This window comes from Tasmannia lanceolata, unplaced genomic scaffold (genome assembly GCF_043159265.1).
Source record: "Tasmannia lanceolata isolate RefF3 unplaced genomic scaffold, GAP_Taslan_0.1 ptg000020l, whole genome shotgun sequence".
Taxonomy (NCBI): Eukaryota; Viridiplantae; Streptophyta; class Magnoliopsida; order Canellales; family Winteraceae; genus Tasmannia; species Tasmannia lanceolata.
Genome location: NW_027518697.1, coordinates 14,209,861 through 14,270,808, shown reverse-complemented (window position 1 = coordinate 14,270,808; position 60,948 = coordinate 14,209,861). Strand labels below are relative to the sequence as shown.

General features: G+C 38.3%; 5 protein-coding genes and 1 long non-coding RNA gene across 12 annotated transcripts; 5 read left to right on the top strand and 1 right to left on the bottom strand.

Annotated features, from left to right (window-relative positions):
- The first annotated feature begins 452 nt into the window (after positions 1–452).
- Positions 453–23,121, top strand: CGL1 (alpha-1,3-mannosyl-glycoprotein beta-1,2-N-acetylglucosaminyltransferase). Of its 5 annotated transcripts, none has more exons than XM_077364275.1 (19): positions 453–656; positions 8,987–9,037; positions 10,342–10,429; positions 12,113–12,175; positions 13,245–13,279; positions 13,404–13,480; positions 13,581–13,626; positions 13,724–13,786; positions 15,248–15,314; positions 15,434–15,502; positions 15,606–15,675; positions 16,417–16,478; positions 16,593–16,683; positions 16,813–16,906; positions 17,660–17,722; positions 17,821–17,859; positions 17,979–18,149; positions 19,460–19,587; positions 22,773–23,121. In XM_077364275.1, the coding sequence occupies exons 1-18, from the start codon at positions 588–590 to the stop codon at positions 19,574–19,576; spliced, it is 1,335 nt and encodes a 444-aa protein (XP_077220390.1). In that variant the 5' UTR covers positions 453–587; the 3' UTR covers positions 19,577–19,587; positions 22,773–23,121. The 5 variants fall into 5 exon arrangements, with proteins under 5 accessions (XP_077220390.1, XP_077220388.1, XP_077220389.1 ...); XM_077364273.1 differs by lacking the exon at positions 22,773–23,121 and adding an exon at positions 21,046–21,567; XM_077364274.1 differs by lacking the exon at positions 22,773–23,121 and adding an exon at positions 21,013–21,567.
- Positions 23,122–25,306: 2,185 nt separating this feature from the next.
- LOC143854593 (U-box domain-containing protein 44-like) lies at positions 25,307–35,305 on the top strand. Its single transcript, XM_077364634.1, has 4 exons — positions 25,307–25,486; positions 29,259–29,830; positions 30,860–31,169; positions 33,411–35,305. The coding sequence occupies exons 2-4, from the start codon at positions 29,276–29,278 to the stop codon at positions 34,979–34,981; spliced, it is 2,436 nt and encodes an 811-aa protein (XP_077220749.1). The 5' UTR covers positions 25,307–25,486; positions 29,259–29,275; the 3' UTR covers positions 34,982–35,305.
- A 146-nt stretch (positions 35,306–35,451) lies between these two features.
- Positions 35,452–37,872, bottom strand: LOC143854456 (Pentatricopeptide repeat (PPR) superfamily protein). Its single transcript, XM_077364443.1, has one exon. The coding sequence runs from the start codon at positions 37,499–37,501 to the stop codon at positions 35,585–35,587; it is 1,917 nt and encodes a 638-aa protein (XP_077220558.1). The 5' UTR covers positions 37,502–37,872; the 3' UTR covers positions 35,452–35,584.
- Positions 37,873–38,680: 808 nt separating this feature from the next.
- On the top strand, positions 38,681–46,521 carry POLA3 (DNA primase POLA3). 3 transcript variants are annotated; one of them, XM_077365301.1, is made up of 17 exons: positions 38,685–38,861; positions 39,533–39,672; positions 40,536–40,586; positions 40,685–40,860; positions 40,967–41,044; positions 41,335–41,446; positions 41,673–41,757; positions 41,857–41,908; positions 42,005–42,066; positions 42,161–42,276; positions 42,805–42,926; positions 43,010–43,078; positions 43,173–43,230; positions 43,382–43,455; positions 44,753–44,801; positions 45,527–45,606; positions 46,222–46,521. In XM_077365301.1, exons 2-17 carry the CDS (start codon positions 39,549–39,551, stop codon positions 46,282–46,284), a joined length of 1,371 nt encoding a protein of 456 aa, XP_077221416.1. In that variant the 5' UTR covers positions 38,685–38,861; positions 39,533–39,548; the 3' UTR covers positions 46,285–46,521. The 3 variants fall into 3 exon arrangements, with proteins under 3 accessions (XP_077221417.1, XP_077221416.1, XP_077221418.1); XM_077365303.1 differs by lacking the exon at positions 39,533–39,672; XM_077365302.1 differs by lacking the exons at positions 43,173–43,230; positions 43,382–43,455 and having other exon boundaries at positions 38,681–38,861.
- A 9,238-nt stretch (positions 46,522–55,759) lies between these two features.
- LOC143853782 (protein FAR1-RELATED SEQUENCE 5-like) lies at positions 55,760–57,074 on the top strand. Its single transcript, XM_077363512.1, has 2 exons — positions 55,760–56,932; positions 57,021–57,074. Exons 1-2 carry the CDS (start codon positions 55,760–55,762, stop codon positions 57,072–57,074), a joined length of 1,227 nt encoding a protein of 408 aa, XP_077219627.1.
- Positions 57,075–57,121: 47 nt separating this feature from the next.
- Positions 57,122–58,138, top strand: LOC143854079 (uncharacterized). Its single transcript, XR_013237359.1, has 3 exons — positions 57,122–57,631; positions 57,726–57,791; positions 57,959–58,138. It is a non-coding gene; the product is annotated as an uncharacterized LOC143854079 (long non-coding RNA).
- The last annotated feature ends 2,810 nt before the right edge of the window (positions 58,139–60,948 follow it).

The following is a 60,948-nucleotide window of genomic DNA, read 5'->3' as shown; positions in this document are numbered from 1 at the left end:
TCCATTTTTTCCTCGGTTAAGATAACTATTGGGAGTGGCTAAACCGGACTACCATGTTTGAATAATTGCACTAACTCATATGGTCTTTTATTATTTAACCATTAAAAAACTCTGAGAGTCAATAAAAAAGAAAAGAAAAGGGGAGATGATAAATTCGCACTCCCTGTAGGATTATTTGCACCCCCTTAGAATGAATTGACGTCAAAAAGCATAAAAAGGTGGACTTTAAAACACAGTAGTGCCAATAGAATAGAATGAATTGACGTCAAAAAGCATAAAAATGTTAATTAACGCTTTTTGACGTCGATTCACACTGAGGGGTGCGAATAATCCTACAGGGGGTGCGAATTTATATTTTATAATTCCCAAGAAGGGGTGAGTTAGTGCAATTATTAAAACAGGGTAGTGCCAATATCAGTATCCGATAAAAATGAAGAAAATGTTGACTGAACACAGGGTAGTCCTCTTTTTAACAGACGAAGACCCCCGAAAGCAAAACTAGAGAACCAAAAACCCTATTTTTATCTGTAGATCTTCGTCTCTCTCTCTCACTCTACACTTCTTTTTTGTTTTGGAGCTAAAAAAAAATGGCGCGAAATCTCTGTGATGTTCGAATCCTTCTAATTGCTGCCGCAGTTGCCTTCATTTTCATCCAGGTATGCTTTTGCTCTCTTCTTCTTCAGAAATCTTCGTAAAATCTCTAATTTTCTCGCTCTCTTATGATTCCACAAATTAGGGTTTTGCCATTATTCTTGTCTCACATGTTGTTCGATTGTCTTCGAATTTTCTCTATATTTGTATTTACTTATGTGAATTTTCATGTACTGATTCAATGCTCGTTCGAGGTAGTTAGTAGAGCAAATGCTAGAGATTGAATTAGCTTTGAAGAAGATGTTAAAATTTTAAGCAGAATTATTGACAAAGGTAGAAGCTGTACCCTTATTGAGGGTTTTCACATGATTTCTCTGGGGATGGAAATCTCTCACTTACAGTTTGCGGATGATACTTTGGTTTGTGTTGCGGTACTATGAAGTAGTGATAGGGTAGAGATCTAATTTTCAGAAGTCTAAATTATTGAGTAGTCATTTTGAAGATGAGGAGAGGGACAGATTGGCGGCTTTTCTTGGGTATTCGGTGGAACAGTTCTCGACCATCTATCTAGGTCTTCCTCTTTGCAAAGAAAGGCATACGAAGAGGTTTCGGAGAGGGTGGAAAAAAATTTCATCTTGGAAGCAAAATCGCGTATCTATAGACATCAGGATCACCCTAATTAAGGCAGTGCTAGGCAATACCCCGGTGTACTTCTCTTTGTTTAGATGCGTGGTTGGGATGATTAAGCGCATTGAGAAGATTTAGAGGAATTTTCTATGGGACTCAAATGAGAAGAGAAAGTTTCACTTAGTTAGTTGGGAGGAGGTGTGTAAACAGGTCACGGAGGGAGGTTTAGGATTCACACACCTAACGCTGCATGGAAAATTGTGTTGGAGGTTTGGGGAGGAAAGGCATCAGTTATGGTTAGCGTGATTGAGAGCAAGTGTGGAGTATTGTAATGTGGAGTCGCTTAGTAGCGGAAGCTCTAATACCAAATGACGCAGGTAGGCGTGAGGAAAAGTGAAGGAAAGGATTATGGTTTTAAGGAAAAGGATTGTTGGAAGGGTTAAAAAGGGCAGTTGGAAGGGTTGAAAGGGCACTTAGAATGGTTGATGTTGAGGAAAAGAATGAGAGAAGAAAGTGAGTGAGTTGGAGAGACTCCCCCTCACTCATGTATTTATATATAAAGAGAGAAATATATAATGACCTATATGCCCATAGGCATATACATACATCAACGCTCCCCCTCAAGCTGGAATGTATATGTCAGACATTCCTAGCTTGCTACAATTATCACTCAATTTGGCTTTGTTCAACGGCTTGGTAAACATATCAGCTAATTGGTCCACTGATCTAGTGAACACTGTGCATATTTCTCTTTTTTGAATTCGATGTCGGATGAAGTGGCAATCAACCTCGATATGTTTAGTTCTCTCATGAAAGACTGGATTTGTGGCAATGTGAATCGCTCCCCTGTTGTCACAATATAACTGAAAAGGAGATGATGGGGAGAAACCAATCTCCGACAAAAGAGAGCGTAACCAAATGAGCTCTCCACTTGTGTGCACCATCGCTCTATATTCCGCCTCTGCACTAGATTTGGAGATAACCTCATGTTTCTTACTTCGCCATGACACTAGGTTACCTCCCACAAATGTGCAGTATCCTGTCGTAGATCTACTGTCATCTGGAGATCCTGCCCAATATGCATCTGTGTACCCTTCTATCTTCTGATGTCCATGTTTTGAATAACAATCCTCTACCTGGAGCACCTTTCAAATACCGAAGAATTTGGAGAACCGCTGCCTAGTATGAAGTACGAGGTGAACTCATATATTGATTGACAGCACCAACAACAAAGGAGATATCTGGGCGTGTGATTGTAAGATAAATAAGTTTACTAACTAGCCTCCTGTATCTGCCTGAGTCATCCAACAAGTCTTCCTCTTCAGGTAGTAACTTCACATTTAAGTCCATAGGAACCGAGGCAGGTTTCACTTCAAGATAACCTGTTTCCTCAAGTAAGTCTAAGACATATTCCTCCTTGAGAGGGAAATCCCCTTTGTGGAATATGCAACTTTAATACCCAAGAAGTATCTAAGACGACCCAAATCTTTGGTAGAGAACTCATTTTGCAAGAAGGTCTTCAATTTTTGGATCCCAGCTGTGTCACTGCCAGTGATGATTATGTCATCGACATAGACTATCAAGAGTACACACCCAACTGTAGACTGACAGCTGAAGACAGAGTGATCAACTGCACATTGCTTCATGCCAAAGCGCATAATGGCATCACTGAACTTTCCAAACCATGCTTTAGGAGACTGCTTGAGACCGTAAATGGATTTTTTTAATCGACAGACAGAGAAGGACATCTCCCCCTGAGCAACATACCCTGGAGGTTGCTCCATGTAAACCTCCTCTGTGAGGTCACCATGAAGAAATGCATTTTTGACATCCAAATGATGTAGAGGCCAGCCTTGATTGACAGTAAGAGAAAGTAGAACACGTACGGAGGGAATCTTGGCCATAGGAGAAAAGGTCTCACCATAGTCCACTCCAAAAGTCTGAGTGTACCCTTTTGCAACCAAGCCTGCCTTAAGCCATTCAACAGAGCCATCGGGTAAATATTTGATCGTATAGGCCCAACGACACCCAACAGGGCGTGCACTAGGAGGCAGAGGAACTAAATCCCAAGTCTGATTGGCCTGAAGAGCATCCATCTCAAGGTCCATAGCAGCGCGTCACCCCTGGTGATCAAGTGCTGCAGCCAAGGACTCTGGCAAAGAAACAGAAGATAGAGATGACACAAAACTGCGAAAAACTGGCGTGAGAGCATCATATGAAAGAACAGACGAAATAGGGGAGCAGTACTATGAGAACGAGTGCGAGAGGCAATAGGAGAGTTGACAGATACCTCGGACGTAAGAGGACGCTCCTGATGGGCTGGCGATGGCGTTGCCGGAGATGGATGAGCTGTAGAGGTATGGCTGCGCTGATAGTTATTCTTAGTGACTGGAGCTGGAGGCCGAGCATGTACCTGTAAGGGAATAGAGGTCTCTAGAATATGAATCATAGCAGGGGAAGGTGAGAGACGATAGAGATGGACTGACCATCGGGTTAGGAAGAACGAGAATCGGTAGAGGAAGATCTGAAGAATGAGAGAGATGAGTGATATCCGGAGAGCTCAGAAAGAATGGCTCAGTCTCGAAGAATGTAACATCAGCCGAGACATAGGATGTACGTAACCGAGGGCTATAACAACAATAACTCTTCTGGGTTCGTGAGTAGCCGAGAAAAATACATCGTTCAGATTTTGGATCTAATTTATCCAATCCAGGCCCAAGGTTGTGCACAAAGCAAGCACATCCGAAGACCCGAGGAGTAATAGGAAACGGTTCATGATGAGGACGTAAAAGTGAAAAAGGTGATGAACCGCCTAGAACAGAGGAACCAAGTCGATTGGCCAGATAGTTAGCAGTGAGAACTGCATCACTCTAATACGACTTGGGAACTCACATCTGGAACAGAAGAGTAAGAGCTCCATCCAATAAGGATCGCATTTTCTGTTCGGCAATACCATTCTGTTGAGAGGTGTGAGCACATGAAGATTGATGAAGGATACCACGAGTGGAAAGGAACTCCTCAAAACCATTGGATTTTGAGAAATATTCCCTGGCATTATCAGTGCGAAGGCATTTAAGAGTGCAATTAAATTGGTTAGTAACTTCTGAATGAAAAGTGCGAAAAACAGAGAAGACTTCTGAGCCGTCTTTAAGTAAAGCCAACACATACGTGAATAATCATCAATAAATATGACAAAGTAGCAATGTCCAAAAACAGAGGGGTAGTCCGCGAGGGACCCCATATATCATAATGCACTAAATCAAAAGGGTGCGAGGCTCGACTAACAGGCCTAGACGGGAAGGACACCCTATGGTGTTTCCCAAGTTCACAAGCCTCGCACGAAAAATGGGTAACAGAAGAAGATATGATAGACGTCCACCGCAAACGATCAAGGCTGGGATGTCAAAGACGGCAGTGGCACTGATATATGTCGCCGGAGCTGTGTAAAATGGCACGAGGGCTACAGTCAAGACGATAAAGCCCATCAATCTCACGGCCTGAGCCAATCGTCCTCCCAGTCAAGAGATCCTGAAACAAGCAATAAGAGGGATAAAATGAGACAGAACAGTTGAAATTTTTTGTAATCTGACTAACTGAGAGTAAACTAAAGGGTGACTTTGGCACACATAGGACATAGGACAATGTTAGACCAACACGAGGAGAAATATCACCAACACCAGAGATAGGAGTGGAGCTCCCATAATCAAGTGTGATAGACTGATCATAAAGGGGACGAAATGAACTAAGTGAGGAAGAAGTACCTGTCATATGATTGGGGGCTCCAAAATCAATGATCCAGGAGCTGGAGCTAGTAGGAAGAGATGCAGTGGAGCTACCTGGTTGAGCAAATGTCGCAATAGGTGGATTACTGGTAGACCTGAGACGCTGTAACTCATTAGAGTCGGCACGAGACATAAAGACCCCATCAGCCTAAGACCCAGTGCTAGGCGGAAATGAAGAAGAGGAGGGCTCTGAAGATTCTGGTGCTACGAGATGTGCTGAGTGGCCAAAACAAGACTCAGAAGAAGGATGAAGCTCAGGGTGTAGTACATAGCAATAGGGTTGGCAGTGGGGCGGGGCGGGGCCGGATGTTGCATTCCCCGTCCCCGTCCCCGCCGGAAGGACCATTCCCTGTCCCCGCTTCGGGGATGGCGGGGAATACCTAATCCCCATCCCCACCTCACACAAAAAATCCTCACCTCAAAAAAGCTTTTTAACATCCCAAAAAAAGAAAAAGACAAGCCGTATTTGTGCACTTATCAAAATATGGTAGTGCCAATATCACTAGCTTAAAAAAAATATTTACTGTTAACTTAAAAAACACTAAAACAATACTAAAATAAGAGGATATTGATAATGGCTTGCATAGTAAAATGGGGCGGGCGGGGCGCGTCCATCTCCATCCCCGCTTCGGGGAATTTTTTAAGTCCCCGTCCCCGTCCCCGCCCCATCCCTGCTCCAAGTCGGGGGGCGGGGTGGATCCTCGGTTTCACGGGTGAAATTGCCAGCCCTACATAGCAAGTCTCCATATAGTGTCCCTCACGACGATAGTGCGAGCAATATGGACGTGGTCGGCCATCACGCCCTACAGGAATATCATCTCCACCACCACGACTAGAGCCACGGCCAAAGGTGCCCCCGCTACGTGTAGCACGATCACCTACGCCACAGGCAGCAGTGGCAGTAATATCGACTGAAGGAGCCGACACAGAGTCACCAAGAGCACACTGCTGGGCACGCAAGTAAACCTCCTGAAGAGAGGGCATCGTGCCAGAACCAAATATCTGCTGACGAAGGTGCATGAACTCATGACCCAAAGTCTCGAGAAACTGAACGGCACGTATCTGATCACGCTGTTGAGCGGCCGTAGTCAAATCAGTCGTAAGAGGCATAAGAACATCTAACTGCTGACAATAGGAAACAAACCGACTGTAGTAGGTCGAGAGAGAAGTGTCACCGCGGCAAAGGTTCATCCACTGAGAATAGGTGGCACTGATTCGGGATAGGTTGCCTTTCCCGGAGAAGGTAATAGCAGTATGATCCCAAACCTAGCGAGAAGTGGGAAGGTGTATCATGGTCTCGGCAATCTCAGGGGACATACTCTGCCAGATGAGAGTACGAATAAGAGCATCATCCTGCTCCCACTTCTCATAAGTGGGATCACTGGAGGGAGGGGGTTCACGACGAAGAATAGAAATCTTCCCCTTAGTGATTAGATAGGTCTCCACAACCACTTTCCAATTCAGATAATTGGAACCATCAAGTCTAACTGTGGTCATGGGGGGGAAATGAACCATCTATCAAAGAATACGGGGGGTTATAAGAGGATGAGGATGGGCGAGGCGTAGGAACAGTAGCCACTGGGGGCTGCTCGAGAGTGGGATCCTCAATAACGGGGCTATCCATGAGTAAATAATCAAAGAGAGAGAATCAACTGACGAGAAGAAACGATGTCGAGGTAGAGAGCAGAGAAATCAATAATGGAGACCGTGGCTCCGAAGAGAAACAAATGAGAAATAGGGCATGAAAGAAACCCTTGCTGGCATGATGAAGATAACGGATCTAGGGAGATAAGATCGGAGCCGCGAAGAGAAGTGAAAAATATGTAAAAGAGATTTAAGCCACTAGAAGACGAAAGAAAAAAAAGAAAGTAAGGCTGTAGGAGTAGGTTTCTAGGGTATAGAAATAGGTATTGTGTGTTTTTTTTTTTTGTTGTATGTGGGGAGGGCTAGGGGGATTAGGGTTTCATAAAAGGAAAAACAAGAGGGATAGCGTGAGGGCCGAGGGCCGAGAGCGTGGGCCGAGGCCGAGAGCCGAGGCCCAGAGGGGTGGGGCGTTGGTTAGGGTTAGGGTTTAGGGTAGAGAAGAAGGGAGAGAAGAAGAGAGAGGGAGAGGGGCTGCTATGGGGGTCCCTAGGAATCAAAACCCTAGGGCTTTGATACCATGTTGAGGAAAAGAATGAGATAAGAAAGTGAGTGAGTTGGAGAGACTCCTCCTCACTTATGTATTTAGATATAAAGAGAGAAATATACAATGAACTATATGCCCATAGGCATATACATACATCAACAGTTGAATAGGGCTATGGAAAGGGTATAATCTTTATCATTTGTGTGATGGAAGGGAAGGTGGTTGTATAGGGGAACCTATGGGTAAATTATAGGGAGGTTAATTAATGGTGGAAGTTGGTTATGGTTTGGTTAAAGAATTCAAGAAAGGTTCTTGAATAGGGATGGTTAAAGAAAATCAAGAATTCGTTAAATGTAGTTAAGGCAACGCAATAAAGAGATTGAATTCATTCAAGAATCATTTGGAGTGATAGTTTTGTTTTGTGTAGAGGGTAAGGTTGGTGTTTATGAATCAGTTGGAGGAGGAAAGGCTAAAATCGACTAGGTTAAATTGAGTTTGGAGGAAGGCATGAAATCGGCTAACTTAAGGGGAGTAGGCATCGGTTGACTATATAAGGGTGAACATGTTGTATCTGAAATGCTAGGAATGATGGTTTACACTTTACAATTTTTGATGGATAAGTATGATCTTGGAAGTGGTTTTCGATATTGTTGTTACCTTTATGTTTTTCTGTTCTTCTTCCGCATTTGTATGTAGCTGACTCTTTTTCTTTTTTTTTGAATAGTAGGGAGAATTTATTGATAAAAAGAAGGATGACAGAGGGAGTCACCCCAAAAGATACAAAGGAAGGAAAAAAGACAATTAACAAAGAAAAAGAGAAAATACAGAGCTCCTCCCAAATCAAGGGGGTAAATAATCAAAACCACTCCAAAACCGAATGAACCATCTATCCCATCTTTTGGCAAGCGATCAGCCTCACTGTTAGCCAATCTCCTTACATGATTAAAAGTAATGGAGGACCCCTCAATTTTGTCAAAAATCTCATCAAAAAATTGAGCAAACCTCCAAGGTGGAACCACAGAACCCCTTAGCCAACAAATGGTATTTAGGGAGTCACTTTCTACTATCACCTTGTCAAGAGATTCACTAGTTACTAATTAATTGTAAAATTTATTTAGAAGGGAGGTAAAGCAGCTTCTTAATCATTACATTTGGGACTTTAATATTCTGAAGAGCTTTTGACATCCTTGGCTGTATCATGTTATTGAGCCGTATCAATCTCTCGGATTTTCCTACCAAAATAGGAAGTGGAGCTTCACCATACATAGCTGTAGCAAATAGGTGGTGACTAGAAGGAGGGAAGCTTGTTATTAAAAGTTGAAACTGGAAACACGACTGTAAATGAGGAGTTATATAAGATTCCATCCATCCGGGTTCCTGGAAAAACCATGTTTATCCCCAAAGTTCTAATCTATTAATATGCAATGGTTCACCAATTTATGCCTTGAATTGTTCATTGTGAGTGGCTAATCTGACTTGAGCAACCATCATCATTGGCTTGGGAAAAATGGGTCACTCACTTGATTCTGACAGTTGTTGCTGTCCTGTGGGGTTTCCTTCTAATTGTTTATGTTTGAAACAGTGGATTTGGTCACACACATATTTGACATGTCACTAAACATTTTCATGACAAGATTGTTTAGTATTTTTGGCATACATTGCTGTTCCATAATTCTTTCTTAGCCTTGATCAAGTCACAGCCCCCATGAGCATGCAAAATGATTTACTTCTTTATTGTCATTTATGTTTTCCTCGCTTAATATAAGTAAATGAACTCTGCTTCCAAAGCATCTTAATATTCATGGACTCTAATTTTTCCTTTTGTATTGATTATTGACATGGGATTTTTTTTTCCTAGATGCGCCTGTTTGCAACACAATCGGAGTATGCTGATCGCCTTGCTTCTGTAGTATGTTTCGAGCCATGTGGTTGTTTTATGAATGAATGTCTTAAAGAATAGTTATTAATAGTTTTCATCATAATATATGACTTTACAATATCATTAAAAAAAAAGGGTGGCGCAGTGCACGAGGCTCCTGCCATTGCGGGGTCTAGGGAGGGCTAGATGTACTTTACAATATCATTCAAAAAAAAAATATGACTTTACAATGCCCCAATGGATGATTTTCATGCATGTAATCATTGCTTAACCAATTATTTTCTTTTAATTTTCCTTCTTTTTTTCCAAAAGAAGTGGAAATATTTTTTTTTCAAAAAAGATAATAAATTTTTTATAAAAAGGAGATACAAAATTAGAGGGCAAACATTGTGCCACAGCTAAAATGTTTCTATGGACACAGTCTCTAGCCAACGACTCATCAACACCATTGATTGTTATTAATTGTTTTCAACTTTTGATGCCATTTGAACCCAATAGGCATCATAATTTACTTCATAGCTAAAACATTTCAATTTATTATTCTAGGGAAATGATATCAGCACAACCATGTTTTGATATTTTGACAAACCATCTTGTCTTTTAGCATTTTAAGAGCTATCAAAAGGTTATTACATTTCCCAAAAAGCTCTCAAGAGCCTATTAAAGAAGAAAATACAGCGGGGTTTGTGCAAATATCAAAATATGGTTGTGCTGATAAGATTTCCCTTATTCTATTATTATAAGGTTTATGCTCTTTATAGGCCTTTGAGTCCCATGTGTTATAATTAGAATATTGATGATAGACTAAGTGGATGTTCACCCAACATTGTGTCCCACATGGGTACATGTGTGTGTAATGGTGACCATGGATATGGTGGACTAGCATGGTCCTTCTCCCATTCCGAATGTACATCCTATCCGTAAGATTAAGCATAAAAAAAGTCAATGCTTTATCTTCTCTTGGCTGAATCCTAAACAAGGTCTAATAGATCAAGGTGCTAGGATTACTCTGATCAAGTTGGGACCAACTGCAATGGGCTGGACTTGTGTTCAACGGTCAGATCAGCAAACCTGATCATGTCCGCATGGAACACATGGGGCCCAAAAAGTAATTGTTTGGAAAGACCTTAACAGTCTCCATATTTTTTGCATTTTCATTAAGATATATTTCTTAAGCAAATATCTTTTGGTAAACCGTCTTGTCTCTTCCAAGTGGAAGATATTTCTAGTCTTTGGATCATAGTCATGAAAATTTTTGTGAGGTAGCATGTTCTTTTTTATTCAAATATGCAACTTTTTACACATTCTTCTCGGGGTTCATTAATTTGCAACAGGTGGAATCTGAGAGCCATTGTACAAGTCAAATGCGGTTATTGATTGACCAAATAAGCATGCAAGAAGGAAAAATTGTCGCTCTAGAAGGTGTGGAATTATTATTTACTGAATATTTTTTCCCCATTTATGTTAAATACGCATCTGGCACTTCCATGATGAAAAAATGGATATGTATCTGGTGCATCCATGATAAAACCTAATGTCACAAATGCCGTTCTCGGGAATTTCTCGGCAGGGGAAAATCTCGGGATATATTAATTTTTATTATTTTTTTTCGGGTTTATATCGGGAAATAAACGGTAAAAATAAAATTATTTAAAAAATATAAAAAATATTAAATTTAAGAAAAAAAATAAAAAATAAAAAATATCGGAATAATATCTAAATAATATCGTGATATTATCGAGATATTTTATGATAAAAACGAAAATATCGCTATATTTTTAAAATCTCGGGATTAGTTCGGGATTTTGTCGTTTTATCAAAATCTCGCAATAAAAATTGTATATTTTGAAAATATCGGAGATATTTGTGACATAGATAAAAACTAAGGCAAAAGAGGTCAATAACGACTTGAATAAGAATCCCAGCTTCTCTAATGGTTATTTCGGATTGTATACTTAATGAGATTTACTATGAGGTAGGTACGCATTTCTAATGGTCAAATTCTATAACCATTTGTTCCTAGAGTATTTTATGTGGTACTCGTTTCAAGTTTCCCTTGTTTATATCAATTTGGAAAAGCAACGAAGGGAGAGATTGATAGATTGCCACATCATTGGACATAAATTTGAATTTCTTTATTCACACACACACACGAGAGAGAGAGAGAGAGAGAGAGAGAGAGAGAGAGAGAGAGAGAGAGAGAGAGTACAATGCTATAGAAGAATGACAGAGAAAAAGAGATACATCAATTTGAATTTCTTCAATAATGTGTGATACATCATTTTTTCTTCAAGATGGCGTTATAGCTGATGGAAGCAACATCTTTTATGTTGGATTGCCAACTCTTTGTAGTTTTAGAGTGACACAGATTGCTGCTGGTGCATCTTTTAAATTTTCTGCACACTCCTCCCACTTGCAATCTTGTTTAGACAATTATACTGGATTCTATATGGCAGTTTATCTTATTGCAATCATTTTGCTCTCCACGCATGATATCTGCCTTCAAGGATTTTTAGGTGTTTTAGTCACAAATTATCGTGACCAGGTTGCCTATGTAGGCAGCCACCCAGCATGTGCTTTATCAATATTTGGCCTTTTTTTTAATCAGGTGGATTGTACAAATATTTCATTGTGCTATTCTATACTGTTTTACCTTGTTTCCCACTGACATTAGTAGTGCTGCATTTTTGCCTGATGAGCATTCGGAAACTTTTAGATCAGATATACTTAGTTTGATTGGGTTGGATTCTACCGATCCCTTAATTCTGCTTTCATAGGCTCAAAGGTTCCTCCCCATTGAAATTAGTCATGTGTATGGACTTTTATCCATAAACTTAGCTCCAAATTTGATTTTTTGCTTTTATTAGACAAGGTCACAAGGCGTATCAGTATCCTTTAAATTGGAAGTTTTTTTTATATGTAGTTATTTCAATTTGAAGATTTTCACACTGGCTATGGTTTTCAGAATATGTTTTAGGTTAAACCATTGTAGCAACTGGACATTCTTTCTTATCAGCAAAGGGTGTGAATGTTTTTTGAATGCCAAGCAAAGCGGTACATTTGAATAGTTTTATTCATTTGTCCAATGTTTTACTGCAATTTCAGAAGCAAAGAGTCGCCAAGATGAAGAACGTGGGCATTTGAAGGCTCTTCTTCAAGATCTTGAAAGTATGTTCTCCATATTTCTCAATTACTACCATTGTATGGTGTTTCTTTGATCTCAGTTGTGTTTCTTAAGGAGTTCCTTCATTGTTTTAATACCTGTTCTGTTTCCTTATTATTTTTTCATAGCCAATACGACTGATTGCAACTACAAAAAGCTAATAATTGTGAGCTGAAGTATCAAAATGGAAATATATTGAGTTGAAAGTCTTCACGTTACCTAGCTATTATGTAGTTGACATCTGCTTACCATCCATTGATATGAATTCTGGTGTGAGACCTGTCTTGTGCACTCGCGGAGACTTTGATTATTGTTCTATTATCAAGCCGTGGGTAGTTTGGCTTCCGCCTATTTTTCTGTCTTGAGCATGTATTGGGTACTATTATGGCATGCTGACCTAGTGGTATTCTACGAGTATAATCTTCCATGGGTTAATAATAATATGTCGTGTTTCTGGAAGGTACCCTTAGAAGTGTATCTTCTTTTTTTTGAAGTGTATCCATGTATCATTAATTTATTATTATTATTATTTTTTAAGATACACTTCTTTTTCTTAGAAGTGTATCCATGTATCATTAATTTATTATTTATTTTTCTGGAGGTCATCTGAATTTTGTGAGTTTCTTGTAAAAAACACTTGCATATTATTTTATGCTTACCAGTGTTCTAACGCTGTACTGTGCCTTTGCCCATTCACTCGAAGTTTGTTTGGTGTGTTTATTTGGATATTGATTATCAGATGAATGGGGGAAATCTCATATTTTCTCACATGCCATTATTAACAGCTTTCTATTTTTACGAGATTGCCATGATGGATGCAAATCATTGGACACATGCTGACACACTATCATTGAAAAAGCCTTAGTGTAAATATTTTAATTCATGTGTGTTTTATATATTTTTTTCCTGTATGCTCACATGAACCAATAATTATAGAATAATATATCTTTCAATATTTTCATTTAACTGCGACTGTTTCAGCATATTTGTTTGCCAAGGTCCCAACGTATGATACTGATACATATACGCTTGTCTGATTTACATCATGCAATGACTTTATGCCTTCTGTTGCAGAAAAGGGTGTGCAAAGATTGATCGACAAGCAAGAGGTGATGGAAAGAACATCCCTAGTTTTCATAATTGCTTAGGAGTTGCTTTAGCTATGCTCACTAATCTGACTATTTGTACCCTTAAAAAAAAAAAATCTAATCTGACTGTTTGCTGAAATTTCAGGTGCCAGTAGCAGCTGTTGTGGTAATGGCGTGCAATCGTCCAGACTATCTAGAGAAGACGATAGAATCTATCTTAAAGTATGGATTATTTTCACCAGAAATAAAATGTTCTTATATTGAAAGATATAATTTGGATCTTTTATGATATTTACTGACCCACTGGACATGGATCTTTCAGATATCAACACTCTATTGCTTCCAAATTCCCACTTTTCATATCCCAGGTATTTGCATTATAGGAGCATAACAAACGTTTCTTAGCTTGCTCTGGCCAGAGAGTTAAATTGCTCAATGATATTGACAGTAGCATTGATATTGTAGGATGGGCCAGATCAACATGTTAAAAGTAAAGCTTTAAGTTACGATCACATAACCTACATGCAGGTGAATAATGGATCTCTTTTATTTCTGGGTGGACATTAGTATTCGAAAAATATGGTCATGCCATTATCTCCTGTCTCCTTCCAGTATAGAGCAGTGCAGTCTGTCATCGTCTTTAGTCGTAGCAAATAGTGATTTCATTCTCTCTCCTAATGTTTGTTCCAGTTAAGCTTTCTCCCAAATATATTTTCTGTAATGCATTATGTATGCCTTTGGTTTGAGCAAGAAACAACAGTCATCGTATGCCATTTTTCCTTCTGCTTGATATATGATGTCTAATTTGAGGTGTTTTTTGTGTACATATAACATGATCATTGCTTCTGGCACTCATAATCAGTAAACACGTGTGCTTTCCTCTAGTTAGCATACAGCAGGACACATGCATATCTGCATAGATGCATAGAAACGCATATCCAGCATGGTTTTAAATTCCCCGAAACGACCAAAACGTTTCCATTTCCATCTCCACTGAAACGAAATCTGCATGAATTACTTTCATGTCATTACTTGTGTCGAAATTCCCAAAATTCGACCGAAATGGTTGGAACGACATAAAAACAGAATGATGTTATGATTTTCATTTCATTTCATTTCATTAATGTGGAGAATGATATTTGGTAGGCAACATCATTTAACTGCACAACAAAGTAACTGTATCTTATGCCTGGGATGTCAGATCAGTATGGGACCAACATATGTCACTAGGTGTTCGATGTGATTAAGCCATCATGGATGGCTTTCTTGCTTATGTGTTGGTTTATAAGTATGTATTTGTGCTTATTCTAACATTTCCCAAAGTTTCGTCTTAAAATTTCATCATTTGCATTTGTTTCCATATGTTTTCGTGATTTTACACGATTTCCACCGAAACCGAAATGTTTTTCTTTTAGTGTCTTTCCGTGCTGACCGAAACCAAAATTTAAAACCTTGATATCTAGTCGAAGTAGTATAGAAACACAGTCTACATATTTCCTTCTACTTGGAGTTGGCAATTGTGGAGTATAGAGAACAGAGATACTTTAGTTATTTGTACATCTCTTCGACAACCTGCTCGTGTGTATTTACGGAATATTTTACCTTAGTAATTTTGAATATTATCAACATAAATATGGTTTTGTAATCAAACATGTCATAAATTATGTTATTAAACATGAATTTATGAGGCCAGTTAAGAGGAAAGATCAGTATGTTAGCATTTGTTCCTATCAGATCAAAGACAATGTAGTGTTTTTTTTTTTTTTAATTTTTTTTTTGAAGTGGTGACAATGTAGTGCTATTTATGAACTGAAATCCTTAGAGAATCTATAATTTAAATATGTTTCATACATTTTGCCTGCATATAAATAAAAAATGTCATGCGAAGCCATGTGCTCAATAATTCCTTCAAAGAATTACAGTTTAACACAACCTACATATTATAAACCAATTTCAGGCTACTTAGTGACCAAGTTTAGTTCACTGCAGCACTTGGATTTTGAGCCAGTGCATACTGACCGACCCGGAGAATTGATTGCGTATTACAAGATCGCACGTGAGTAGTGAAGAATAGTTTGTTTCTGCTTCTATGAAGTTTTTTTTTTTTTTTTTTGAATGGCAAAAGAAAGATTTCTATGAAGTATTTTCATTGCTTCATAATATTTGCTTCTGCAGGTCACTACAAATGGGCCTTGGATGAATTATTTATCAAGCATAATTTCAGCCGAGCAATCATATTGGAAGGTGATGAAAGGATTCTTGTATGGTTTTCTTTCGTTTCCTCAGTATGGTATAATACGATGTGGAACACTGTGCATTAGATTGACAATCACTTAATGAAATACAGATGACATGGAGATTGCCCCAGATTTTTTTGACTATTTTGAGGCTGCGGCTACTCTACTTGAAAATGATAAGTATGTCCATTGGAAGCATTGAAGTTTCTCTTCTCTATTTTGTTTGGAAGTCCAAGACCCATTTTCCTTCAGCTCTAATTGGCTGTTTGGATACGTGGATTTTAGAATCCAGGTTTTAGTTTGAAAGTGGTGTAAAATTCTGGATTCTACAATCTATTATCCTGGATTTTAATTAAGAAATCTAGGTTTCAGAAATCTCTCTCCCATCCTGAGATTTCTAAAACCTGGAAACACGGGCGGATCTCCTACTCTCTCGCTCGATGGAAAGAAGGGCAAGAGATCAGAAAACAATGGACGGTCTCCTTCTCTCATCTCCCATCCAGGATTTTGAGGAAATCCAAGATTCTAAAATCCGCGTATCCAAACGGCCCCTTTGGATACGCAGATTTTAGAATCCGGGATTTCTTCAAGATTGTAGCTAAGAGACAAGAGAAGAAGCGGGCCAGCCGTCGTTTTTGACTCGTTTTTTACCTCTCGCCCTTCTTTCCGTCAGCAAGAGAGTAGCTGATCCTCCCTCCCATCTTTCCAGGTTTTAGAAATATCAGGATGCAGGAGAGATTTTTAAAACCTGAATTTCTCATTTAAAATCCAAGAAACGCTGTCAGGACAGCAGACAACAGCTTGATCATGAACCCTCTTTTACACTGTTTTCAAACTAAAAACCTGGATTCTAAAATCCGCGTATCCAAACGGCCCCTTAATGTTTTTTTTATGCACTTTTCTTATATGGTACCATAACAGGACCGTCATGGCTGTTTCTTCTTGGAATGATAATGGACAAAAGCAGTTTGTGCATGATCCCAGTAAGTCTTTTCATACAGTTGCAGCATTTTTCATAACAGTTAATTATGGCCATGAAAGTAGGAATAAATTTTATTTTTATTTTATATTGAGGAACTCTTTTATAATTTCTGCAGAAGTTCTTTACCGTTCAGATTTCTTTCCTGGACTTGGATGGATGCTATTAAAATCTACATGGGAAGAGCTATCGCCAAAGTGGCCTAAAGCATATCCTTCTTTGTTTTAATATGTTTCATTGTCATCATATGTTTAGATGCATTTTGCTATCTTTTTAAAAAAAATGATTAGATGCATTTTTCCGTCTCTGTCAAACTTTCTTCCTTGACGAGATTATACTTACTGGGATGACTGGATGAGACTAAAAGACACGCGCAAAGGTCGCCAGTTTATTCGACCGGAAATGTGCAGGACGTACAATTTTGGTGAGCATGTATGTGTACACGGACGCTATCAACTAATATATCTCGGCCTTTTGGCTGCGTTGTTAAATGGAAATTTCTTACAAATTAGTGACTTCCAATACTGTTTTGTATTTTTAGTTTGCATACTGAAGATTTTCATTGGTGATCTTTCGGACCCAAAATGGGCAATTTACTTTGTCGAGAGATGATTAAGGCAATCTTTCCCAGTTTCCATTTTAACAATCTTTAATATACTATTAGCGACTACCAAGGGAATTTGAAAATTTACAACTTTCAAGGCGTGTTTATGTCTAATATGCTTATATTTGTTATCCGATTTATCTAAACTGACAATTTTGACATTTGTTTCTTGGATTTTATTTTCAATCAGATTTTTTTTCGCCTTCTCTCCTTCCACATGATAAACTTCTTAAATTTGTGTTGTTCTTGCAGAACTCTTAATCTTAATGACATTTTCTATTTTTCAGTCTCTAGATCTGCACTGTTTTGGGGCTAATTAAGTTGACTATTGGAAGTGAATGAAAATGCTCATGGAGCACATTAACTATTCTTCTTGCCTTATAAATCTCATGTGATGCTCATGGAATATCTTGTTAATGAAGATACATAGAGCCCCCTCTGTTAACCTTATAATGCACAAAGTTTCTTACTAATGTTTATAGGACCCTTATGTTGTCAATGCCCTTTGAATTAATTCTGCCCTTGTATTGAACAACTCCTTGATATTTGCCTTTGGCTACAATGTTGGAATTTCATTTCAGGGCTCTAGCATGGGGCAGTTCTTCAGACAATATCTGGAGCCTATTAAGATGAATGATGTCCAAGTAGGTAACAAGTATTTTTACACCGATCCACATAGTTTTTGTTTCTGGATGTTTCTTATGTTATCAGTGTGATCTGCTTTGATCTATTCTCACCAAAGATTGACTGGAAATCAATGGATCTGAGCTACCTGAGGGAGGTAAAAGTTCTTTCCTACACAATTGTTCTGATGAAAAGATCATTACTCATTTTTTTTAAAAAAAAATGATAACATCATTACTCATTTATATTTAGTAAAGCCTTTTTTCTTATTCATAGGACAAATTTCTGAAGTACATCGCCAATCTTGTGGCAAATGCCAAGCCTGTCAGTGGAAACGATGCTGTTTTGAAGGCATACAATATTGATGGTGATGTGCGCATTCAGTATAACGACGAGACAGAGTTTGGACGAATTGCACGCCAGTTCGGAATTTTTGAAGAATGGAAGGCAACTTTTTCCCTTTCATCTTGGAAACGAAGTATCTAAGTTTATTTCTTAGGCTTATTGAAGCTCAAACTAAAGCTAACCCTGTTTTTCATCAAAATGATTCAATTTTCTTTTGAGTGCTCAATAATGACCAAATTAACCTTCTCCAGTTCTCCCCATATAACAGAAGTATGAGACTTGTGCCATAATTAGCTAGAATCACTGCCATTCTGCCACATTGGCAAGTCTGCCCCTTGTTAATTTTATGCTTCGAGTATAGTTTCTATCATTCTTCAAAAAAAGAAAAAGAAAAAAAAAGGAGGTAAAATCACCATCCTACCCTGCTTTTGAAATTGGCCCAAACCCCAACATTTACCCCTTGTCCAACCCAAATGATGCAAAATAATGGCATTCTGTTTCTTGGATGAAACATCATTACTTATTTATATTCAGTAAAGCCAATTTTATCATTCATAGGACAAAATTTTGAACTACATCACCAACTTTGTGACAAATGGCAAGCATATCCATGGAACTGATGCTGTATTGAAGGCATGCAATATTGACAGTGATGTAAGCATATAGTACATTGACCAAACAGATTTTGAAAGAATTGCATGTCAGTTCTGAGTTTTTGAAGATTGGAAGTCAATTCTACAGCTTGTCATTTCTTTATTTAATCTTGAAAACCAAATATCCAAGTCCATTTCAAAGTCTTGTCGAAGTTCCAATTACAATGAAAGAAGTCTTTAATCAAATGATTCACATTCCTTTTGAGTGTTCGACAATGTGAAAATAACATTAGGGTGGGGATACCCTAGGTCATCAAAAAAAAGAAAGAAGAGAAAATAACATTGCTTCATTGGTGAAATCTACCTTCTTTAAAAAAATTTGCTTTCTCTGATAAAGTTTCCATTATTATTCAAAAAGAAAAAGGAAAAAGAAGATAAAATCATTATATTACCCTGTTCTTGAAACTGGCAAAAACCCAATATATACTATGTGTCAACTCCGAAAGATGCAATCTAATGTCAATCAGTTTTTTGGTGGAATGGATCTATTCCATTTTTCCATAGAAGAATATAATGTTGAATGGAAATGTTGGATATTGTTTATATATTTGAAGGTTCATTTCTTTTATAATTATACGAGACATTTTTTAGGATTTGTTCGAAGTCATTTGTGTTCCATTAATGTATAATGCTGATTGATTGTCATTTGTGGTCCATTAATATATAAATGCCGATTAATTTCATTCTCACAGAATACATTTTAGCATCATCGAAAGCATTTTCACAATGTAAATCCTTTTTTCCTTTTCCCTTTTTCAGGATGGCATACCAAGGACGTCATATAAAGGGGTAGTAGTCTTCCGATACCAAACTCCAAGGCGTATATTCCTCATAGGCCGAGATTCTCTCAACCAACTTGGGATCCAACACACTTGATAAGAAAGAAGGTCAGTATCCTAACATAAATGTGTAGTTTTATTTCATGAACCTTTGGCTTTGATCAATTTATAGATGAGTGTTTGACCTTTGAATTCACGATCATCTTAAGAGACGAGAATTATAGTAAGGGCATGTTTGGTAACCATATAAAAAAATCATGGGATAATTTTTTACCCAAGGTGAGAGAAGGGTAGAGGGCTGCTGAGATTTGAGCAGACTGTGAGTGAGGAGAGCATGTGATGGGACCAGTAAACGAATAAAAAAAAAATCCCCTCTTTGATAGGATTTTTGTTTTCACAGTTTCCATCCCCATCCCATGCTCTCCTCACTCACCAGTTACCGCCCCCTCAAATCTCTCTCTCTCTCTCTCTCTCTCTCTCTCTCTCCCATCTCTTTGCTCCTCTCTTACATCATGTAAACAAATATTTAGGGCTGTGCATTAATCGGTTTTAAGTTTTAACCGAATTAACCGACCGAACTGAATAATCGGTTCGGTTCTAAATCTAATAATAATTCGGTTATCGGTTTCGGTTCCTGTTTGTAACTAACAACAATTCGGTTACACCGAATAACCGAAGTTTAGAAATTTAATAGTGATTCGGTTTTTAATTGTTTAACATTTTTTTTACTAGGGACAGCCCCATTGGAATTGGCCATTAGAGAAAAATATCTACTAAGGCTGTCCCGAGTAAAAATAGAGGGTATATCTGTAACTTAATAGAGGGTATATCGAATGAAAAACTAGGGTTTTCACTTTTCACTTCACACGTTTTTTCTCTCCACTTTCTTCTTTCTTCACACGAAGTGAACCCTAGCACAGTAGCTCGTCGGCCCGTCTCCGATCTCTCCATCTCCATTGCTCCGACTCCGGTCTCTCCATCTCCTACTCTGGATTCCAGTAAGTAATTTGAGTTTTTCCAATTTTTAAGATTATTGTTTTCCTCCCCTCGTTCAGTCGATTGGGAATTAGGGATTTAGGGTTTTACTTTTACAAATTACATCTATCATTCCTCTTTTTACAGCCCGTCTGGGTTTTCCCTCCCCTTTGCAAGCAAGAAGCGAAAGGTTTTGGACTTTTGGGACTTAGGGTTTTTCTACACAAGCACTGAAGTTTGATTTTCTCTCTGAATTAGGGTTTCCTCCCCTTTGCAAGCAAGAGGCGAAAGGTTTTGGACTAACATTCAATTCGGTTGTAACCAAACTACCGAAATTTTTATTTGGTTTCGGTTAATTCCGGTTACCAATCAATTCGGTTTCGGTTTCGGTTATGAATTTTGAATAACCGAAAAATTTCAGTTCGGTTAAAATTGGAAAATACGGTTCGGTTTTAAACGAATGCTCACCCCTACAAATATTCCATGGCATTTTTTTTTCATGGTTGCCAAACATGCCCTAAAAGTGTACCTTTGATTTCCATGTCTTTGTTAGTGAAGGAAATCATGTGATGAAAGAGCCCTAAACTTTAGGAAATAACAAAATGAGAAATGTCCAGACCACGAAATCTACAGAAGTACCGATGAAGCGAGGAGTCATAAGTAGAACATCCATTCCAAGTAACATAGACATGCATCCTGCTGAATTTGTTTGCTCAAGTATGTTAGTCCTTGCCAAAGTATCTGGATGTTCTTGCATTGTACCAGCTGAGTTCCTCTTTGAATCGAACACCGACAAATTATAGGTAATGGGTGCAAAACTCCTGCTCGATCCCACATCTGATTACACTCTTTCATGTTGAATAATTCAGACTAGTAATGAAATTATTGTATCTAGGCAAAAAAAAGATCCATGATTATTATAGTTTCATTGACTATGTTGGGGATTCTTGGCCAAATAACTGAGACACAAATATGTAGTACTGACACCTTTTGGAGATTTACACCCTTACAGTTACAAACCAGTGACATTCATATCATACTATGTTTTCAAGATTGTCATGATTATTGATGATTCATAACTTATGAACATTGCCTGAATATCTGTTCAATACACCCTTTTTCAATTTAAAGTTCTGTTTATGTGGGTTTTTTCTTTTGGAACCACTGTTGATAGGCATATTTTGTACAGTGAATGTTTGATTCTTTCGAGCGGGCGTCCAGCTATTTATGATTCGAGTTTTCATACGCTGTGCGCGCATGAAATCCAGTATTTTTCAAAATGTACAGTGGGGCCCACTTCAAAGGATGATACAAACCGTTCATTTGTTAGGCCGCAATGCAGATAGGCTGTACACATTAGATCGTTAACATAGGATTATCCTAAATCTCTGATCTGCGGAGGGACTAACATAGGATGATCCTACCTCTGCAGATCGGAGGGTTAGGATTATCCTATGTTAATGATCTACTGTGTACTACCTATCTGCGTTGTGGTTCAACAAATCAACGGTTTGGATCATCCTTTGAAGTTGGCCCCACTGTACTTTTAAAATAAAAATAAAAATACTGGACTTCATCTGCAGCCTCCCTATAGAGTCTCGATTCTCGACTGATGCATCTGGACAGTAGGTGGCGCCATGAATAGGCAATAGCCCAAAACTAAAAGTAATGGGGAAATGATATATACGTCCCTTTTCTTCCCCAGGACACCCCTCTTGGTATAAAAAGAGTACCCCCCCCCCACCCCCCCCCCCCCCCCCCCCCCCAACGCCCACACAAACCCAATACACCGTCGGTCAAATTCACTTCCTAGGGAAATGATGTATTCACCTCTTTTCTTTATCTTCACCAGGGCACTCTAGTGGTGTAAAAAGAGTAGTCGTAAATACACTAGCTTATAAAATCCAGGTTTTAGCTTATAAAAGTAGGGGCCGTTTGGATATCAATATTTTAAAATCTTGGATTTTGTCATAATCCTAGATGGGAGACGAGAGGAGACCATCCATTGTTTTCTAATTTCTTGCCCCTCTTTTTGTTGAGTGAGAGAGTAGGAGATCGTCCCATGTTTCCAGGTTATAGAAATCTCAGGATGGGGGAGAGATTTTAAAACCTGGATTTTTTACTTAAATCCAGGATAATGGATTGTAAAATCTAGATGTATTCTAAAATCCACTTATCCAAACAGCCCTTAAGGTTTTAGCTTGTAAAATCCAGGCTTACCAAATTATATTGATCTGAATTCTTTTGCTCATTGAATGTGAAGGAATTATATGATGTCTGGATGATCTAAACCATGCATTTGTTTATCTCCATTGTAGATAGCGGTGCATCAAAAATCTTCTCCGTAGGATGATCCTAGCCCTTCGATTTGTGGAGGTTCTTTACCTTTAAAGAAAAGAAGAAAAACTTTCTTTACCGCTTATACATGTTGCTAGAAGTTTTACTACAAGATTTTTGGGCTATATGAGATAAGAAGCAATTTCTGTCAAATGGACTGTTCAGATCATTCAAAGGTGGGACCCACCCTGCTGTAGTGGGACTTGGGAGTGCCTTAATGTATAGCAATAAGGTCGCACCCTGCTGAAGTCTATTCCCCTCACAAAACAAAGCAGCAGAATATCTTTTAAGAGTTGGTTTTGCTTCCAAATGGCTCTGTCTAATTCTTTCCTCAAGGTATCATTGATATTTCAGTTAATGACTGTAATGAAGTGGTTTAATCTAGAGTGTGATTATTCTTTTAATCTGGTAGGGTAAGTGAGATCAGAGGGTTAAGATCATCCTATGGAGATGAATTTGGGGGCAAAGGCCTATTTATGTTGGGGCCCAACAAATGAATGGTTTTTGAATCAACTAAGACTATGGTCATCACTTTGAAAAAAAAAATGGTATTTGCTAGCGTCCATCGCAAAAGGCATTTCACGGATGCTCTGTTGCATGTGAGAGCAGCCACACTGGCTCACTTCTCAGCAGATTTTGTCTTCAATCACGAGGTGGCTGCTCTCACATGCAACAGACCATCCTCAAAATGCCTTCTGCCATGGATGCTAGCAAATCCCTTAAAAAAACATAAAAACACGATTTTTATTTCAGATGATCAAACTCATTAAAAAAATTAACCTATTATTATACATTCAATGACTTTGATTTAGTTTAAAACACACAAAACTCCAACCACTACCTTCCATACACAAGGCAACAAGCTCAATCTTCTCTCTTTCGATTACCCAATACTATATTCCTCATGATTGGTAAGTATTCTTTTCCTATAAAAAATAATCTATCAGTGCCTCAATTTTCTCCAACATGTGTTCAACTCTCTCTCTCTCTCTCACACACACACACAGGCACCCACGCCTAGAAGAAATCATTTCATATGTAGAGGCACTTGAATTGTTTTATTTTTTACGTTTTATCTTTTCTCTCTCCAGGAGTTTAGACTATAGCTCAATTGGTTGAATTAGTTGAGACTTTGTTTATTTTCTACTCAACTTATTTTTTTTGAAAAGGATTTTCTACTCAACTTATAAGCTAATGAAAGTCGTTGCAAGTCTCAAAAAGTATCAACAACTAATCAAAGAAGAATAGAGTGAGTGCCATTATCAAAACAAGGGTCTATGCTTATTTTCTTTTCAATATTACAATGGACAATTTAAATGGAATCAATTGTTAGACCCTTAGTAGTTAGTAAAGAGAAGTAAAAAAGAAAATATTGAAGGCCGCCTCGATTTGGTACCGCTCTCGCGGCCAGCACCGAAACAGCGCTTTACCCTTAGATGTCCAGTCAACTGCTGCGCCTGAACGCATTTCGGGGAGAACCAGCTAGCTCTGGGTTCGAGTCAACTGTAGGCCCAATTCATTTAGGATTTTGAGTCCAAAACTGATTATTGGACTCGACTAAGTAAACTCAACATGTTCAATGAACCAAACCATTTATCGGCTAGGCCTTAATATCACTGTGCTATAACCTGACATTTTCTCCTATTAAACCACCAAATACTCTGACTTGTAGATGTTTTTTTTTTGGGTGAATTTATGCCTTTGTTTTTTAAACTTTCTTACATTTGAATTAAAAGGTACAAATTGAAGGCACTGTTCGTTTTAGATTGATTGTGGGCCCAAACCGACTGTTGAACCCAAATTAAAAGTAATCTGTAGTCCAATAATCTAGAACGAATTATCACCCCACTCATTAAATCAACTTCCCTAGTGAAAAAAATTTGCAAATCTTAGCTGGGAAGGGATGATTTTGTAAATTTTCAAAACCGAGAATTGATATCAGCACTCCTTGTTTGGCTACGATGGATTTTATTTTCTCCCATGATAAACATGGCCTAGTTCTACGTTTGGCAACCATGGTTTTTTTTTTTTTTCCACGGAATCTTAGATCGCTACAAGTGAGGAGAGAGTAAGAAATGGCTAAAGAACATGAAAAAATAATTTGTATTTTGATAGTTTTTTCTTTTCCTAGTTTTTCATGCCTTTCTCACCCTTGATAAATAAAATTCCGTGGAAAAAAAATTCATGGCAAAAAAACATGGCCTCCATTTTTACCTAATTTCTTAATTTGCTTTCAAAGGTTCCCAAGATGCTCTTATTAGTCAATAATAAGAAAAATTCCTGATGAGTTTTTATGGAGTGCCATTATCAAAACAAGAAGTGTAGTACCTGTTTTAAAGTTGGGAGATGATTTTTTCGCCCTCCCTGTAGGATAATACACCCCACTGCAACACTTTTTGACGTCAAATCACGTTACAAGGGGGTGTATTATCCTGGTGGAGGCGAAAAGATTATCCCGTGGGGCCCACATCACCTTCCTTGTCTCCATTCTAAACAACGTCCAGCTTCTTCTCTCTATCTCTACGCGCATAATACGACGACTCTATTTCCAGAGTCAAATTATTCTTCTCCTTTTCTTCTTCAAACATTTTTCTCATCTTCTCTCCAACAAAAAAATCTCATTTTTTTTTCCTGGATATTGAATCTCCATGGCACTTCTTATTATTCGGTTCTTCGTGAGAGTATTGTAAGAAAGGTATACTTTTTTCTAGCTTATGTTTTCTAGGGTTTTTCGGTTCTGTTTCTGTTTAATTTTCGTTGCACTTTTTTTTTCCTGATCTTTGTATCATGAAATCGATGTATGCTTAATGTTAATCTTAATTTTGGTATCAAACTGTTTGGATTCAAACTCGTATATGAGTAGTTGTAGTGGGGAAATTCACAGTTTGGAGCAGAGTTGTGTCAATTCTAGATTGTTTGTTTGAGTATTCTTATATTTAAAATGCAAATTGTTTATATCTGAATTGTAAAAGGAAGTAGAATTTTCAATTGTATTATGGTGAATTGGGATTAGATCCTTACTGGGAATTCAGATTGGTTGTCTGATTCGAAACTGATGTGAACTTTTCATCACAAGGGATACGTTTGACTCGACTAAGAAATCCCATCTTAAACTATGTTCTAGGGTATTGGATGTGGTGGGTATTGGACATGGTGGCGTCATTCTGTCATCAGAGTGACATACTGACATCTTCGCCCTCTACTTCTATCATATGATCCATAGTTTCAAAACTCTTACGATTTACGATTCGACCCTTGTTACGATTTTCGATTCGATTCCTCTTTTCAAAACATTGGTCGGAACGACAAAAAATGGAAAGGTGTTATGATTTGCATTTCATTAATGTAGAGAATGATATTTGTTAGGCAACATCATTGAATTGCACAGCAAAGTAACCGTATCTTATACATGGTATGTCAGATTGGCATGGGGCCAATATTACATCGGAATTCTATGTGGTATTGACATAGATTTGGGGTCCTTGGAGGGGAGACTTGTCATTGTCCTTTCTTATACTTCATTACATTGTACTTCTTTATTGACTATTCTAGACATCTGTGCCAACGCTGACATCAGCAGGTGTTTCGAAGTGATTAAGCTATTATAGATGGCTTTCTTGCTTATGTAATAATTTGTGCTTATTCTAGCATGTCCCCAAGTTTCATCTTAAAATTTCATCATTTGCATATGTTTCCGGACGTTTCCGTGATTTTACAAGATTTCCACCGAAACCAGAATGTTTCCGTTTCCGTTTCCGTGCCGACCGAAGCCAAATTTTAAAACCTTGGGGTTTGTTTAGTGCTCTGAATTTGTTCATAAGCTAAAGTAAATAAAGGAGACCGTAAGAAGAAATATTCTGGAAGAAGTGGAGATGAGATGAGGAGAAGGGGAGGAACAAGTGGACGAGAAGGAAGACGTAGAAAGAAGGGAATAGGTGTTCATGAGGTTGGAAAACCCAACCCACAAACCCTTTATTCATTTACTTAAGAAAAGTCAAAAACCCAAAAGGGTGGGATCACCTCCAACATATGTCAAGTGACATGTTCAAAAAAAAAATCTCAAACATGTCACATGACTCAAAATACAATAAAAACTCGAAGAAGGAAAACCCTTCATATAGAATAGAGAAACCCCCAAACTTTCGTACATATAGATGGGCCCCATCTATATTCTTCTAAAGTTGTGCATTCAGACAAGATGAGCAGATGCCAGTTAAGTAGCCTGCCAATGGAATCAGTTGGTCTTCAGGATTGTCTTTTGAGATGTCACTCTGTTAGTCTTTCCATTTTGAGGAATTGTTGGTAGCTTCTACTGTTCATTGATTATGCTGCGTTCCTATTATTATGGTAGAAAATGTGTTAAAACGTCATGTAATTGCTGTTAAAAAACTATTGGATTATTAGTAAACTGTAATCTTGCATGCGTGGACTGGAACCCAATAACCCTCCATCTGAAAATATTTGTCTGTTCATGCGACTGAAGATATTGGTAGGGATGGATCCTTTGGATCTTTGTCATCAAAAACAAAGAAAACATTCATTTAAAAACAAACAAAAAACAAAGAAAACATTAATTCTTAGAGGGAAGAACCCTCATACCTGCCGCCACGACACCCTAGCTTTTGGTCTTGACTTTCCGGAGTGATTTCTTGTGTTCTTGAGCTCCAAACACGCCCAGGAAGAGTGCCCTAGGCATTCTCTCACCTCTCACCTTGCTTGAGCTGATGGGAAACCCTCATTTGGAAGTGAAAAATCCTTCCCAAAAGGTGGTGGTAGCACTTGATGCGGGAAGAAGGACCTAGAGTCATTTTATATATGGGAAGAGACATCTTTCAACCCTCTTCCTTTCCAAATTTAGCTCTATTTGATTGTTGTAAACTTAGCAACTTGCTAATGCTCTCCTAACCATGTAAAACCCTTGCCATTGCCAGCACTTGCCGATCTAAGGACAAGGCCAATGCAAAGGCCACTAAAAAATGGAAACTTTCTAAGCTTTACACTCAGTCCTTGTTACTCTTGGACTTCAACTTCGATGTTGATATTGGTTTGGTGAATGCAGGGTGCGCATATATAACTTAGACATGGACACATGTTCAAGTGTCAGCCATGGATATGATGTGCCAGGCTTCGCAACCCCAAAAAAACCTACATACTGTCATGTCTGCAATTATATGATAATTTTGAAAGATATATTATTTTGTTAAAATTATTTCATAATAAGTATAGAACTTATTGAAACATATCTTGAATTTTAGATAAATTGAAATACCTCAAATATTAATAGCATGTAACATACTAGAAAACAAAAAGATCAATAAGTTTTTTTCCCTAATAATTGTGCGGATGACTTTCTGCATGCATGCACAACTAATGAACAACATGAGATTTTTTTTTCCTGAATAGTGGAGTGTCTCTGTTATGTTGCATGAGTCAATTCCCTTGTTTATGGCATAGTTTTAAAACTCCCCTACGTCATCGTGGACTCCCCAAGTCGACTCCCTTTTCCCTTGACCGCGTTCCACATGTTGCCCCACAGAGAAAACTCCGTTGACTCTCCCGAGTTATGACCGTGTCAACTGAGTACTCAGCTGCGTTCTTGGCCGCGTCCGCACCGAGTCGCCGCATTTTCAAACACTAAACAGTTTTATTGCACAGTTGTCTGGATGATTCCTCTGGTTCTCTAAAGAACTTTGCCTAGAAAGAGTTTGTTTCAATTGGTTAAAATGTTTTTAAACTTTTTGTTCATTTGTAGGTGCAGGTAATGACTATACAATCACGAAATTTGTGGGGGCATGATATAGAAACATGACTAATTCCAAGGAATGCTATTTCTTTACACTTTCAAGATTATCATGATAATGGTGTAATCATGGGAAGAATAACATATGAAAATACATGGAATGCACTAGCATAGCTGTCCACATTTTATTGCTACAATGATCCCCAAGGCATGGTGGCTTCTTGTCTGACCTCTTTAGATTCTTTAGGATGAGAGGGGCGACGGGGACAGGCTAAGTATACGATACAAAGGCTGTGTTGGATTTTTATTCTTTTAATAGTAGGTTTGTTCCACTATCCACCTAAGCCCAGCTTACATCTGGGAGAAACAATTAGCTTATGATTCTCTTTTTTTTTTCTTTCAAGACAAGAGAAAAGAAGGGGCAATTTGATAGCTTTTTCATTATCCTTTATTCCATGGAATTTTCTTATTGTTTTGTTGAGTTAGTGGAAAATATAGTAAGCAGTGAATGCTTACTTGCAATTTATGTGTGCATTCTTTGCACTGGTAGTGACAGGCTTTCTTATGCTTGGATGAAATTAGATGATTGGTGCTGGGAAGACCCTATAATTGAATGTGTTTTCTTCCCATTTTTGTGTTGCTTTTGACCATCTCGGTCTTTCTTTGAATGAAATTAACCATTCAAAAAAAAAGACCCCATAATTGAATATGTTTTCCATGCTTGCAGTAGTCTTTCCAGAAGATATGACAGACAGCTGGGGAGGAAGTTATGACACAGGTAGCCAATCTGATGAGAGCTATCAACTTGAAAGGATGCACATTGAGCCTATTTATGATTCTTTTGTTTGCCCTCTCACAAAACAAGTAATGAAAGATCCCGTTACCTTAGAAAATGGGCAAAGTTTTGAGCGAGAAGCGATTGAAAAGTGGTTCAAGGAATGCAAGGAGAGTGGACGAAAGCCTGTTTGCCCATTGACATTGAAAGAACTAAAAAGCACAGATCTGAACCCTAGTATAGCTCTACGTAATACAATTGAGGAATGGAGTGCAAGAAATGAAGTCGCTCAGCTTGATATTGCGAGAAGATCCCTCTCTCTTGGCAGTTCAGAAAATGTCATTTTGCGGGCTTTAACGTATGTCCAACATATTTGTCAGAAAAGCCGAGCCAATAAACATGTTGTCCGCAATGCAGAGTTAATACCAATGATTGTTGACACGTTGAAGAATAGCAGCAGGGCGGCGCGATGTAAAGCACTAGAAACCCTTCGTATCGTGGCAGAAGATGATGTTGACAATAAGGTTGTTCCCTATGTCACAAATATCTCTGATTTTTTCAAAATATCGCGGCATTTTGATAAAATGACAAAATGGCGAAATAATCTTGAGTTTTTTAAAATAAGCGATATTTTCATTTTTATCATAAAATCATGGATTTAAATTTCGGTTTCAGTCCCTACCGAAACCGATTTTTTTTTTTTTGAAAATTTAAGTCATTTTGGCCAAAATTATTACAATTTCGGTCAAAATAACCTAATTTCGGCCTGAAATTGAAACCGAAACCGAAATGTATATGATTTCAGACCCAACCGAAATCTGAAATTTAAAACAATGCATAAAATGTCGCGATAATATCACGATATCATCCGGATATTTTTATGATATTTTAGGGAAATGATATCAGCGCTCCAATGTTTTGATATTTCAGCTCTCGTCTTTTTTTTTTTTTTGGTGAGTTCCGTTCTCGTCTTTTAGTATTTAAATGGCTAGCGAGAGCATTTTGGGAACTGTAATAACCTTTTGACAGCCCTTTAAATACTAAAAGACAAGAAACTTGAGCTCCAATATGAAAATATTGGAGCGCTGATATCATTTCCCTACTTTTTTTTAATATTTTTTCCTTAAATTTTATATATTTATAGATTGGGATTTGCTAGGGTCCATCACAAAAGGCATTTCGTGGAACATCTGTTGCATGAGACAGCTGCCACATAGGCTCACTTTCCTACAGATTTTGTCATTATTCATGAGGTGGCTGCTCTCTCATGCAACAGTCATTCCACGATATGGCTTTTGCGATGGACCCTAGCAAATCCCTTATATATTTTTAAATAACTTTGTTTTTATCATTTTTCCCCGATTTAAACCCGAAAAAATAAAATAAAATAAAATATGCCGAGATTTCCCCTTTCCGAGAAATTCCCGAGAACGATATTTGTGACATAGGTTGTTCCCAGGATTGCTGGTTTTATTTCCAGTTGTTTGTGTTCCACAGCTTCAAGAATTGGCATGCATTTGTATGGCTCTCAATTTTTTTTACTCATTTTGCAGGAAGCTATGGCCGAAGGAGACACTATACGCACAATTGTCAAATTCTTGTCTCATGAGCATTCCCAGGAGAGGGAGGAGGCTGTGTATTTGCTATATGAACTTTCAAAATGTGAATCTTTGTGTGAAAAGATCGGTGAAGTCAATGGAGCAATTCTTATATTAGTTGGGATGACTAGTAGTAAATCCGAGAATATTTCGACTGTTGAGAAAGCTGATAAAACACTGGAGAATATGGAGAAATGTGAGAAAAATGTGCGGCAGATGGCTGAAAATGGTCGATTGCAGCCTCTTCTTGCACTCCTCCTTGAAGGTACTTCCTGCCTCTTATCTGTTTTCGAAAAATTGAATTGGCTTATTGTCCTGTTCTCACTTCTTAAAAAATTTATAAATAAAATGACCTTTTTCTATATGCCACTAGTAACGAATGGCCCCTTTTTCCATGGTCGGTATTCGGTAGTATTTATTTATAGAAATTAGTTTAAATCACAGTTGTAAATTTCGTTTCGTTTTGTCCGAAATGGACGAAACGTTTCGGCCGAAAACCGGAACGAAATGACGAAAATTTTGTTTCGTTCCGGATTTCGGCCGAAATTGACCGAAAGTTACAGAAATTTGATGAAAAGTTTCGAACAAAATTGTCCGAATTTTTTTTTGAAATTTGGTTTCGGTGGCCAAAACGAAATGGCCACCGAAACGAAATTTACAACTATGGTTTAAATGTTGTAAGCAGAGTTAGTTGGTTGCTTCGTCACGAATATCTCCAATATTTTCAAAATATCACATTTATTTTCAAAATATCACGTTTTTATCGCGACATTTTGATAAAACGACAAAATCCTGAAATAATCCCGAGATTTTAAAAATATAGCGATATTTTCATTTTTATCATAAAATATCGCGATAATATCATGATATTATCCTGACAGTTTTACGATTTTTTTATTTTATATTTTTCTTAAATTTTATATGTTTATATATTTTTTAAATAATTTTGTTCTTATCATTTTTTCCCGATATAAACCCGAAAAAATAAAAAAATATAATATATCCTGAGATTTTCCCTTGCCGAGAAATTCATGAGAACGATATTTGTGACATAGGTTGGTTGAGGCGAGTTGGGGGGTTTTCCCCTTTTGAATGGTGGAATATAGATTTTGAATGGACCACAAAATCTCAACTAAGATCACCACTTCAGTCCTTTGCGTGATGACAATTTTGGTCTGTCCTCCCATTCCCATTAATGGAATGGATAGGAGCTATGACAATACAAGGAGGTGGCCTAACTCCCCCCAATGGACATGCAGAGGGCAAACCTCTTGCAGAGGACCAACCTCTTCCCCTTAATTAATCCAGTTAGTATCTTAATAAAACTGTAAATTTCTGGTGAAAATATGTTCCTTGCGTGTATGCAAGTCCTTAAACTTGTAATAGAGATGTTCCATGCGAGTTATGCATAATCATGGCAAATATTGCTTTAGGATATTAGTTTATTTTTTGTCTTGTTTGTTTTAGAGACAACAATATTAGTCACTAAGGGCATACTTGTAATTTTTTATATAATTAATATAGAGCGCTGTGATGTTATTTGATTCATTAATACAACATAACTATGGTCTCTCTACCTATTAAAAAAGAAGGGAAAAAATACACTTAGACCCCCTGTGGCTTCATTGGGTTTTTTTAACTGGACGGAGCTGACGGCGTGGGGGAAAAGACCAAAATGCCCTCGTCTTCACCAACTGAAAATTAGGGTTTTCATACTTGAAAACTAAAAATTGAGGTTTGATTCAAACCCTTGTTGATTTATCAACATAAACCCTCCATTTAGGAGTTTTATTTGTCTTCATTCACATCATTATAATGATTTGCACAAAAACCCTAATGTTTTAGGGCTTTATTTTTATCAAAGTTTTTTTCTTGAAATGTGGGTTTGATGTAGCCATGGGGTGGGGTTCGATTGTCTGTGGTGGAGGTGACGGCGGTGGCTAGAGATGGTGACGGCGGCGGTGGCCGGAGGGGCGATGGCGGCGGTGGGAAATGGCGTAACCCTAATCCCTCTGCAAATGAGGGTGTTTCTGTCCTGAAAATATTAACCATGGTTAGTTTTAGTCTTTCCGTCAGGTTAAACTGACGGACAGTTGACGGAGGGGGTGTACTTGTCACATTTTGAAACCACATGGGGTCTACTTGTAACTTTTTAAACTTTAGGGGTTAAGTTGAATGTGTCAGAAACCACAGGGGGGTCTAAGTGTATTTTTCCCAAAAAAAAAAACTATGGCCTCTCTCTCTCTCTCTCTCTCTCTCTGATTCCACCCTTCTTCACCTTCGTCACATTTGTTGGTATTATTTATCTAATTCTAACATACTGGTATTCATCTTGATCCATTTTTCTATACTTTATCCTTATATGAACTGTGTTTATATTACAGTAATGCCTTTCAATAATCATCAAATAACTCTATAAATGTATTGGCATGTTGTGTTTTTTGAGGTCCTGAGTTTCAAATCCCTAATACTATCCATCTCACCATTTACCTTGTAATTCATGCAGGTTCACCTGAAACCAAATTGGCGATGGCTTCGTACCTTGGTGAGCTGGTTCTGAGCAATGATGTGAAGGTTTTCGTGGCTAGAACAGTGGGTTCATCACTGATAGATTTCATGAGAAATGGCAACATGCAGGCGAGAGAAGCCGCCTTGAAGGCTCTGAATCAGATTTCATCTTTTGAAGCAAGTGCCAAGGTATTAGTAGAAGCCGGGATTCTCCCCGCACTTGTCAAGGACCTCTTCACTGTTGTTGTACTTCCCACGAAGCTAAAAGAGGTGTCCGCAACAGTCCTTGCCAATGTCGTGAAATCCGGCTGTGATTTTGAATCCATTCCTATTGGTCCCAACAACCAGACTCTCGTCTCCGAAGACATAATTCACAACCTGCTCCATCTGATTAGCAATACGGGTCCAGCCATTGAATGTAAGCTTATACAAGTCCTTGTTGGACTAACTGCCTCTTCTGCAACTGTTCTGAATGTGGTCGCCGCCATTAAAAGTTCTGGTGCTACTATCAGTTTAATTCAGTTTATTGAGACTCCACAGAAGGATTTGCGTCTGGCTTCAATAAAACTTCTCCACCATCTCTCACCTCACATGGGTCAAGACCTAGCGTACGCACTATGTGGGACTGCTGGCCAGCTCAGCAGCTTGATCAAAGTCATTTCTGAGACGGATGCAATCACAGAAGAGCAAGCGGCTGCCATTGGTATGTTAGCTGACCTTCCGGAGAGAGATTCTGGCCTCACACGGAGACTTCTCGATGAAGGCACATTTGAATTGGTCATCTCTAGGGTTTTTAAGATCCGGCAAGGGGAGATGAGCCGTAGCCGATTTGTCACTCCTTTTCTAGAAGGGCTAGTCCAAGTTCTCGCAAGGCTCACATTTGTTTTGGCCAATGTGCCTGATGCTGTCAAACTCGCCCGTGACCACAATCTCGCCACACTCTTCACTGACCTACTACTCTCAAATGGGCTCGACAAGGTGCAGATGGTATCGGCGATGGCATTGGAGAACCTTTCTCAAGAGTCTAAACGTCTGACAAAATTGCCAGAGGTGCCGGAAAGCGGCTTTTGTTTTTCAATTTTCCCATGTTTTAGCCAGCAACCAGCGATAACTGGGCTGTGCCGGGTTCACCATGGTCTCTGTTCATTGAAAGAGTCCTTTTGCCTTTTGGAAGGAAAAGCGGTAGGGAAACTAGTGGCATGTTTGGATCACACAAATGAAAAGGTGGTTGAGGCAGCACTTGCGGCACTATGCACATTATTGGAGGACGAGGTTGACTTTGAGCAAGGAGTGCTGGTCTTGGATGAGGCACAGGGGATTAAGCCAATATTTGATATCTTGCTCGAGAGCCGGACAGAGATTCTCCAGCAGCGAGCAATCTGGGCTGTCGAAAGGATCCTAAGGATCGAAGACATAGCATATGAAATTTCTGGTGATCAGACTGTCGGAACGGCACTGGTTGACGCTTACCGGAATGGTGATTATCGAACCAAGCAGATTGCCGAGCGTGCACTTAAGCATGTCGACAAGATACCAAATTTCTCTGGCATTTTCCAGAAGATGGGGTAATAAATGAAAACCGAGGAGTGTATTTTTTATTTATTTTTGTTTCTTAGTCTTTAACTCTGAATGGGTGAGATTGGATGCCCAATTTAAGGTTTTGGTTTAAATTTAGGGTCGTAAATTCATGCTTGTCTTTCTCTGTGTAGAGTATGGTATATTTCCTTTTTCCCATTTGGTAGGGAGATTTGAAGAAGGATGTTCATATGCTCTTTTGAAGTTGTATTTGTAAAATTGTGGGGATCTCTTACATGTATTCTAAAAAACGTTGATTCATGATGATGATGTTAACTGTCGTTAATGTCCAGAAAATCAGAATAATTTTTTGTGGTATTGTATTCTTTTTATGCACATCTTCGGTTTATCCGAGAAATCCCTCCATGGGTGAGAGATCAACTCCGAATCCATCATTGAAAGAGGGATCGGCTCCAAAATCCATCCACGAAGGGGGATCAAATCCCAAATTCATAAGGTATGCCATTAATGCAATAATTTTATTCTCGGCTGGTAAATACCCCCGAACGCCAATACAGTTCATACAGATTACACAGCATACAAAAGGAGGGTTGTCAAAACTTTGATCAGTAAGAGAGTTTACTGTTGAGACCAGTTCTATTCGGCCCTTGATTGATTTTCACAAATCCAGTCTAATAGGTGGTTGACCTGAAGCCTATTTTTGCTCTCCATCCACACAGTTTCTTGGCTTAGACAGAGAACCAAGGAGTTCCATATCAAATGATCAGGGTCAATACCCTTTCCTACCATTTTCACAAGAAGCCCAAAAGCCCTTTGGATATCCCCTCTACTGCAAAAAACATCAATTAGAGAACTATAACTACCTGCATTTGGTAAGCAGCCTCTTTCAACCATCTCCTCTATAAGTTTTGAAGCACCCCCCACTCTTCCTTCCCTGCAAAATCCACTGATCAGAGCATTAAATGTCGACACGATCGGAAAATAAGAATTCTCCACCATTTCATTCATTAACTCAAAGGCTTCACGGACGTTCCCTTCTTCGCAAAATCCATGGATCAGGCGGACAAAGACTAGAGCACTAGGGACACCCCCTTCACTAATCATATGATCATAAACCTTCTTTGCTTCTTCAACCTTCCCCTCTTCACAGAAACCCAATATCTTCAAACTCTTATCAACAGCTCTAGGAAAGAATCTCCCCATCTCAACGAGAAATTCTCGCGCTTCCTCTAATCTGTTCTCCCTATACAACCCATATATGATACTATTATAAAGACTAATCCGACCCCCCAGTCCCCCTCGACTCTCCTCCATCATATTCAAAATCTTAAACCCATCTGCAATCCTTCCTCCTGAACACAACCCTCTAATCAGAGTATCATATGTGACGAAGTTCAGATCAATCCCATCAGTTCTCATTTCATGAAACAGATCAAGGGCCGAGTCCAAATTCCCAGACTCACAAAAGCCGGCAATCAATGTATTATATGTGTTCACATTCGGAAGACACCCTTTCCCTTCCATCTCCTTCAAAAACCGCTTTCCAACCTTCACCTTTCCCAGTCTACAAAACCCATTAATAACAGCATTATAAGCCACTGTGTCAATCAAACCCCCCTTTTTCTTCTCCACTCTATCCAAAACCTCGACCGCATCCATTACTCGACCTTCATTACAGAGAACCTCTAACACCTTGGTGACTGTAACAACGTCGGGAACAAACCCAAGTGCAAAACTCTTCTCTAACATCACAAGGGCTTGAATCAAATCACCTTCTCTACAATATGCAGATATCATAACATTGAAAGTAACGCCACTTGGATCCACCATCTCATTTATCAAGCTCCTTGCCCTCCCAACCTTCCCATTCCTGCAAAGCGCATGAATCAAGGTATTATATATCACCGAATTTGGCTCAAGACCTCGAGATTTCATCAAGCTTAGAAGCTTAAAACCCTCTCCAATCCGATTTGTCCAGCAAAGACCCTTCATCAAGATCCCAAATGTATAATCGTCCCCTTGAATCCCACTTCCCATCATTTTCTTCCTGAAAAAATCCCTGGCCAAATCGATATCTTCTCTCACAAGAACATCAAGCACTGAATTGAAGATCTTCAGAGATGGGTTCTTTTGATATCTATGGATCATCAAATTGGGTATCTTGATTGCTTGTTGGGGCATTCGAGCATGGCCTAGCCCACGAACAATGGTGACAAAAACATCATCATCTGGGGTTGAACCGATTGAGCTGGGCATTTCTTCGAGCACCTTTTCCACAATATGGAATCGACGAAAAGAGCAGAGCTTTTGGATTAGTGCTCTGTAAGTGGATTGGGTGTGGAGGAAATTTGGGATTTTTGATGCCCATCTGAAGGTTTGGATGGCTTGGGAGGGGGATTTCTGGTCGAGGATGAGACGAGCGATATCTTGATGGGTTGGGGCTGAGGAGGAGGAGATGGGTTTTGAATTTGATGAAGATTGGAGGAGAAATCTCAGATGCGTGGTGGAAGGGAAGGGGATTTTTGCACCTACAGGGCTGGAGTAGCAGGGCATGGGTTTTGAAAAGCAGGCCTAAGAGTCTAAGAGAGTACCAAAAAGATGGGTGTAAATAACTAAATAACTGCTAACGGCTATATTGAGCAAACCACAATGCACATTGACCTGGCAATTGAACACAGTTGATTTGGTGGCCCCACCAGCATAGATGGGGCTTAGTCTAAATATTTGCATTGATTGAAGATCTCAACCGTCCGATCAAGTGAAGCTTTTGCTGGCTAAATCTGAACGGCAGGGTTTATTTTATCCTCAGGTAGGCTTGCTATGCTTTGTTCTCGTTGAGAACAGCCCTATTGAGTAGGGTAGCCCATCGCAAGTGTAGGATAGTCAATCCCAACAATAGCCTATCCGGGGATTTGGAGAACAGCCCAAGAAGCAACACTGTTTGTGCAATGGCCCATCCAAGCGTACACTATTAGCGGGCCAGACTCAATCACTACTTTGGCCAAAACATGAATAGTTGGAATCGGAATCAGAATCAGATCCAATTAAAGGTAAGTTTGGAATGCTAAACTGAAGGGCACCCTTGCAAAAAAAAAAAAAAAAAAAAAAACAGCTACATGGGACCATCTTAGCAAAGTGTATTTACTATTCTTTTAATTTTATATTTTTCAGTGCCATTATAAATCAAGGGGACAAAAAGTGGTCATAAATGGGGGGTTCCCGGAGAAGAAAAGGGGGGTTGAATATATCACTTCCATATTTAAAAATTAAAACCATGCCCAAAACTTCTCATAACTTTATTCATTTTGGCTAATCTTTGCAAGAAGGCGTCCGAATGGCCCACTTGCAACAAGAGCGGAAGAGCCTAAAAAACGAAGGGTTTCGAAACAATTGATAGTGTAGTCCCCACACCTGATAAATTGTGGGCCTGTATTTCGGTGGAAATATACAGGGGGAGAAAAAATTTACACTGGGCCCCACTTATTTCAATGATCTAAACCATCCATTTGTCCGTTCCCATCGTAGATAGGTCATGGCCCAGATAATTCGGAGGGTTTGGATCACGGCACAGGATATCTATGGCAGGACCAACAAATTAATGGTTTAGATCATCCTATAAAGTGGGCCCCACTATACCTTTTCTCTTATCACGAGATTTGGCGTGAAGGAGGGGTCTGGTATTTAGATTATTTTCTTCGGGTAGTTTTGTCATTATATTTCCCAGATTTGGCGCCGAGTATAACACACTTTCCCGCGAAATTTCTCACTCCTAGGGTTTGATACTACACAATTTGTCCGCTTTACTGAAATCTAGCTGGTTTCGATCTACATTCCTCTATCCTCATCTTCTTCCCCATAAGATTATTGATGCTAAATTCGCCCCCCTTTAACGGTAAACGGTAGCCCCCGTTAGGTGAGTCCTTGTTTTCCTCTTCCCTTTCCTTTCTACATTAACACCGTTTTTTACTTGACCTTGAATTCTTGCCTGAAAGTAGTTCTCTGTAATTAAATGGTTCTTGAAGCTTTCTATTATTTTGCAAAGGTGAGGCCACTAGAATTGAGAATTGTTATTATTTTCATCCTCATTTACACTTCATCTATTGATTTTAGAATCGAAACCCTAATTAAAGAGCGAGAACAATATGGGAGAGAGAGAGAGAGAGAGAGAGAGAGAGAGAGAGAGAGAGAGAGAGAGAGAGAGAGAGAGAGAGAGAGAGAGAGAGAGTTGCTGCATTTTGAGCTGATTCATGATGAAGAATCGAAACCCTAATTAAAGAGCGAGAACAATATGGGAAGATTTGTAAAACCCTAGAGAAGGGAATGAGACGAAGAATCGTAAGGTTAAGTGAAAGAAAAAACTTTCTTCTGTCCACTATAAATGCTTTCACTTTGAATTTTTGGCTAGAATTTTTTTTTCTCAAGTTCACTGTTTTGTTTGGGGTAGCCGGGTAGGCAATTAGCTATTACAATTAGTCATGAGATGAAGCAAATTTAGAAATTTTTTCTGATTGTAATTTTCTGTTCTGTTTCTATGATCTGTTTTTAGTTCATTTTGATGCTATGATGACTGATTTCTATGTGTAGTGTTAACTCTGAAACCATGACCAAAGAAGAAATAGAGAATGGAAGAGATGACATGTTAATCGATGAATATGTACCTGAACAGAGGCATGGGAACACTATTCCTGATGGATTTAATGCCGACTATCTGAATATTTATTATGGTAATACCTTGTAGAATTTAGCTTTTGTTATTGTTGTATGTGCTTTATCTCTGCTTTTGTTGAATCTAATTCTTGTAGTGACTTCGTTTATTATTTGGTGGGGAGTCTCCAAACTCAGTTTACCCGCCAAAACAAAAAGAAAGAGATCGTTGTTGTATTTCTTTAATGGCATCTTGTGAGTTTGATGATGCTCAGAATTGGAAGTTTTCTTTGTGTTTTAGCATATAGATGTCTTGTAGACTTTGAGTCTGGTTGGGGAGTATGGGCGCTTCCATTGCTCAAAGAATGCGTGTTCTGGCATATAGATGTCTTGTAGACTTTGAGTCTGATTGAGGAATATGGGTGCTTCGTTCAAAGAATGTGTGTTTTAGCATATAGATTTCTTGTAGACTTTGAGTTTGATTGGGAAATATGGGCGCTTCCATTGCTAAAAGAATGTGCTCAATATGTCAAGAAGGCCCTTTGCTCCTCTTTGTTTTCCTCAAGGAATCCGTTTCAATCACCCGAAATGTCTCTTGATTCTCTCCATCTCCTTCTGTTGGAATGTCTGGGAAACTTGGAAACTCTTGAGGCATAACTTGATAGAACTTTTCCTTATGAATAGATTGGCTACATTCTGATGCCTGCCTTTTCATTATATGCTTCCATGACTTCTATATACCGGCATGTAAATTACGTTGATAAAAATTTTATGTAATTTGTTTAGCTGTGGATGGTTTTTGTCTGCATCTCCAACCTTAAAAATTTTATGCAATTTGTTTAGCTGTGTATGGTTTTTGTCTGCATCTCCAACCTTAACTATTTTGGATGGATGGACTTTCATAATATTCTGTTAACTAATGTGCAAGTTTCTTTCATGACAGGAAAACTCTTTCCACATGCTGAGATCTTTAAATGGATGTCATATGGGAATGGTAGCTGTATTTTCTGATGAACTTGTTTAATGTCCTTGTTTTTGCTTTATTTGGAATTTCTTTCTTGTTAATTGTGTGAATCTGCTGCTTGTTGGTAGATGGAAAGCATCCGGCATGCGACCAATCCTACTTTGGCCGGAGAGAATTTTCTTTCACTTTGGATAATGACATATATTTGCGGTTCCAGTCATTCAACAGCGCCTCCGAACTAGAAAAGTCTATCAAAGAGAAGTGCCCATTTAAAATTGATATTGGACCTGTGTACAGCGTAGATGTATGAAAGATAGTTTCTTTTGGTTCAATTGACTGTAATTGCATTCCATCCAGTTCCTACCTATCTAATTCTAAGTGTTTCTCTTTGTCAATCTTTTGTCTTTCAGCCTGCTAAAAGACATGCATATGCACAAACCGGGGGTAATGTTTTCTCCCCTGTGGAGAGGGAGCTCGTTTTTGACATTGTATGATTTTCAACTCTACCGTGCACCAAAAATGTGAAGATGAAAAGGTTTAGAGGAATGATAGAATGAAGGGCACCCTTGCAAAAACAAGCTTCAAGGGCGCCCCCATTGGTCAAGTTCAGCAAAGTCATAGCCGTTCCCGTTTTTTCTTGCGCCATCATAAATGCTCTTTGCTGAAACTGACCAATGGGGGCGCTATCATTCCATCATAATTTCATTCCTGCGCTATCATTCCATTGCTTGGTTGGGACTATTGGTTTGATTTCCCATATGTGCATATTCTTCAACAGGACATTTCAGATTATGATGATGTCAGATATTGCTGCTCAGGAGCTGATGTCTGCATAGACTGCTGGCCATTAATGACCATTGCTATCAAAGTGATGGATACTGCACTTAGAGGTTGGAATCACATATTTAGATGCATGGCAGTTAGGTGGTTAATTTATAAAATCTTTGTTGGTATTATGCACTTCTAATAGGACTGATTAAGGTATTATTTTATCTGTAAAATTGATTTTTGGGAGTAAATACTTGATGTTTTGTGCTAATGCTATATATTCTATTTCAGGGCAGATTTGTATAATTTGTATGATTTGGTTATTTGTTTCTGATGTCTTATATGCAGATGATTTTGGTTTCAACCACATACTTTGGGTATATAGTGGGCGTCGTGGTGTTCATTGTTGGGTTTGCGATGGAAGAGCACGGAGGTAATGCAGTCAACACACTCAACACTGTGAAATTGAAATTTTGTTGCCTGTAGCTTGTACTTGTTTTGAATGGTGATAAATTCTGCCATCTATCTCCAGGTTGACAAATGAACAGAGGGCATCTGTTGCAGACTATTTTCGTGTATACAAGGTAGTAGTAGTATCCTGTTAATACAAGTGAAGATGCTCTAAAATTATCCAAATGCCCAATCCTAGGAAAAAATTATGATGCGGATTTCTGTTTTAGGGAAGTGAAAATAGCAACAAGAAGGTTTCTTTATCTGGTCCAGTTCTTCATCCTTTGCTGGCGTAAGTATTCATCAGTTTTCCAAGATTCAAGAAACCTGCATATAGATTGTCCTTCAAGTTTTATTCACTATCAGGTTACATTCATGCTCTGCAGAAGATCATACACCGATGTTTTGAGGGTCTTTTTTGAAGAAAAATTACTTTCTAGTCAGAACTTATTTGCAACTGAAGAGAGATTCGAGAAGATCCTTGAGTTGATACCTGATGAAGGTATGCAATTCAAAATGGTTTGTGATGATCTTATTCTTACAAGCTATGTTGCACCAGTGCGGATACGAGTGTTAGAATCCGACACGGGTTTTGAGTGTCAGATTCGGCAAACCTCAAAAAGAGATTTGTGGATTCGCCAAAATATTTTTATTAATTCTGAAATTTTAATTATAATAAATAATATATTAACAGTTCTAGTAGGTTTAGTAGATATAATGTTTTATTTTCATATAGAAAATATAAAAAAACTTACTTTTATGATAGATAAAACTTAAAACATGTAGTAATTGTAAGGTTGTGGTAGCAGTATTAAGAAAAAACACAATTAAAAGATGCCAAGAAGTGTCTTAATGAAATCTTAAGTATTAGAATCTGAGACGTGTCTGACATAGATTCTTCGCCCATTCAGAAGAATCCATGTAACATAGCTTACATGCATAATATCCATTGCTACTCTAAGAAAAGTGTTCTTATTGGTGAGAGGGTGAGAAAACATTATTTATATTATGGAAACTTAAATCCTTGCAGCTGTTGCCGCTGAGCTTCGAGGCAAGTGGCAGGAAAATCGACGGTCTTCAATCTCCAAAGAAGACCTCAATGTTATTAGATGGGAGCAGTTGAAACATATGCTGCAGTCCGTAAAGCAAAAGGTCTGGAAAAATTTAATGGTGTTTCAGAATTGTGCTTGTTTCTTTAAACTCACATTTCTATTGACCATCAGTATATGTTCCAGGTACATGGGCTTCGTCGGTGTGTGGAGGAGATTGTTTTCTCGTATACCTATCCCAGACTGGATATGGAGGTTTGTGCAATATTTTACTTGCCTTATATTCATGGATTCTTGGATTCGTGGTTTATCTCATTCTTCTCATGAAATCTTTCTATTCTCGTTTTAGGTATCTAAACACATGAATCATTTACTTAAGGCTCCTTTCTGCATACACCCAAAAACAGGTTATTATTGATACTATTTATGATGCATGAATGGTGTATTCATTTTTGAAAATTGTGCATTATTTCAGTAGTATTGATTGTTCAGATGCAATGTGCAACTCAAGACTTAAGTGGTACCTTTGTCAATATCTTATTTTCTGTCATGCTTTAGGCCGTGTTTGCATTCCTATCGACCCTAATCATTGTGATGATTTCGATCCAACAAGAGTACCTACCCTTTCTAAGGTAAGCATACACCTTTGTAGCTTATTTATAGTTCTTCTCAAAGTAGCTGCTTACTAGTAGGAATATCCTACAAACTCAAAATGAGTGATCAACATGTGTGCAAAGAATTTCACTCGTGGCTTCTTTATTTGTAAATTTTGTTGTTTACTTAAAATGGTATGTCAGTGCTCTAAAGGAATTAAACTCGATAATCAAGATACTGGCACTGAGATCTAATTATGAGGAGAATTTATGTGATCTTTGATGGAACTTTCACTGTATCTCTTAATTAAAGACAGTACATTTCTGTGAAATTATCCTTTTCTTTTCAAATATAAAAAGGCCAAAATTTCTAGGGAATATGGACACTAATTAACACTATCATAGGAACACCTGCTGGAATTTTCATGATACTCTAGTTGGTATTCTGAGATTCTCAAATCTTGATTCCATTCGATCTTAGCCAAAACCCAAGAGTTGGAGAACATATGAGATAAGAATTTCCACTGTAATATGTGCAGAGATGAATCAATCCTTTATAGGTGAATGCTAGGACCATGTGTGAATGCATTCGACCCCGTTATAGCTGAAGATGGTATTACAGCTCTGGAAACCCTGTAATGCATGAGTGGTCCCACTGCCAATACTTCCACTTATCATGGGCATGCATGATTGGAGGTGCATGGCTCTAGCATCATTATTTTTCATTCCACAATTTTTTCCTTTTTCTTTTATTTTCATTTCCACATGTCCAAGAAAAAATAATCTTATAATTTGAAAGTTCACAAAAAGATGAGCAAAACAAAGCTCCTCTACATTGACAACACGCCAAATTAAAACCAAAGTGTCTTATTATCCTTTAATCATTGTATGAAGGTATATATACTCCAATCTGCTCTTTCAAGCTTGCAGAAACTAAAAGATACGAACATGTTTATGACCTTTAATCATTTATGAAGAGTTTGATCACTTTAAGAATTGGGCTGAAAATAGATGCCTCTGGGTAATTTCATTTTCTAAAATAGCAAACAAGCAATTCCGTTAGGCCATAGTGCCAGGTTGAACCCTCTCAAACAGAGGAAATATGTTTTTGTTGTAGCCTTCCCAAACCCAGTGAATGTGGTCTCGTTGAGCCACAGCTCTCTCTCTCTCTCTCTCTCTCTCTCTCTCTCTCTTGATGAAAGATCCAAACCAGCTACTGGTCAACCACTAATTGCAGGTTGCAGAACTATTCACTTCTATGGTATTGTTTATGATAAATATTTGGTTTCATGGTTTCTCCCTCATAAACTCAATCTATGATATTGACAATTTGCAGCTGCTAGAAGAACTAAACAGTGGAGGTCCAAGTGCGAATCATGTTGATGGTATGTTAACTATCATATTTCATAATTGTTTTGGGTGATTTGCTAGGGACCATCGCATAAGGCATTTTGCAGAACGACTGTTGCATGAGAGAACAGCCACATAGGCTCAATTTTCCAACAGATTTTTGTCATTATTCATGAACTGTCAGCTCTCTCATGCAACAGCCGTTCTGCGAAATGCCTTATGCGTTGGTCCCTAGCAAATCCCTTGTTTTGGTAAATAACCTACGCTTATGATCACTGATCTTTGAAAAATCTCAGGTGGTTGTTATTAGTCCTTATTTGCGACAGCATTGACACCACCTAAGTCACAAATATCATTCCCAGGAATTTCTCAGCAAGGGAAAATCTCGGGATATATTAAATTTATTTTATTTTTTCAGGTTTATATTGGAAAAAAACTATAAAAATGAAATTATTTAAAAATATATTAAAATATAGAAATCAAGAAAAAAATATAAAATAATAATTATAATAAAAATATTGTGACATTATCGCAATAATATCGTGGTAAATGAATATGTCGCTATATTTTTTAAACTCTTGGAATTATTTCGTTTTATCAAAATGTCATGGTAAAATTGCTATATTTTGTAAATATCGGAGATATTTCTGACAACCTTGTGGATTGGATGAACTATATATACCTTCATGAGAATATGACAACAACTAACTTCTTTTTGTTGATCTCAATAACTGGCTTATGTTTTTCCTATTGGTGGCAGAATGGGATAGAACCTCACTTGGGAATTCAGTCAGGTTCTTCAGGACATCCTTCTTGCAGCCACTATTGAAATCTTGCAAGGTCTATTTCCTCCACTTTTACTCAATTATTATTCAGTATATTTTTTGGAAACCAAGTAAAACTCCACTAAATTACCTAGATTCACATTGCCTTCTGGAAGTATTATGGACATCAATCTTTGTGTAAAGACAAATAAATAACTTATTATATCATTCTGGTCCAACTTGGTAATTTCATGGAACATGTAACAACACTTCCATCTTTCGAAATACTGTAACTGCAACCATGCTGGCCCAAATGGAATCAGAAAAAATCCAGATTTATACATCCTTTGTTTCTTCAGAATTATTTATACATTTTTTCAGTATCTTGATGGCTTATTCAGTACTTCGTAAATATTAGCATGTAGATATCTTGCTAGTTACATGTTCCTTTCGATCTTTTATATTGGGGTGAACCTCATCTTCGTACGCAATTTCAATGCTCATGTTTTATCGTACTTACCCTTATTGGTGTTTTCAAATTGGCATCTTCACTGTTCTTTCAACAGTAGTTATTTGCATCTTTTATTGCTAGTAAATTGAAACAGAAAAGGAAAAGGAAAAGGAAAAGTGGTCTTATTACTAGTGCTGAGGCTATTTGTTAATTTTCTAATACAGTTGCTCTATTCTGCAGGATGAGATGGAAAGTTCATATAACTCAAAGCTTCAACAGTCAAAGAATTCTTTAAGCTGGTAAAGGAGAAAAGGGGCATTTCATCATCAAGCACCAAACAAGAACCCTCCTTTGCAATCTTATAAACGAAGTGATGTGAGTGATTATAGACCAAGATTCCAGATACTCTAACAATTGGCAAATATTAATGCATGAATAGTTTATTAAAACCAAGATTCCAGATACTCTAATCCATATCAACAAATCCACCATATCCTGACATTGCTTTAAAAGGGAAAAAAAGTGGGCCATTTATCTTTCTTCATCAAGGTTTCTCTCTCTTCTCACTGAGAATGAAAACAGAAAAAGGATAAAGCAGTTAGATCAAAGCTTAGTTGCATCTGGTTGTAACTTTTATACCCAAGAAGTTAGTTTTGTTTATTAGTTAGTTTATGCTTAAAGATAAAAAGACAGGGCTGTCTTTGTATTCTTAGATGACAATGCAAAGCACATATATTTCTCTGCATTTAACAAGCCACTCTGACTAACAGAGAACTAAAGTTCCATGTTATGCTAACGGAGTAATGCATCTCGCACAATACGCAATCTTTGGGCAAAGATACTGAAAGCTAATCTATGTGAAGTCCAAGCATTTTCCAAGTCATAAAGTCAAAATATGTCCCAAGAATCCAATGCTTGGCAAGGAGAACTGAAATTCTAGATCTTTTCAAGTATGGATCCAAATGGATATTTTCAAGTATGGGTCCAAATGGGCCACTACAGGCAATGGGAAAAAAAATACAGAGATGTCCAAGGGGAAGAGCAAAGGCTAGAAAACCATCTAATCATAGAAGAGGGGAAGAAAGTTAAGGAAATAATCAAAGAACCCAGCCAATGGAATATCCAAAAAATCAAGAGTTTTAGGCCACTGGTAAAATCATTAAAATGGAACTCCCAGTCTTCCCCTTAAGGCTCTGTTTCTTTCAACGTAAAATGGGCGCAAGGCAAATTTTACACCCATTTTTCACTTAGAAATGTGCATAAAATCTCTGTCGAATGTAACAGAGACTAAGGCCATGATTGGCAACCATGATTTTTTTTTTTTTTTTCATGAAATATTAGCATACCAAGTGTTAAGAGAGGTAGGGAGAGAATTGAGAGGACATGAGTGAGGAGATGATGTGAAATAGAGTTTTATTTTCTCAGCCACTTCTCACCCTCACCACTCATGCCCTCTCAATTCTCTCGTGTTCGGCCCTCCTTGACCCTCTCCCACCATTTGATAAACCAATATTCCATGAAAAGAAATTTCATGGCTGCCAAACATGGCCTCGCAAGATAAAATTGCATGGTCTCTTAATTTAAATATGATGTTCTGTTGGGACTCAGGTAGAACTCACCCTTAAAAGCTAGCCCTTAAGGAAGGGTCCCAAGTCCTTATAAGCCCATCCACATCTCCTTACTTTTCCGATGTGGGACATTTTTGCTTTTGAATGGAATTCCCAACATGTTCCATGTAGAAAAAAGGGGCAAATATATCATTTCCCAAAAACTAAAATTTAACTTATTTTCTCAAACTTTTCTCTAACGATTTGGCCACTCGATTCAAAAAAATGTTCAGGCTTCTTTCTTTTCCCTTTAAAAGTTGAAAAGGGAGATCTCATGCTTATTCATCATTCATATTTTCTTTGTGATGTGAATGTGGAGGAAAGATAGGGCATGTGCCATCAAGTCATCCCACTAGAGAGATTTGATAAAAACGTTTAGAAAATGGGTTAACAGGGCATGTGGGAACAATATCATGTGCATTTAATTTGGCCAACAACCACATAAGTTGGCATGTGTGATGTGTGTTTAATATTCGGAAACTGATGGGAAATGTTATCCGCACTACTGTATTTTGATGATCGAACTCCTCACTTTATTAAAAGTACGGTATGGACCGCACCATAGGATGATCCAAACCGTCCATTAGATGGGTCACTGCCTAAATAGGTTGTGCCCCCAAAAATTATTTCCATAGGTTGATCCTAACCCTCCGGTCTATGGTGAGTTAGGATCAATTCCCTAGCATTCAGATCGGAGGGTTAGGATCAACCTATGCAAATGATTTTTGGGGCACAACCTATTTAGGCTGTGGCCCATCTAATGGACAGTTTGGATCATCCTATGGTGCGGGCCATACGTACTTTTAATAAAGTGAGGAGTGTGATCATCAAAATACATTAGTGTTGATAACATTTCCCTAAATGATTTGAATAATAAAAAGAACTTTTGAATAATCAAGTTTTCACTAACCAATCACTATTCTATTTCTACTCTAAAAAAATATTAACAAAAGGTGATATCCGTAGTCTCTTAGTTTGATAATGGTACTCCTCGGTTAACAATTTTCTACCGTGCAATTCATAGCTTTTGTTAATTTCAAAAGCCCGATGATAGCAACAATAGGAGTTTTTATTGTGGAAACCTCAAATGATCATAGGGTTGGGATCATCCTATGGAAATGTTTCTTGGGGCACAACTTATTTATGTTGGGGCCAATCAAATGGACGGTTTGGATCATCTTATGGTGTAAGCAGTACAGCACCATGTTTGTGACTCTGCCTTCTCTACCACCATCAAAACATTGAATTTCATTACTTTTTTAAAGAAGATGAGTCCAAGTTGTTTTGGTCTTTTGTCTTCTCGAGTCGACATCTGATAAAGCTGGAGAGACAAATCCACTAATGTTCCTTTCACTCTTCAATCCACCTATTATTCCTTGTTCTTTTCTTGTTCTTTCCTTCACCCAATCAAGCACCCAAGCCGAAAAAGTAATAATAAATAATAATAAAGCACCCAGGTCTACCACTATCCTCATGTCTCCTTGCATTATCATGCACCGTGAATATGGGTGTGAACTGATCCACTTCGGGTGGGATCCGCCCATGTATTAGTCATGATCCATTCAAATCCCTTATCAAGTCCGATCCGATTCGGAGTGTTCATCCGATTTATTTATTTTTATTTTTTTTGAGAAAATGGTAACTTTCATTCAAGGTTTTAAATTTCGGTTTTGGGGTTAATTTCGGACCTAGCCGAAACCGAAATTTCAACCGAAATCCCAAAATTTCAAGATTTTTTCAAATTTCGCTGAAATTGACAAAATTTCTGAAATTTCGACCGAAATTTGGTAAGTTTCGCCAATTTCAGTTTGGCAAAATTTCAGATTTCGGACGAAATTTAAAACCTTGCTTTCATTGATCCCATATGACACCATTATATCTATGTGGGAACCCTAGGCTTTACCTTGTATATTAACAAACACTTCCATCCCCACCTCTTCTTTGGCAAGCTTGCCCGCCTCCCATGATCCATTTCAAATCGGACCATCAATTGGAGTGCCCTAGTAGGCCCTACTTACATTGTATATAGTTAAAATTCTCATAATAGGGCACCCAGCTAGAGACTTGAGTGGGATGAATAAAAAATACTGAAAATAGGAATTGTTCGAAAATGGCTTATTTTTACTAAATGCCCACTAAATAATACTTAAATTTATTTTGTTTTTTGTAAAGGCTACTGATATTAGCACTACCATGTTTTAATAATTGCACTCTCATAGTCATTTATTATTTAGGCAGACGTCAAAGTTTATTACAATTCCCAAAAAACTATCAAAAGTCCCAGAAGCCCACTAAAACAGAAAAGACAAGCTGAGCTTGCGCAATTGTTAAAATATGGTAGTGCCTATATCAGTAGCCTTTTGTAAAATAGTATAATAAAATCTAAGTTAGGACTACGGCACGGCACGGGTCTTTGTTACAAATAATTTCAGATCCTATCATATAGATACTAAATGTGTTCATGAATTGTGGTATAGAAATACTGATATTGGCACTATCATGTTTTAATAATTGCCCAAACTAAGCTTATCTTTTCTGTTTTAAGTGGCTTCCAAGAGCTTTTTAGGAACTGTAATAACATTTGACAGCTGTTTAAATAATGAAAGATCGACAAGAGAAATTAGTGCAATTATTAAACATATATGGTAGTGCCAATATCAGTAGCCTTGTGATAATTTATCTAAATTATGCTCTCCAGTTCGGATTCGGACGGTCCACAGGACTCTCTGGGTCCATGGACATCCCTAACCACACATGACCCATCGTCATTTTCATCAACTGTAGTGCTCTTCCCACTATTGCTCTTTTCACAAATTCAAATCATGCCATTAAAGCTAACCCAACACACGGGTTCTCTCACAGTTTACACATTTGGTGAGAACCCAAATTTACCCACTTGCCTCTTTTAACCACTGGTTTGGTTTCCTTTCTTTTCAGCATTTATTCGAAAGGTGTTCATAAGTCACATTTTGCCTTTAAAGAGAGTTGGTTTCCTCTTCTTTTGTACATAAGAAAATACAGTGAACTCTTTATTGTTTTTCATTGTTTTTTTTACCTTACATCATTCTTCGTGCGGGCAATCAGAAGTGTTCCACTTATGTGGTGCAAATCTCTTAAAGAGATCGACGGCGCAGCCGTTTTGTAAGTGTTTTCCTTTCTTTAGCAAATTATTTGAATAATAAAAAAGGGCAAGTGATATATCCGCCCATTTTGATCACCAGGAACACCCCTCTCAGTGTTTGTGGCAATCAAGGGCATTGAATTCTTCTGACAAAAGTACAACCACTCCTCTTTAGTCATTGATACACTGACCGGGGCGGGGGGGGGGGGGGGGGGGGGGGGGGCGTGTCTTTCGCGAAAAAATAATAATGAGAAGTGATATCCGCAGTCCCTTATTTTGATATTTTGATAATGGTACTCATCGTTAACATTTTTTTCTATGATTCATAGCTTTTTGTTAATTTCAACAGCCTGGTGATATAGGAGTTGTATTGTGGAAACCTCTAAAGATAGGAGGGTTGGGATCATCCTATGGAAATATTTTTTTGGGCACAACCTATTTACGTCGTGGCCCATCAAATGGACGTTTTGGACCATCTTATGGTGTATGCTATACAGTACTTTCTGTGGACTATGCGGGCTCACACTATATAAAATCTCTCGACAATAGAATTTTGTGATTGGGGACAAAAATTGCAGCCTGGACAAAAGCTCACGTTATTGTTTTCTTCTTTGTTTTTTTGTCTCCCTTCCGTGCCGTGCTCATCCAAATGTCTATGATTGTGTCTTTTCACTCTTCAATCCACCTATTATTCCTTGTTATTTCCCTCACCCAATCAAGCATCCAAGTCGAAAAAATGAAGTCTAAACTGGAAGCCCTTGGAAACATGATGGTGATGTGCAGCCAATGGGGGAGCCCTTTCACCTCTTTTTTGCAAGGGCTCCCTTCAGTCTAGAATTCCTCTAAAAAATAATAATAAAGCATGCACCCAGGTCTGCCACAATCCCCCATGTCACCATGCATCATCATGCAACGTGCATAGGGGTGTCATCTGATCCACTTCGGGTCGGATCCACCCATGTGTTAGTCGTGATCCATTCAAATCCCTTATCAGGTTCAATCGGATTCGGAGTGTTCATCGGATCGTTTTTTTTTAGAAAACGGTAACTTTCATTAATCCCACAAGAGAAATTACATGACACCATTACATCTATGTGGGCACCCTAAGCTTCACCTTGTATATTAACAAACACTTCCCTCCCCCCCTTCTTTGGCATGCTTGTCCGCCTCCCATGATCCGTTTCAAACCGGACCGTCAATTGGAGTGCCCTAGTAGGCCCTACTTACATTGTATATAGTTAAAATTCTCATAAGAGGGAGCCCAGCTAGAGAGGATGAATAAGAAAATATTGAAAATAAGAATTGTTCGAAAATGGCTTATTTTTACTAAGTGCGTGTTTGGTGTACCGTTTAAAACACCGTTTGGCGTTTGAAACACCGTTTTGGGGCCAAACGGCCGTTTGGGAGTGTTTGGGTGCGCAGCCACCGTTTGAAACGCCGTTTGAAACACCGTTTCTGGGCTCATGGTTTTGTCTGTGGCACATTATCTTGGAATGATGGAGAATGGGTATGTGCGGATAGCTATAGATTGGTTGTCTGTGGCACATTATCTTGGAATGATGGAGAACGGGGTGCTACTGCTATTCTATAATGTATATCCACCAGGTCTTCCACTAACCCCAATGAGCATTCAAATATCTGTCCCACATTCATCGGTGTTCAATGAAGCATATGATATGAACTTCGTTTAGAGATCTGAAGCTCACACCCAAAACAGAGTATCAGAAAAGAGAAATGGAGAGAAGAGAGGAGAGAAAAAAAGGAAGAAGAAGAAGAAGTCAGAGAAAGAATATTGTTTGTTATTATCTGCACTCATTGGCTGTGATCCCACCTGTAAAAGGCCTGTCACAAACTGTTTAAGTACAACTGCCGATTTCTTATAACAACTACAATCATTCTCTTTCCATATGTAAAGACAAAAGATGGAAAATTAACTAACTAAGGCTGGACTAATCCTAATTATGCATGTAATGCTTCAACCACTTGGGTTTATTCGTAATCCTCCTTTCTCTCACTGGTTGCCCCTGTTTCTGCTGACTTCCTCATTCACTTTCCCTTCCTGTGCATGTGCTTCATTTCCCTCTTGTGTCTCTGTGCTATCATTATATCTTGTTAGGCAAAATTTGTTAAATGAGTTGTTAAATGAGACCTTTATTCCCCTATTTTTATCACCTACTTTGATTTCACGTCTCACATTGATGCCTTCTCACATTAAGTTTTTCTTAAAATTGAAGTCATTTTCAAGAAGGAAAATGATATGGAGACCGAGAGTACCACCTAGCAAGGGACCTGAAATGAGAATATGCCATGTGTGCACAAAAAAAAAATCTTTTTTTGTTGATTTTCCCAAATCTAAGGTTGGCACACGACACTTGTGATAGTGCGGCCAGAACCTATTTGTTCAGTCCCCTTTTCAGTGGTACTCTCGGTTTCCCTAGCATTACTCTTTTCAAAATGGACTGTACGGCACATACCGTGATTCGACCGGCACATTTGACATGCCACAACGTAAATTGGTTGTGGCCCAAAATCTCAATTTCATAGGATGATCAGATGGAAATGATTTTTTTGGCTAAAGCCTATTTACATTGTGGCCCATCAAATGTATGGTCTGGATCATCCCATGTGTGGTCCGTACAATCCATTTTAAAAAATAAGTGACGAAATGAGCTTACACAATATAAAAACTCTATTCTCAACACCGGTGCTTTCTCTTCTATCGTTGAACACCAACCCTTAGTGGGGCCCAACAATGAATGGTTTAGATCTTTGAAGTAGTTGGACACCGTAAACATGCATTTTTTTTCAAAAAAAATAAATTCTCTTAGGCTTACTTTGATCGAAGATCCAAACCATTCATTTGTTGCGAGTTGTGACCCAATGTAAATAGGCCTTGCCCTAAAAAACATCTCCCTGGGATGATCTTAACTCTTCGATTCATGGAGATTTGGATATGGTGTAGTAATTTTAGATTGGATGGTCGAGGTCGTTCAGATGGTTTTGGGGGCACAAACTATTTACGTTGAAGTTCAACAAATGAATGGTTTGGATCTTCGAACAAAGTGGCCTGGTGAATTTTCTAAAAAATACATGTTGTATGATGTATGCACGTAGGTGAGGTGGGCCCATTGTCTATTGTGTTTGTTCGTAGGTGAGCATGCATTTCTAAAATTACAATGAAGCCCACCTTGTTGGAAGATCCAAACCATTTAGTTGCTAGGCCGTAATGCTACTAAATCGTGCTAAAACAAATCAACTCCGTTGGATGATCCTAACCCTTTATATATATATATATATATATATATACGGTTAAGTGTTTGTACTCGGTCGAGTACCTAACCTTATAAACGCAGTCCCTCTAAGTTAACGCAGGAAGAATCCGAACCGTCGATCGGTTCTAATCGCAGCCGTCCAAGGTGAATGTAAACGCAGTCCCTCTAAGTTGCGCATTTCTCCCTCTCCCTGTTTCGATTCTCGCTGGAGAGGAGAAACCCTAGATGAGAAAAGAAGAAGAAACAGAGGTTTGAATCCCTCACGCCGCCCCTCTCCAAAAACTCTCTCCCTCACGCCGCGCGTCTCTCTCTCTCTCCCAACACTCGTTTATTTTCAGGTAACTTATCTTTCTTCTTCTCTATTTTTCAAACCCTTTTTCTCTATTTTAATCTATGGTTTCTCTATTTGGGGATATTGATTTAACAAAAACCCCTCTCTGCTCTCATTTGAAGCTATGGTTTCTTCTTCTTCTACGGTTCGAAAATGATTTAACAAAACCCCTCTCTGCTCTCATTTTTAGGGTTCCAAAATGTACAGTATCTGAACCCACTCAAAACCCCTCTCTACTCTCATTTTTAGGGTTCGAAAATTGCTTTACTATATTTTTCTCAACGTGTGAAAGCTCATGTATTTTTGTTGATTATACATATTTAATTCGATTCCAAAGAGCTGTTTACATTCTTCATATATTTAGTTGGTGCATAAAATGGCATTGAATGTTCAAATTTATTTAAATTTTGATGTGGGACTTGAGAGTATGCTTCCCCCTCCCCCCCCCTCTGGAAATATCTCATTTCTTTTTTTGTTTCTTTTTTTTACAGTTTTTTAAAACTACAGATTTACAGTTTTCTACTTGACCCTGTTCTTTTTCAAAGATTATGATGACCAATTGCGACTGTGAAATCGATTATTAGACTCAAATTTAAACATAATTCTGAGCCAAATAATCGGTTTGACAGTCAGAATCAGTTGTAATAATCTGAAAGAAGAAGGCCTCGCGGCGCCTACTCTATGATGAGCCTGTTCGTTTAAGATTATGATGAGCAATTGTGAGTGTCAAACCGATTATTGGTTTAATTCTTAATCCAATAATCGGTTTGGCAGTTAGAATAAGTTGTTATAATCTGAAAAGAAGAAGGCCTTAATTTAATTTTTGTGGTTTATTTGCTGAAGAAACTCTTTACTGTTGTGTTTGGAATGATTGGTTGGAATCACAGGTAGAACTTCTGAGTGGGTTTAAGCTCTATTTGAAAGGGATTGGTTAAGTTTTATTGAGCTAATGGATGACACTATGTCCGAAGGTTTTGGGTTATCAATTGATGATATAGATGCTAATAGATTGATTGTGGTTGATGACATGGCGTCTGAAGCCGGTGGCTTACAAAATGATGGACAATATGTCAATGAATTTGTTATGGTTGAGGAGGAGGAAAATCTGAATGAGGGTTGTTTACATTCTGAAGATAACGGTGAGGGTTGTAGCGGTATATTTAGTACGCCTACTAAGGATGTTAATGAGGGGGATTTAGTTTCCAAACCTTTTAAGGACCAGATGTTTGATACTGATATCGCTGCATATGAGTTTTATAATTTATATGCGTTGGGTATGGGATTTGGAATTCGAAAAGACACAACTTATAAGTCAAAGAAAAATGGGGAAGTGATTTTTAGGAGATTTGTATGTGATAAAGCGGGGTTCAAAAAAATGAAAGATAACAAAGAGAGTGATAAAGTAGTGAAGCGTCGTCGTAGTGTAAGAGAGGGCTACTAAGCCAAGATGGATATCTCTTTGATAGATGAGAAGTGGCACGTGAGAGCTTTTGAAGATGATCATTGCCACGAGCTTACCTCTCCACCTAGAAGGCTAATGCATCGTTCTCACAATAGATTTTTTAAGAATGAAGCATGTAAAATTTTGATAGATGACCTAAGTAAGATAGGGATGAAGCCTGCTGGTGTTAAAATGGCTATTAACGTCACATGTAAAGGAACAAATGTTGCTTTGACAACAAATCAGGTGGTGTCCCATTTGAGGAAAAAGAGGGGTAACAATATGGGTAAGGAAGGTGTCTTGGTAGCAGAATATTTCCAAAAGAAACGATCAGAAGACCCTAACTTTCAATTTGTTATGGAGTTGGACATTAATGGGAACTTGCGATCGATGTTTTGGGCCGATTCATGGGCACGAGAGGCATACCTAAAGTTTAGTGATGTCATTGTTTTTGATGTCACGTACAGGACAAATATGTTTAAGATGCCATTTGCTCCATTTACCGGAGTTAATCACCATTGTCAGTCTACACTATTTGGATGCGCATTGTTAGCCGATGAGAAAGAGGAGACATTTACATGGCTATTTCAGCAGTGGTTGCAGTGCATGTTTGGGAAGGCGCCAGGTTGTATAATAACAGATATGGACGGGGCGATGAGAAATGCGATTCAAACTGTTTTCCCAGACATCCGCCATATGTTTTGCTCCTGGCACATACACAAGCATTTAGTTGAGCATGTTCCAACGATGAGAGAAACTGATAGTGAGTTTTACAAGAATTACAAGAAATGGTTTTATACAAGACAAATACATGATAGCGAGTTGAAATGGAAAGAATTAGTAGAGAAATATAAGATTAATGAAAATGGATGGCTAGCGAAAATGTGGGAGCTACGTAGTCACTGGGTACCAGCCTATTTTAGAGATACAGTCACAGCTAGAATGACTTCTAGTGGCCGTAGTGAGAGCATCAATGCTTTCTTTGATGGGTATGTTAATATGAACACCACTTTAAAAGAATTCGTAGATCAATATGATAGGGCACTTGAGTTTCGTCGTAAAGCAGAGTCCCAAGAAGATTTCAGATCTAAAACTACGAAGGCCGTGTTGATTTCAAGGTTCAAATTAGAAGAAGAAGCAAGCAAATGTTATATCAAGACAATGTTTGATAGATTCCAAGTAGAGTTTAAGGATAGCCTTGACTGTTGGCATGATAAAACGGATAAGAATGGCAACACAACTGAATACGTTGTGGGACTGAGTGTAGACGAGAAGTGGAAATGGTGCAAGGTCTTGTATGATGATTTTGAAGAAAGTGTGAAGGCTACATGTGAGTGTGCAAAATTCGAGATTGAAGGGATTTTGTGCAAGCATATACTTCGTATTATGACCAAGAAGCAATTGAGTAGAATTCCAGAGCGATATATTTTAAACAGATGGACAACCGGGGCTAGATTTGTACTTGGTGGTGGGGTGTCTTTAGGCGAAGAAGATAGTAATGAAGTTACTCCTTATGAAACATGGTGTGTAATAGCAAGGTGTCAAAGGCTAGTACATGAATTTAAGGGTAATAGGAGTATTTTTAAGAAGGTGTATGAAACACTTGATGTATGGTTGGCAGAATGTGAACAAGCGAAAAGAGAGACACAACTTATTCTTGCAAACACTACTTGTAGCCAAGTACAATCCAATTTTGTGCGTGAATCTGCAGGGATATATATTCATGACCCACAAGTCGTGAAAACCAAGGGCCGCCCAAAGGTTGCTACATGTTTTAAATCGCCGATAGAGACCTCTCAAGCGAAAACAAAGAGACGAAAGTGTAAAAGATGTGGAGAATTAGGCCATAATACAAGAACGTGTAAAAAAGAACTCGAGGTTCGGGTTTTTCTCACTTTGTATTTGTAGAATTTCTCATTTTCTATGTTGTAATTATTATTCATGTGAAGCAACATTTTCTATGTGCCAATAGATGACATTAAGGGATGAAGATGAAGAGGAAGAGGAAGAGAGTGAAGAAATCAATGTATTTGAATAGGTACTTGATAGCTTCTTAGTGTTACAACTTTGTAAATATTTCTGGATAGGTACTTGGTAGTTTCTTATCATCTTTTATTCTTCTTACTCTCATCTTGTATTCTTAATTATTTCTTCTGTCATTTGATGCTTACCTTCATGTTCTAATATTCCTCTGATTGCATGCAGGTGAGTCACTATTTCATGGCAGCCCGTTCACATTGGAAGATGAGTTCAGAGTGAAGAGAGCATTGGGTTGAATTATAGAGCTACATGTTGACCACCATGTGTTTTTTCTTTTGGTTTCTGTATGGGATGGGATTGTATTAACATTATGTATGGGATGGTTTCTGTATGGCATGGTTTTTGTATTAACATTCTTCAAGTTAATACAACCAGTTTATGAATGGGGTTGTATTCACATCTGCAATTTTTGGGACAGAAAGAGGTTCTGGAACTGAACTTGTTACTGCTATGCTCTTAATTGGATTTGGATTGTTTTTTTTTTTTGGATGTAGTTGCCTCAATTGTTTTTTTTTTCCAGATGGGAAAGAGTAAATAACATTAGCTCACTTTGGCTAATGCAACCAACAAGAGATGAACAAACCTTTTCCTATTTAGGTGGCCCTTAATCATGACGATATTGAGTTTTTGCAAATCGGGGCAGCTTCTAAGCAAGCAAGACAACAGATGCAATGTCAGAATGCACGTGTAGGGTTAACTTCTTTACCTTAAGGGCAGGCAAACCTTTTGGCACTTTCATTCTGTGCAAAGACTTGGAGATGAATTCAAATAACTGTAACTTGAGACTCACAACATGAGCCAGATTCTTCAGTAGCTCAACAAGCATGTTGGCATCATTGTCATCAGAAAAGTAACATTGTGTATAGAAAACATTCTCGAGGCATGGAGCAACCTTCAAAAGAAATGAGAATGTCATCTGAAAGATAACTGATTTGATCGTCACAAATTTGTTGTTTCTCTTCTCTTTTCCCCTTTCTTGGTTGCATCTTTCTACTAATTTTACTTCTAGCCCTCAATCCTCTGTTCCCCTGTTCCCCCTCTCACTAATTTCTATTTTCAATGCAGAAAAATTCTAGATTTAAGAACAACCCCAAGAGGCAGGCCTATTACCTTAGTCTTTTGTTTGAGAAGCTTGAAGGTTGACAAAACCAATTCCTTAAGCACAACCCCAAGAGGCAGGCCTATTACCTCAACACAATTAAGCCACATGCATCCTATTTCCATTACCTCAAGAAGAAGAAAAAAGAAAAGAAAAAGATGACTTACATCCACATGCATCCCGTTTCCATATAAACATAAACAAACCAAAAAGTTACATAAAACATGGATGCCATGTACTGATTATAGAACTGTCAAGAACAAAAAAGAACATCACAATATTAAAAAGCAAGTAATTGCTTCCTAACTTACTTACTTAGTGATACATTGGAAAAAGAAAACAATTATGAAAAAAACAACAACCCCAATCGCTTTAATCCACCCGTTTTCATTCTCCACTAATTTAACGGCTTCATGCCCTTGTTGCACAACCAACTTCAATTCGGCAACCTCTTGCCTCAGCCTTTCAGTGTCTTTAATGTCTTGACGTGCCTGTTGCCCCAACAACTTCAATTCAGCAACCTCGTGCTCCAACCTTTCAATGTCTTTAATGTGTTGACGCGCATGTTGCACCAACAACTTCAATTCGGCAACCTCGGCCTCCAACCTCTGCGGACATTGAGTACCACTTATGCTGTCCCTCCTCGAACCTAATTCCCTATTGTTACGTTTTCAGCATTGTCGCACCATTCGAAAAACTCGCACTTCTTCTTTCCACCTCCTTCTTGTGTGTTGTATATAATCTTTAGTAATTTGAACTTTTGCTCAAAAGTAAAAAAATACTATTAAATGGTTACTCACACTAAGTCCACAAGTGTAGTAGGGCTGGTCTCGGTCGCCATTCACATCTGACTGAGTTATTTTAATAGCCGCTTTTATTCCACATTTACATGGTAATTCTCCAAGTGAACCGGAATCGCTATGGTTAGAGGAGGCCATTAATCTTCACCATTTGCACAATATTGAACAAAAAGAATCGCATTACCACAATCATGGCTTTGACTAGCTATTTCTATGCTTTCCAAGATATGAAATTCAATGGAAAATTACAATATGCTGTTTTAAAGCCCTTTTCGTTTTACTTTTAGTACAAAGAAAACTACTGTTAGGGATCAATTTTTCGAAAATAAAATAGGACCGTAGAACCCATATCAACTCAAGGCTGTAATGATGATATATAAAATCAGACTGTAAAAAAAAATCTTCTAAAAAAGAAAAAAAAGGAGAAATGAGATATTTTCAGAGGGGGGGGGGGGGAAGCATACTCTCGAGTCCCACATCAAAATTTAAATAAATTTGAACATTCAATGCCATTTTATGCACCAACTAAATATATGAAGAATGTAAACAGCTCTTTGGAATCGAATTAAATATGTATAATCAACAAAAATACATGAGCTTTCACACGTTGAGAAAAATATAGTAAAGCAATTTTTGAACCCTAAAAATGAGAGTAGAGAGGGGTTTTGAGTGGGTTCAGATACTGTACATTTTGGAACCCTAAAAATGAGAGCAGAGAGGGGTTTTGTTAAATCATTTTCGAACCGTAGAAGAAGAAGAAACCATAGCTTCAAATGAGAGCAGAGAGGGGTTTTTGTTAAATCATTTTCCCCAAATAGAAAAACCATAGATTAAATAAGAGAAAAAGGGTTTGAAAAATAGAGAATAAGAAAGATATGTTACCTGAAAATAAACGAGTGTTGGGAGAGAGAGAGACACGCAGCGTGAGGGAGAGAGTTTTTGGAGAGGGGCGGCGTGAGGGATTCAAACCTCTGTTTCTTCTTCTTTTCTCATCTAGGGTTTCTCCTCTCCAGCGAGAATCGAAACAAGGAGAGGGAGAAATGCGCAACTTCCTGAAAATAAACGAGTGTTGGGAGAGAGAGAGAGAGAGACGCGCGGCATGAGGGAGAGAGTTTTTGGAGAGGGGCGGCGTGAGGGATTCAAACCTTTGTTTCTTCTTCTTTTCTCATCTAGGGTTTCTCCTCTCCAGCGAGAATCGAAACAGGGAGAGGGAGAAATGCGCAACTTAGAGGGACTGCGTTTACATTCGCCTTGGA

Excerpts from the sequence above, each read along its gene's own strand:
- LOC143854593 (XM_077364634.1), top strand. The coding sequence starts at position 29,276 with ATGACAGACAGCTGGGGAGGAAGTTATGACACAGGTAGCCAATCTGAT. Across the intron at positions 29,831-30,859 it reads AAGATGATGTTGACAATAAG|GAAGCTATGGCCGAAGGAGA; the intron begins GTTGTTCCCTAT and ends CTCATTTTGCAG. Across the intron at positions 31,170-33,410 it reads TCTTGCACTCCTCCTTGAAG|GTTCACCTGAAACCAAATTG; the intron begins GTACTTCCTGCC and ends TAATTCATGCAG.
- POLA3 (XM_077365301.1), top strand. The coding sequence starts at position 39,549 with ATGACCAAAGAAGAAATAGAGAATGGAAGAGATGACATGTTAATCGAT. Across the intron at positions 42,927-43,009 it reads TGCAGTCCGTAAAGCAAAAG|GTACATGGGCTTCGTCGGTG; the intron begins GTCTGGAAAAAT and ends TATATGTTCCAG. Across the intron at positions 44,802-45,526 it reads AAGTGCGAATCATGTTGATG|AATGGGATAGAACCTCACTT; the intron begins GTATGTTAACTA and ends TATTGGTGGCAG.
- LOC143854456 (XM_077364443.1), bottom strand. The coding sequence starts at position 37,501 with ATGCCCTGCTACTCCAGCCCTGTAGGTGCAAAAATCCCCTTCCCTTCC.
- LOC143853782 (XM_077363512.1), top strand. The coding sequence starts at position 55,760 with ATGGATATCTCTTTGATAGATGAGAAGTGGCACGTGAGAGCTTTTGAA. Across the intron at positions 56,933-57,020 it reads CAATGTTTGATAGATTCCAA|ACGAGAAGTGGAAATGGTGC; the intron begins GTAGAGTTTAAG and ends GACTGAGTGTAG.
- CGL1 (XM_077364275.1), top strand. The coding sequence starts at position 588 with ATGGCGCGAAATCTCTGTGATGTTCGAATCCTTCTAATTGCTGCCGCA. Across the intron at positions 13,627-13,723 it reads TCCCACTTTTCATATCCCAG|GATGGGCCAGATCAACATGT; the intron begins GTATTTGCATTA and ends TTGATATTGTAG. Across the intron at positions 13,787-15,247 it reads ATCACATAACCTACATGCAG|CACTTGGATTTTGAGCCAGT; the intron begins GTGAATAATGGA and ends AGTTCACTGCAG.